The following is a 72,089-nucleotide window of genomic DNA, read 5'->3' as shown; positions in this document are numbered from 1 at the left end:
ACGTTGGCTCACGGATGCGGAGAAGATCTGGGAACGAATCCGGAAGACGCGTGGAGAGCAGATGCTTGCGGGATCTAGGGAAGGCTGAAACGTGGAGATGCTGGAAGGCTTCACAGATTCGATTCGGAAGCATGGGATGCAGAGGATTGATGCTAGGATTCGGATGATGTTCGCTGGATGATGAGCTGCACGCGGACGAACGTGGCATGCCGGGATGAAGTCGGGACTTGCTGGGAGCTGATCACAGAAGCTAGGATCTCGGGAGAAGCGGACTGGACGGTCGTGGCCTGCGAGGAAGATGGAAGCTGGATTGCGATCTTCGTGCGATGGGGCACGGACGCTGGGAGGCTTCACGAACGGCTAGGACTCGGCTGCTTGGATGCATGGGTGATGAACCTGGACGAGAAAAATGTCAAAAAGAAGGCTCGTGGACGTTGTGATATGGGCTCGGTTGAAGCACAGATGTGTGCAGGATTCCTTCAAATGGACTTAGTCGAAATGGGGAGGACATGCTGCTGCTGGATGTGGCTGCACCTAACCGGCTAATGCTCCTTCTAGTGTGCAACTGGGACTGACCTCATGTGGTTGACTAGTCACCTACTATGATGCATCTTTTTGAACCCAATGTGCATTTTAACTTTGATTTCCGATCACCTGCACCCCACAAAAATATAATATTAATACAGCACTTCTATCATTATTTGTTAGCAATAATACTAATTTAAGTGATGTGTAGATCGCACTTTTGTGCTCTCATTACCAGCTATCATGGTTGCTTCATCCAATGGAGATCTTCCCACCAGTTGGTCGACTCGTGTCACTTCGTCACAGTATTTCAGCGGCTTCCGTGGCACCGAACTGGAGGCCTCTTTTAGTCCCAACATTAAGGAGTATGTTTTGGACCAAAACGACCTAGACCATTTTCAGAGCGGCTACCACATTCTCTCCGGCTTCTCCCTTAGGTTGCCCGAGGCTAAGGAGAGGGAGAATGGTCGCTACCATTCCTAGGTCAGTCTTTACGAGGAGACTCTGAAGGTTGGTTTAAAGCTTCCTTTTCCTCCTTTCGTAGTTCTTATCAACAGTTTTCGGTTAGTGCTCGTACAGTTGTCCCCAACGCATGGGTGAGAATCATCGGTTTTTTGTCTCTCCTCACTTTGCACGATATTCAGCCTATGGTAGAGTTGTTTTGTTTGTATTACATACTCAAGGAGCACCCTACCAAGCAAGGTTGGTAACACATCTCAGCTCCAAAGGGGTTCCAATTGATCTAGAAAGATCCTTGGTGCATGGCTGGAAGGGCTGCTTCTTTTTTGTATTGTCTGGGTAGCCCTAGGGGTTTAATACCTTTTAGGGCACTCCAACAAAAAATTTGAACTGAGTCCCCTTCCTCACCAACACCAAGTAGTAGATTTTGGAGACTGTGTGCAGCATCAGGGCTCCCTCTGTTCGAGAATTGTTGGCCGAGCAGACCCTAGTCAATACCGGGGTGGCTTCCTGAGCTTGGTGACCTTGCTAGAGTTGTTAGCCCACAGAGAGCTTGACCTTCTTTGAAGCCACTGGCCTCGTAGGACTTAGTTTAGGCAGATCTTCTCAGCACACTTGTATTGTTCAGTCATCGAGCTATTTCTATGCCATAATTTTTTTTGGAATTGTTAATGAAGGTATGACGCTTGAGTGCGGTGTCATCAGTGGTCTTTACGAGACTCACCTGATATTTCATCTATGGTCAACAATCCTAAACAAACTTGCAAGTCCCACGGAGATAATAGCAGAGATCTGGGGTCATTGGAACGTGTCCGATGGAGGATCCTTTGATGCTTAAGTTAGGCAGAATTTCAAGAGAAAATAGCAGAGATCTGAAAGAAATGGTAGAACGAGTTTATGGCAGAGAGATTTCTCATACTTGGGGATCCTCATGCTTGGTATTTATAGAGGAGAGAGTGATGATCTACACAATTAGGATCGCAGAATTCTCGAAAGAGTAGTTAAGCTCTCCCCTTATTAGCCGATCTAGGCGATTACTTTTCTGGCGCACCGAGCTCACATCGAGTTGTAACCAATTGTTCTAATATCGTGCTAATTGTTCATAGATTTGATCAGCCATTGATTTCATAGGGCATGTGTCATCGTTGGAATGGCGGGCTGAGCTAGCAGGCAAGATTTCAAGGTTCGACAAATCTGAGTTGCATCAATTCCCAACAAGTCTTTTTAAAAAGAAATAATCTTTAGCCAAAAAAATGTACCCGACATTTGCCTCGCTTGGACACTAAAAATAGGCTCACGTGATGGGCCTAGAAAAAAACCCAAGCCCGATCTAAAAATTGGGTCGGGCCTAGAAAAATTAAAAATTGATCTGGCCCAGCCCGACTCAACTTGAGATAATTATAAATATTTAATACATATACATATATATTATATATTAATTAATTAAATATTATAATACTAAAAAATCAAACTATTTATTAATGAATATATCAATATTGGGTCTGTTGGGCAGCCCTAAACAAAAAATAGAGTCCCAATGTTTGGGCCAGATTGAGCCTAAGCATAAAGATCGGGCCTCATTTCTACTATAAAGTCTGGCCTGACTTGACATTTGATCAGGTCTAATCTCAAATGAAAGGAGATACAATCCTTGCTCTCATATGACTTAATACCTTTTACTTGCTCATAGGATTAATTTGATTTCGCACAATTAAAAATATTCATTTAAAGCCTTCTACCCTCAAGATTATCAGATGGAATCTGACTCTAGGTCAAATTTTGGTTGTGGCCGAACTCTATTAAGAACTCCTCCCCATCCTATCTTCCACACCACCAAAGAATCGGCTCCAATCAGAGTTTAATTGTTGGATGCATCTTCGATTCCTTCTATGATTGCCAGCTGCTATTGTCACCGTTGCCATGATTGAACGCCGCCAAAAGCTAGGTGAGAACCTGGCAATATTTCAATAACTCTTTTCTCCCTCCTTTGTGACCTTTGGAAGCTCGATTCCAGCCGACAATTACTGGATTTTTTGATGGAAAAGGGCGATGCCTTATTTCCTCTATTTTGATCGAACGACTCTTGTTTCTTCTCGATTTTAGTTATTCTCAATGTCGGTGCTTGTCGCTAGGGTCTACCTCCGATCCCTTATGGTGGCTGAAAAATATGGACGGAGCTCTAGCCACCGGAATGTGTTGGTTTCATAGTTTAAAGGATCGGAACCCCTATTTTTGTTGATTTTGGCATTGTCTGCTATTGGTTAGAGAGAGAGAAGCTTGTTCTCTTTTTCTCTTTCTTTCCTCCCTTTTCTCTCTTGTTTCTCTCTCTACTGGACTCTCTCTTCTCTCTCTCTAAAGATGTTGGATCTAACATGGCACCTCTCCTGGTGATTTTGGGTCAACCCTGGTGTAGGGCCCTGATCTATGTTCGGCGGGTGGCGTGTCAGCCCCCACCTTATTCTTTTTAGACACTGTTAGAATTGGTCACCTGATCTCTACTAAACCACCTTTGCCCTAGCTTGAGCATGATTAGATGAATTCTGCTTCGATCGAACCGACGGGGGTGCCAGGCACTTTTGCTAGGTCGACCCTATGAGAGTGTTAGAATTAGAGTTTTTATTTTCATAATAACTATGATAAATTCTGATGAGAATAAAATATTTAAAGATCGGGATCTAAGAAGAATTTTTGAGATTGATTGGACTTATAGTTTGGGTTTGCTTACAAGGTAAGCAATGTTTCACTTTTGTTAAATTTATCAATAATTATAAAATTATTATATTTATGACTTTTGAGTGAAATTATTCATGCTGCATGAATTTGATGTATAGTATGTTATTACTGAATATGTTTTTTTGGAATATTATGGCAATATATGATCTTATTGTGGATATGATTAATTAATTTTGACACCACATGATTTTAGAACTAAAATGTAAAATCTAAAACTATTTGAATTTCGATCTGGCTATGTTGAGGACTCCACCAATGGGGGATAATACGTTGGCATATGATTCATCCTGAAGGTTGTGTCTCAAGACGATGCATGACATACTATAAGCAGATATGCAGTTTGAATGACTTTGCTGCAAGATGATGTGCATCTCACTGCAAAAAGATATGCGGTGTTATGACCCTGCCATAGGAAAGATGTGGTTATACCTTAGGATTGATAAGATAAATTGAATAATTGAAAGAATTAGAATCCAAGAACAAAAATTTAGTTTTTTGAAAGATTTGATACACATGATAGTAATGCATATATGTTTATTTTCTGCAAATTATTATCAATTTGATTATCTGATTTATTTAGCTAAAGTGATTATTGCTTACTGTGTTGTCTAGCTCATTATACGATTTTTTATTTTTATAGATTCAAAGAACTAGCCTGACCGAGGTTCAATATGAGAGAGCGACTAGCAGAACTTTGGCACAGATTATCTTATATTAGAATTTATTTAAATTGATGCATTACTTTAGAATAATGTTAGAATTGTGAGATATTTAAATTTTGAGTTAATTATTGAAATAAAGTTTGCATATTATTATTTAAATTGTTTCGCTGCATGTTTATGATATCAGGTTGAGATACCTTGCATACTTGTGGAGATGGTTCCCTAGAAGTATGCAGTGGTTGATACAACCCCCAGTTTGTGATCTCGGGTCGGGGGCATGACACTTATATATTAAAAGAAGAAGCTCTATTTAGTTGGATGGATCGCTCAGGCAACATAAGGTAGGCCAAGATCCATTGTACCTTGAAGCAACTTAGAAGAATTGCTACAACTTTGACCTTATAAACATCATAATTGCATCATGATATACCATTCAAATTCCATTATTGTTGAATTTTTGTAGTTACAGCTTCTCCAGTCCAAATCCTGAATTCTTAGATTGATCAAACATAGACTTGTAATGCTTTTGGAAGTTCGGTGAATAACGACATTGGAGTTCTTCAAGTTTGGAGCATAGCAATAAGAGAGGATGGTAGGCACTAGTCTGCTAAATCCTCTAAGACATCCATATATTTGCAGAAATTCATCAGCCAGAATGCTGACTTTAGCACCTAAAAAATAAAAACAGTAACGAATTAGTGAATTCACATGGCGAGATCTATGGACATGAAAAATGATCAGATAACAAAATAGCAGAATTCACGATTCTTAAAAATAAAGCAGAAGGAATGTACATAGAATTTCGACATGTAAATGCAATTATAAAGTGAACCTTTTCAAGTCTCCAAAAATTTTATCATTCGGAAGATGGTTGCATGAAAGAGGCACCAGTTATCAAAGAGCAGCATCAAGAGAACACCATGACATGCAGAAAGCTTATCAACAACATGCATAAATTCTAGTAGGTATGCCATCAAGAGTAGACAGCCATGTGCTTACTGAAAAAATTATTAAGTTCCAAGCTAAGGTGATAACCTCTGATGCTGGATTGATTCCCTATGAGATCCATTAACTATCCCAAATGCTGTTTTTGTTATTTCTCATCCATACTGACCCATGTTCTGTATGCCATAGATCAATATATAAACATTTCATTCCAAAAAATTTATATGGATAGCATACCAACTTGGTAATGTATAATTTTACCTGAAAATAATAGTTCGTATGAAAAGGATGAAATTGCCCAAGAAAATGTTGCAATCCCAATGATATGAGAAAAAACAGTATTAATTTTTATACGCTATGATAACCAACATACTCTCTCTCTCTCTCTCTCTCTCTCTCACACACACACACACACACACACACACACACACACACACACTCACACGCATATGCATACATGGGTATTAGAATGCCAAATAATCTGCACAAAATATTTGGGATCATGATTATTTCTAAGCTCAAATGGATGTTTTGAAAATAATGCATAACTAAACTTAGCCTAGCATTTCATGCTAGACCTATATACGATAGATCTGCAAGCAATCTAGTGTAATTCATACATGCATTACAATGCATTTTTAAAAAATATAGTTGAATTTAACCATAGATTTTTCTATGAGATAGGGTACGTGGATGATGCTTCACATCAAGATCATAAAGCAAGTAATGTAGGTTATCATGAAGGTAACAGTTTTAAAGAGCTGTACCTGTGTCACAAAATGAATAACTTAACATAGGAGAAAATTTGATTACGGGCTTCTTGAGTCGGCTAGTCTAAGTGCTTGAATGAGAAACATGGAAACAACCTCTATGCATCTTTTAGCAGTACCCAGCATCTCTTTTTGTACGCTTCTTTTGAAAAGACAAAATGACCTCTCTAGATTCAACAATGGCAGGAGCCTCGTAAACTAAGTTGCCTTTTTTTATGATTAATGTCCATAAAACACAAATTCATAGTAATCAGATTGCTCAGGCTTGTGGCATTATGATCGAATTGCTTAATACTCACCTTAGAAGTAAGAATGAGATAAATAAACTTCATACTACAAAATCACATGGAAACAATAATAAATAAATTCAAAGTTTACTCTCAGAAAAGTTGCCACATGAATTTTCTAAGTGGAATATGAGAGCGTTTGGGAACTATAGCTCAACGTGAACATAAAGATAGCTCAGGGCATCATATTGGATCAATAGAGCAAGTTCAAAAGGAAGATCGCATGCATCCATGTAGACACTAGTGGAGTACCTCCCGGTTAACCAATCACTTGGGGCATTCGCTTCTCTAAATGTATGCACCGCTTGAAGCGAGGCCGGTTTGGTCGCAACTAGATGAATGTCTTTAAGGAGGGAGTAAGAAGAGCCCATGAAAGTCAACCTCAATCTATTGATGATAGTACTAGACCCGCTTTTTGGGACAACTCTAGTACATCTCTTGATGAAGGAAGCAACTGGGAGGCCTTCCCAAGCCTCGGTAACTCAGTTTTACAATCGAAGGAGCTGGAAAAATCGAATGGTACGAAGTATATTATATCGTATTAATTTGGTATCGATACTCGATACAGACAACATACCGATATTCAGTACGAATAGTATACCGATACTTGGTACTCCAAAAAAATATTGTCCTATACTGATACTATCTTAGTATGGCATCGGTATGGAGTCAGTACCGAGACAACAAACCTTGGTCCCTAATAATGAAATCAGCATCTATAAGACCTTTCTTAAAGGAACCATCGAAATTGATCATCCCCATCCCATGAGGAGGGGTATCCATTTAACTAGAAGGGAGGTTGAGGGTAAGATCTATTGGAGTTGCAGATACCGAAGTGTCATAGCTTTGGTGATGTTGAGTTCAATAATACCTTGTAGAATTCTTTTGCCATTCTAATGTTCAAGTCTATAGTTTGCAAAGAATTACAATTCATATGTTGAAAGATTCTTTTTGACTTGTTACTTTATGGCTGTTTTTGAATGAATTCACACGAGACTTCTATGAATTTTTTATTGGAGCAAAAAAAAAAATATATTATTTCTAGCGGACAAAAAGGAGCCCTCTACCATTAGCTATGATGGCCCGAGTATGGTTAGGCCTACCCCAACCGAGAAGCAAGATGGTGAGGAGCACAAAGAATCAAAATTCAGCAACGTGGACAATCTTCCACTATCCTGGAGGCAATTCTAGCTTGGTCTAGCAAATGGCATAAATTTGATGGTAATCTTGGGTGGGAATAATTCAAGCAATAGATCATTAATCTAAGAGCTCTAATCAATGATTAAAAAAAAATGCATAAATCTATAGTGAGGGCATCATATTCATGGAAAATGGTCTTCTGTTAACAGGGATATTACTAAGCCAATGATTATCAAGAAGATTAGTGTCATTCATATTACTCAGCTGACGCTAAGACTCATAATGCACACAACCCAAGCCGCATCATAAATGGCTTAATTTCCATTTGCCAGGCACCCTCTTGCCATAATGGTAGTTCTCCCATGTACATCGGAAATTATACTTTGAAAAGACTTGCTTGGACCATAGGGATCCCTTCTTGAGAACAATATTGGAGGCAGCTTTTGCTAGAAAAACAACGCATCTAGTTCTGCAATCTTGGAATCCAAGCCCACCATATGTTTTAGGTTGGTAGATTGCTTCCCAGGAAATCAGATGTAATTCTTTCCTCCATTCTCATGCCCCAAAAAGAAGGCTGTAAATAATCTCTTCATTTTGTTGAGGATAGACACCGAAGCAACATAATTAGCCATCAAGTAGAGTGAGGAAAAAGCAAGAACAGAGTGGATAAGGGTCAACTTAGGAGATGTTTCCATTTCAAAACATCAAGTCTACCATTGAGCTTAGCCAGAGGAGGATTGAAATTGGATGCTCATAGTCATTTCCAAGCCATGAAGATACCCAAGTAAGGCCATGAACTGACTTCAATTTTGATCTATAGTTTAGTGAAAATGAGACTACACATTTTAGAACAAAGCTTGAGGCTGAATATAATGTGAGATTTATCCATATTGACCGTTTGACCCGACTGCTCGCAGTCAGTCCTCATGCTATCCTCCAACTTTTTGGTAGCCTCGGCAACTAGAAGGAGATCATCAACAAATAGTGAATGTGAAATTTAAGGTCCATGTCTACGTAGTTGGAAGGTTTTGAGGTTACCATTGGCAACAACTTCGCTAAAGGATCTACATAGCATGTCAAAATAGAGAATAGACGGGAATGGTGAGAGGAGACATCCCTGTCTAAGACTAATATTAGAGGAGAACCAGTTGGTTAGGGTGCCATTATTAAGAATAAAGAAGGTGGGATCACAAACACAGCCGAAATGTTGTTGAAGCACTTCAAAGAGATAGCTCCATTTAACCCCATTGCAAACTCTCTCATGTCACGCCCCCGGCCCAAGATTGCGAGCCGGGGGTCACGGCAACCGTTGCACACTCGTAGAAAAATCTTCCCATGAGTATACAAGACATCTCATCATGATATCAAAATCAATCAGTGGAAATAATTCAACTAATAATATGCAATCTTTATTTCATTAACTAACAGAACTTTCAATTTCTCACAATTCTAATATTAGTCTAAGGTAATACATAATTTAAATAAACTCTAATCTAAGATGACTTGTGCCACAGTTCTTTTAGTCGCTTTCTTATATTGAAAACCCCAATAGGCTAGTTCTCTAAATCTCTAAAAAAAATATATATATAATGAGTTAAACAACTCAGTAAGCAATAAATACTTAAGCTAGATAAATCTAGCAATAAAATGATAATATATTAAAATTAAGCATGCAAAATATATCGATTCAAAGCTAAATCAATATGCTATCCAGTCACTTCAAAATTTTAAATCTTATTTCATTAATCAATTATCTTTCAAATTATCAAGTTCATCTCGACAGCCATAAACTATGACTACATCTATACCCTGCGGCTGGGCGAGAATATGAGCTTATCAAAGTGCCAATGTATAACCCCAACTAACAGAATGTTGATATGCCAATGTACAATCCCTACTAGCAGGATATCGATATGCCAACGTATAACTCCCACTAACAAGGTGTCGATATACCAGCGAATAACTCAGGATGTCGATATATCAACGTATAACGCCCACTGGCAGAGTGTCGATATACTACCGAATAACTTCCACTTGCAGGATATCAATACATAGCCTAGCTACGAGTTCAAATCCATTTCGAAGCAAAAACTCGTTTTCTTATATTCGGTATTTCAAATCATAAGATACATAACGACATCGAAATCAGTCAAACATAACCTATAACGAAACCATACTTCAATTAAGAATCATACAATAATCTAGAAAGAGGCACATATAATAATAAAATACTATGCATCAACTTCATAAATCAAGAATAATTTGATTAAGAAAATATTTATAAGTTATCGATAGATCTAGAAAAAGAGCTACAATACTTACCTTGCGAATGCAATCCAACTAATAGATCCAATTAATTCTGAAATTTTTTTTCAGAGCTTAATATTCTAAAGTTATACTTTTCATTAGAATTTCATCATAACTATTTTAAAAATAAGCATTCTAAATTCCAACACCCTTATATGGTTGAGTAAGTGGGAGTGCTTGTCACCTCGATCGATTCGATCAAAGTGAAATTCATCGAATCATGCTCGAACTAGAGCACAGATGGTTCAATAAAGATCGGAGCGATCAAATCTAATAATGTTCGGTAGGGCCAAGGTGGGGTTGACATGCCGCTCGACGACTCTAGATTAGGACCCTTCACTGAGGTTGACCCAAAATCACAAAGGAAAGTATCTTACTAGTTTATCATCTCTAGAGAGAGAGTAGAGAGAGAAAGTTCAGATAAAGAGAGAAATATTATAGAGAGAGGAAGTATGGAGAAGAGAGAGAATCTTTGTCTGGATTTAATCAGGAATCTGGATTTGGTTATCAATAGCATGGGTCAACCTAGATTAATCAGCATGTCTAGCCATAAATCAAAAGAGAGAAACTTTGTAGAAAGAGAAATAAGAGAAAGAAAGTGGGGAAGAGAGAGAAAGAAGAGAGGAAGAGAGAACAAGGTTTTTCTCTAGCCAAGGAAAGAAGAGAGAGGGAGAGGATGGCTGTGGTGGTGCCTCGAGTCAAGGGACTCACGATGGCCCACTATGGGCGGCGACCGATGGCAGCTGACGGCAAAAGGTGGCGACGACCGACGACATCAAATCAAAGGGGTTTCAGCCCCTCTTAAATTGCGGAACCGAGGCGTCCCGGCAGCCGAAACACTGGATAAGGCCATAAGCCACCGTAGGAAGCTAGAGGGGAACTCCAACAACAAGCGCCAATAGCGAAACAAGTTGGAATCAAGAGAAAAATCAAACGATCCACCAAAACAGGAAAAAGAGGGCATTGCCCTTTCCACTAGAAATTCTGCGATCACCAGCCTAATCGGGGCTCTCACGATTTCGGAAGAAGTAGAGAAAGAGTAGCTTAAGGGAGGTCGGATCCTTACCTATTTTCTGGCGACGGTTGGCCCAAGCAACGGCGTTGACAGGTCGATGGTTGTGGAAGAAATTGAAGAGGAATCTGACGATAGCTGGGTTCTCTAGTGAAGTGGAAGAGGGATGGGGGAGAAGCTCTAAATACAGCTCGATCACGATCAAAATCATACCTAGAGTTGTATTTCGTTAGACCAACTCAGAGAGGAATTAGGAGTCTTCTTCTTCCCACGCATGTGCACAGCACGTGCCAATTTTTTTTATTGGCCAACTCCTTTGGGCCAATTACTCTTGACCATTCAAATGAATCAGTTCCAAATACTAGGTATCACATTCTCTCCCCTTTAAAAAAAAACGTCCATGTACCTATAGTTTGAAGTTCCAAATTAAGTCATAACACTTTTCAAATCAAAGTCATCTTATTTGACCAGTGTCAAATAATTCAATTCAACATGCTTTCACTGCACAGCTCTGATTTAAACCACAACATGCCCGTGTCATGTCTAGATTTTTCTAAAATTACCTACTTATTAGTACATACATGGCTATATCTTAATCCTTGTGAACGCTTCTAAAATTTAAAAGTTTATATTCTTTTTTTTGACAATTAATCAAAAAATATTATGGAGCCAGTTAATCTTTTCTAGCAACATAATAAGTCTTCTAACAAAAAATAGCGTGCATGGCTAAACAATAAATACGAATAAATACTAGAACTAGATTAATACCTGTTGCTAATGCATTAGAGGTCTGAGCATCTTGCTATGTGAGCATAGACCCTTCCTTGGGTCTGAGGTTGCCGACTTCCCCCCTTATTTTGTTTAATTGTCTGGGCAAGTTGATTCTCCTTCCTTTGTGGACATTCAGCTATTTTATGACCCTTCTATCGACAACCAAAGCTTGCACAGGTGTTCCAATGACAATCATTTATAGCATAATTCCCACCACATCTGGAACATCTATTGCTATTCATCTGCTCAGGGTTGTCACTCGTTGATCTCTTGTTTGAACTTTCGGTGTTTCTATTGCTCTATCCCTAAAATTCATTTGATATATTTCTCTTCTTTTGATTTTTTTGCTTTCTGCCTGTTCTTCATTAACTTCTCTTTCAATTATTACAACTTTATTTACCACAACAGCATAGGTAGTCAATTCATAAGGTAACATCTCATTTTCTACTTACAGTCTTCAGTCCCATCTCCAATTTATGTACTCAATCTAGCTCATCCTCAACGAACCTTGGAACATTTAGCTAGCTCAATAAATTTAGCATCATATTCTGTAACAGTCATATTCTGTTGCTTTAGATGAATAAACTTCTGCTCTTTCTGTGTCCTTGCACTCTATGATCCTTTGCATGGGATAAGAACTAGATCATCCATTAAAAATACGTGCAATTATCTAGCTTTTATTTCACTAATAGAACCAAATCAATTAAAGAAGCTAAATAAAATCGTAATTGGTTTAAATGCTAAAAGAGTTGTTCTATTTTGAAGGAAATAATGCTTATATAAGAAGTTGCAAGTGACCCAAGAGCTAACCTATATTAGGAACTAAATAGGCTTATAGAAACAAAACTAATGGAGATGAAAATATAATATGGAACAAAGCCAATTTGGTCGTTAAAAGTCTTAACCAAGAAAAAGGCATTATTTTTGACGAAAACTTTTGCACCTGTAGCAAGAACAAAAAGATATCTGATTAATGCTTGCATTTGCTTGCTACATGAGATTTAAAGTGTGCCTTTGATCGTCAGAAATGCTTGTATGAATATTATGGAAATTGAAAATCATAAATCCTAATCATGTACTAAACAGGACTTTGTATGGTTTAATGGAAGCCCCTAGAGCTTAATATGAAAGATTAAGCAAATTCTTGTTAGACAATAATCTCTCAAGAAGAAATATTAATGAAACCTTGCTCATGAGAAAGAGGATCATTATCTATGCAAATCCATGTTGATAATATTAATGAAGTGCTGCTTATGAAGTTTCATGTCAAAGATTCTACTAAGCTCATACAAGGAGACTTCGAGATGAGCATAATAGGGTATTATATTCTTCCTCACACAAACAAGAGATGGAATCTCTATTAGCCAAAGATGGCACACAAGAGAAATCCTGATAACTTTTGGCTTGGAGAATGCAAAATATATCTATATCTCTATATACCCCTCCTATAAATTAGATGCGCAAGATAAATGCATAGACTGAAAACATTATAATGGCATGATAGAATCTTTAAGAATCACTGGTCAACTATAGTTAAAAGAATTCTTGGATGTATTAAGTGAGACACAAAACATTGACTCATGATATTCTATCTCATAAAGTGTGAAGATTGTCACAAGAATCTTATACAAAATAATAACAATTGAATTTGTATGATCAATTAGCTGACATCTTTATAAAACTATTAACGAAGACAATTTTTGAAAGATTAAAAATAAATTAGGAGTTTGTGATTCTTTCTGATAATCTCTTTTTGTAAATCTTTTGATTATCATCTTAACATAATTGCTTCTTATTGAAAATCTTGAATTTCCTTTATGTATGAGCCGACTCTTAATCTGAGGAGTCGACTTGAAGTCTTGAGGAGCCGACCCCTCGAAATAAGAGGGAGCCTTGAGTTGACTCAAGAGTTAACTCAAAGCTCTACTAGGTATTGAGGAGCCGACTCTCATTAAATAACGAGGACTCTGAGGCAGCGGTCGACCTCCCAGGTCAACACCTAGAAGATCTGCTCTCCTTTATCGAAGCTGACATTTCATTTTCCCTTCTTCATCATTTTGAAATCCCTCTTCTTCTCTGCGATTTACCTAGCAAATCTGTTCCATCTTCTCTAGAATCAATCTGTACTCCTCTCTTCACCTTCGCATCTTGCCCCCTATCTCTCTATGACCCCAAGAAAGATGCTTCCTCAAAGAAGAAAGAGATCAGAAACAATAAAAGAACAGGATGACAAGAAAAAATCTTGGATCGAGCAGCAGAATTGTTCTTTCATTCTCCCTATATCAGGCTCCTCTGCAAGGATTCCAAGCACAATACCCCTTTCACTTGGAAGATAGCATCTGGAAGGAATATCGACTTCCAGTTTCTAGAGAACAAAGGTTTTACAATTGGAGAACTCATTAGAAACCAAGGTTGAAAGTTCAGCAAACTCAAGGGACCTATCTATCCAGATCTTATTCGAGAATTCTACCAAAATCCCAGGTTTGGATTGGAAAGCGCCTCCTCTATCATTAGAAATGCCAACTTTGAGTTGAATGATAATATTTTCGAGCAAATCCTTTAGATGCCCAACCAAGGTGCTCTTATAGATAGGAAAACAACCCTCCAGTGCATTCTAGAGAAAGAAGATGTAGATACAAATGCCAAATTGAAGGAATCTTTCTTAATATAGAAATGAGATTGCTGCATCATATGATCAGCAAGATATTTTATCCAAAATATAGGAGTTTTCAAATCATATCAGAGCAGAAGCTGTGCATCATGTTCCACATCATTATGAGAATCCCCATCAACCTTCTAGTCCTAATAATCTCAAGAACAAAAGCTCCACTACCATACAATCTGATGCTCATTGGGATCTTCAAGAATTTAAGTATAAACTTGGTTGGTGAAACAACCAATGAGCTATTCTTTTCTAACACATACATCGAACCCTCTCTACATCACATGGGATACAATAAGAAAAATGGTCATTGGGTGAGAACTAACAAGAAGCCCAACCTGAAGAAGAAGAAAATAGAGATGAAGCCACAACTGAACTCTTCTTTGTCAGAGGATAAGCTTAGAAGCAACCTCCTATCGAAGAACAAGATTTTGATATTCCGTCAGCTAGCAGAAACCAATATGGATGTCTACATTTGGCTGCATAAAGATGAGCTAAAGATTATCTCTGATCAAGTAGCAACAATTCTTCTAGCAGCTAGGATTTATGAACTCGGAGATAGCTCAAGGGGTCCTCAAGCTGCAGCTACATCTAACTTAGTTCAGTTACTAATAAAGCAGAGTGCAAGATTGCCACTGATTCAGAACTCTATTACCAACCTAAGTAAAATGATGACTTTGTTGGAAGAAAAGATTAATTATGAAAAAATGGGTCAAGATTCAAATAAAGATATTATGAAGATTTCAGATCTTGCTTTGGAAGCTAGCAAACTCAAAGAAAAAATTAAGTCTGAATCCAACAATTGGGAGAAGAGATTCATGGAACTTCAACTGTTGTTTCTTCCGGAGTAATGCCTCTTCTTCAAGCCGTAGGAAAACTAATTAGGCAACCTTTGAACTCATCTTCTTCCTTAGAGCCTCCACCTCTACTAGATCTCCTGCACAATCTAATCAACCCTCCTCTTCTAGACCCTTTCATTTTAACACTAGTATTGGACTCTCTAGTAGAACTAGGAGTCGTCGGGCTAATGCTTCCTCGAGCTTGCCTGCTCGTTTGAATGAATCCTCTTTCTCGGATGAAATTTACCGCTCAAGTGATTAAGTTGTATTTAAATTATTTTGACTTAATCAAATTTTCTGTTAAAATGAAATATGTTTAATGTATCATACTTACTAATTAAAATGATCTTTGCTTATGTATGAAAATGTACAAGAATATTTCAAATACTACATGTGTGGATTCAAATGACTTATGATCAGCAATAATCTTCTAAATTTAATGAATATATATTTTGTACTCCACAAGTCTAAATTCTCCAAAGCTTATCATAAGAAATACTTCCTTCCTCATGTACCCTCCTTATTGATAATAACAAAAAGGGGGAGAAAGAAAGAAAAAAAAAAGAAAAGAAAAAGGGGAGAAAAAAAGAAGAAAGAAAGAACAATGCAAAAGGCAAAGTAAAAAAGGAATGATCAATTTAAACTTTTTGAAAATATTTTTGCATAGTCCTATTATTATACCAAACAGGGGGAGAAAGAAAAATGATCAATGATTGCTTAATAAGTATAAATAGGGGGAGTAAAAGAAAATAGAGAATAAAAATAAAAAAGCAAAGCACAAAGTGAATGATTAATATAAATCTTTGCAATCAATTAGTCCTATTATTACACCAAAAAGGGGGAGCATTGCTATTATTGCCAACTTTGTGTTAAAAACAACTTTAAATAATCAAAAAGAGTGAATGGTATCGAACATATAAAATCATTTTTACTCTATGAATTTTGAAAACTTAAATTTAGATATTATTCATGCTTATATCTAATATCTAAATTTTGCAAAAATATTTTGTTCTAAAAGATGTTATCATTGTATAGATCAATTTTTTTTTTGAAACTCAAGAATTTTGTCATCATCAAAAAGGGAGAGATTGTTGAACCTAAAAGGTTGCTTTTGATGATGCAAAATAGTTGAGTTAAAGGTTGACCAATATATTTGCTTTAAGTTTAAGTGACAAATTTTAGAAAGCAAAAAAGAAAGCCTTCAGCTACTCTCAAATGAAAATCATCTATCTAAAGCTCCACATCAAAGAAGCAAAACTCCAAAAGGCCATGAATATATCTCTTGGAAGCTCATAAATAAGTATAGAAGATTTCATCCAAAGCTACCTCAAGAGTCAACCCCAAGCTTGCAGTGAGTCGATCCCGGCATACTGTCGTTGACTAATGCATCTTCATAAGCCGACTCTAACAGACTGTGAGTCAATCCTAGAACAATCTCAAAGGTTAGACAAAAAGCCAAGAATTTCATCATATCAATGAGTCAACCCATGAAGAACACCTCTTTGTTCTCCTAATTAGACGTATGTGACTTAGAATTCTAACTTAATGGCCTTCTTTTCTAGAATATTAGCTCTGTTTACAGAAATGGATTTTGTGAGTAAGTCCAACCCACTACTAGGTGGTGAGATTACATCCTCCGCTGCTTGTACTTTGGGCTTGGGTCTTGGTATCCTTCATTATGTCAGTCATTATTTCTATTTGGCAATCTCTTCCTCTTTTCATTTTTAGTAGCAAGGGATTCGTCCCCACATGCCACATGGAGATCATCCACAATGTCCATTCGTGGACCAACGCTCATTATCGTACCCTTCACCTCTGAGAGAATTTGAAAACTTGATTCCCCACTATTAATAACACCACCATCCTCATTTCTAGCAAGTTGGCTTATGATGATTGTTGTTATCGCTAAAAACTTGACCTGACGAGTGGACGAGCTGATGAGCGAGGCTGGAGGATCATCGTACAGCATCGGAGTTGATCTACAATCACAGAAAATGATTAGGAGTTGCTAGAACATGTCTGGCTAAGAACCCTCCATTGTTTAAGTCAGGCAAAGTTTCAAAAAAAATAGAAGAGATGAAGAGAGATTGAAGTATGATAATGTGGCATTCGGATTTTCTCGTCATACTTAGGGGGCCTATGTATGATATTTATAGAAGAGAGGGTGTGAATATGCATGGTTAGGATCACATGATTTGTAGACGAGTAGTTGAGCTCATTTCTTATCCATTGATTGAAGTAGTTACAGTATTACTTTTCAGGCATGCTGAGATCGGGCGCTTTTTTTATCTGTTGATTTAGTCAATTACAATATTCTTTTTCGGGCATATTGAGATTGCATTAAATAATAACCAATTATACTAATTGTTTGGAGATTCAATTGGCTATTGATTTTGCTGGACATGTGTTATTGTCTGGTAGGCAGGCAAAGTTATTAGGCGAGATTTTAGGGATGACGAATCTAAGCCATATCAATTGGTTCTACCTTTACCCATTTGCCAGACTCCTTTGTCTTTTGCCAATTTTGTCCCCACAATAGAGGATATGTTGGGTCTGTATAGGGAAATGCAGTTCTAACTATTTCCTTCTTTCTCACCTCTTACTCCACCGGAACCTTAGAATCCAGCATCCATGGCCCATAAAGTATTCCCATTCCACCGGACACATTCTACTTCCTCTCCAATGATATGAGTGTAATATTCCTTTAAGTGCCTAATGCTCTCTCATAAAAAATAGAGAATAGGAATATTTTCAGATATTGCCAAGCTTTCTTCCCTTTTGCTGCCACATCTGCCCTAGGATGAAGAGGCTTCTTGAGATCTACATGCACACATGCCTCGGTATGTCTCCTCCTCCCTCATAAGCCTTGCTTAATATCATTGTTCAACAAGAAAATTAGGAAGAAGTATCCATAATGATGCATATACGATTGAATCAACCCATACTCGGAAATTAGGTCTTCAATATTGTAAGGCCAAAACTTAACTAGCGAGCACCCAAGGTCAATTGGAAATAACCCAGTCAAGTTCCCTCGAGACTTCAATTTTCCTTGATCTTAAATTCCCACAAGACTTTCCATCTAATACTCCAGAGAGGGGAATGATCTTAAACTCCCTTGAGACTTTCCATATGGTATTCAACTCTTTCATAATGCAATCAATAAGAAATCCATTCCGAAAAACTTACCAATGAGTGAGATGGACCACCATTCATAAGCTCCATCATACTCCTCATCAGAACTAATTCTTTTCTCAAAAAAGATTTAGCAGTGTGGAAATAATTCTTGCCGTTGAACTGCGTGTGATATATCTGTCGTTAACCCCCACTGATGATTCCAACACTTCAGAAAAAGGCACTTCTCTCCCCAAGTTCATCCTTCTAATGGTATTTTAGAATTTCTCTTGGAGGCAAGCATTCTCTTCATTAGAAACTTTTTTGTATCTCCCTATGATAGTGTCGTTGATCTTCAATCACTTGTGACCAAGTCCTCCTCCATTTCTTAGAATTCTTGTATGTTTCTTTCCTTGTAGCTTCTTTCGACTCTTGGATGGTGATGCTTAAGACTCCGACTTGGCATTACTTATAATAGCATTCTGAGCAATCTCAGCACTCTCGTTTAGAGTTGATCAAAACCCGGGCCGGGCCGAGCTCGGGCCGGGCTCTACAATAGAAATTAAGCCCGATGGCTATGCCCAGGCCCGGCCCGGCCCGACTGTCGGGCTTAAATTTTTGTCTAAGCTTGACCCGACTTTATAAATCTGGTCCCAGGCTCGACCCAATAGGCCCGATTTTTTCTTTATTTGGAATCTGAAAATGGGCCAGAATGGCCCAACAACTTAATGAGCTCTCTAAAATTGGATGTATTTTTCTACCTTTATTTTGTTTCTCTAATAGTTAATTAGGCTCAACACATGGCTTGTGGTGCCAACTTTTTGAGACAAACATCTTGATTAATGTTAAGGATATAACTAGCCTATTTCAAATAGATAGTGTTGGTGGTGGTTTCAAACTTTAGAATTTGGATATATCTACAAACATTAAAAAAAAAAAATTCACAGCTTCAAGCTAATAGAAAGAAAATAAAATGTATGAAATATTGTTGTCCAGCTGAAAATTACAACCTAACAATAAAAACTACAAACTTAGACAACTACATATTTAGACAAAATACAAATTACATTATCCCATTAATATTATAATAAACATGCATCTTTGTGCATTCAAAAGTAAATGTAACTATAATTCTTGAAGCCACTTCTATGATAGAAAACTGTAGAAGAACATCCTTGCAACTTCTAACTCTCAAAACCTACAAACATAAAATTGAAATATTAGCAATTGTTAATGATTGAATATGAATAATTGTTAGAGTTATTAATAGAATATCTAAATGACCGAACCATGTAATCCCTCTTTCATCTCTTCCTCGTCATCTTCATCCTCACTAGATTCTTCCATGTTAGCTCCTAAGACACCCGATTGTCCTAAAAAAATGTAAAAACAAATAAATATGAAATAATAGAAAATTAGTTTTTATTCAAATATATATTAGAGAAAAAAATAGAAGAACAAGTAAAGATTTAAAGAATTACCTAATGAGAAGCCCTTTGCTCGCAACCAATCTTCATAACATGCAATAGCTTGAATTGTCTTTGGTGAAAGTGAGTTTCGCCAAGGATTTATCAACTTTTTATCCATACTGAAGGCAGACTCTGAAGGGACTGTTGATATGGAAATGGCCAAAATATCATGAACCATTGATGCAAACTCGGGAAAACGGCCTGAGGCATCTCTCCAATACACTAAAATATCCAAATCGATATGCAGCCCAAGATTTTGCTCCTCCAAGTAAACATCTAATTGTAACTTCCCATGATCAGGCTTTCATTTTTTACTCAAAAATAATTCATAATCTTCAAAACTATCTGCATCACTCTTACCAACATCACTGCCACTAGAAGTTCCAACCTTGGGAGAAGAGGCTGAAGTTGAACTGCTCATTTACTCCTCAAATAAATCATACAAAGTATTTTTAATATTCTGAACCATCTCCCTTGCACTAATCTCCCCATAAAGTTTAGAATAACAATATTCAACTAACTCTAACTTGCAACGAGGATCCAAAACTGTAGCATAAGATAAGATCAAATTATACTTAGACCAATACTTGTTAAATTTAACTTGCATCTCTCTAACCATATCAACCATAAAATCATATGGGCCATTAGCAGTCTCTATCAATTTTCTATGAATCTCCCACACCCCCCCAAAATAAATGTTCATTGTTAGATGCTTACTAGCAGAAAACGGATTAGTCACATCATAAAATACTTTCAAAAACTTATGAAGAATAGCTACTTTTTTCCACTCTTCTTCAAAAAGTGCAAAGATTCTAAATTCTCTATTACACTGTCCCCAGTGATCTAAAACTGCCTTAAAATAAAGAGCACGGTCCAGCATTAAAAAAGTAGAATTCCATCTAACACAACAATCAGAACACAATCTTTTTCTGGTATTCAAATGAAAACCTTTTTCAGCAATTTCATAAAACTTCTTCTTTGGAATTGAATTTTTCAAATGCTTGGCCACATTTCTAATTTTACAAACAACACCATCAATGAGATTCAGACCAGCTTGCACAATCACATTCATAATATGGCAGCAACAATGAATTTGAAAAAAATCACCACCATGCAAGAGAGATTTATTTGCAAGAAGGCGAATCTTAAGAAAAGTAGTCATGGTACTATCATAAGATGCATTATACAATGTCAAGGTAAAAATCTTACTATCAATTTTTCATTCAGCCAAGCATAAAGCAACCTCATCAGCAATAGAAAGCCCATCAAAGGAGGGGGGTTAAGGCTACAAATCTAATTATTCTTTTTTGCAACTTCCAACTATTGTTAATCCAATGTGCTGTGATGCAAATATATCCATCTTGTGTGTTATCATTTTTCCAATTATCAGAAGTCAAACAGATTCTCCCCGGTGCTTGTGCTAACTCCTCCTTCATAACATTCATTTCATCCATGTAATATTTCAATGCATCTCTCCTAATAGTATGCCTACTCATGGTTTTGTATTGAGGACACATAACAGATACCATATATTTAAAACCAGGTCCTCACAAGTTGTAAAAGGATGTGCACCAGCAACAATAAACATACAAATAGCTTTACGAACTTCTTCTAGATCAAACATAGAATTTTTCAAATGCAAAGATGTGCTTTCAGAAGTTGTGGTTTCAGTTGAAATAGTGTAATTCCTTATGTCATGATGAAAACGTTTAGAACATCTTTTTAAGTGGCGCCATATATGAGACGTACCATTCTTAGAAGCAGCTGAAAAAATCTCCTTGCAATACTTGCAATGTGCTTTCAATATGTCCTTATTTTTTGTTGGAAGCTTGACCATGTGCATCCACACCTTTGATTTTGCTTTACCATCCTTGACATAACAATCCTCGTGCTCATTATCCGCCAATGGAATAGGTGAACTTTCGCTTGCCATTGACATAAGCCTATCAAAAAATTATATAACTAATAATACAAAATATTCAGTTCATAAGAATTATCCTATCAACAAACCATCCCTTCATTACTTGGGATAGTAGTATTTATCATAATAAAAATAAAGCCCCATCCAACTGAAAAAAAAGGAACATGCAAAGAAGGGACTCAATGTACCTACCGTACTAATAATATTTTCAATCACATTTCTTATTACAATTGCAAGCTTCATTTTAAAATTCAAAAATTTTACCATGGCTGCTAAAGAAAAAAGCTCCATTGCATGTCATCATGTCTGCAGAAGGAACAGAGTGCATAGTCATAATTATTAAATTAACTAAAACATTTCAAGACCTAACACCACCATTCTATCAAAGGCAACCTTTAGTACTTCTCTTACTATCCTTTGCCCATGAAATGAACAGAAAGGCATCAATTGAACTGTTATAAAAAAGCCCCAATAATCTAAAAAGAATAAAAACCAAGTCTTATCGGTGAGTCGGTGACCGGAGCCGCGGAAAGTTGTCGGCCGGTGGAGAAGGATGCGAAGAGGTGACGGCACCGAGAGGAGGCGGCGGCTACAGGGAAGTCAACGGAAAGGAGAGCAGCTCTCAGGCTCTCAGCGAGGGGGGGGGGGGGGGGGGGTTAGGGTTTCTTAAGTTAAGACTTAACGTCTTAAGTCTTAACTTAAGAGTTAAGACTTAACTTTATATATATATGGTGTTTTATATATAAAACACGGATCGGGCCGGGCCGGACCATTTTTAAAAGTTTCCAGACTCTGTCCGATTTTTTTGTCAGGCCACTTTTCCTACCCAGGCCCGACCCATGGGCCTTTTTTTTAATGTCCAAGCCCGAAAAATTTCAGGCCGGGCGGGCCAGAAGGCCCATGATTAGCTCTACTCACGTTAAAAGCTGACAGAGGTTGCCAAGATGAGATTTCAAAATCACCTTCATCTCTAACCTTCTTTCCCTCCTCTTTTTAAATCTTTTGATAACATAATATATTCATAGGATATAAAAGTTATCCATATTAAACATTCATCCTAATTTAGAGAGTTTTTGTCTCATATGAACACATGAAGCTTTGAATCTAAGTTGGAATATGTTTTATTTAAAACTTCTGTACTATCCCGAGGAATTAATTTCACCAATTGTGACCATTTAATTTGAAATTCTAGAATTATTTTAAAATCTCGATTATGGTTAGATGTAGCTATTATTTAAATTTGAAAAAATATCTTATGGTAGAAGCTTTTTAAGAATTTATTTATTCCCTAATACCTTTTTTATTTGCTAGTAGGTGGATATCTTGCATTCTGCTTAACAAAAAATTTATTTCCTTTCCATTTTCAATAGCATACCAAAAATTAAAAAATTAACTGCAAATACAAAAATATATTAAATAGAAAGGGAAAAAAAAGATCTTCTACATCATCCTCTATCATTTTTCCCTATTGGCACACCACCAACAAAATATAGGATATAGATTAAATTAAAATATTATTTTATATAATTTATATAGACTTTAATATATAATAAATTGTTTTTAAAATGTCAATATGATATTGAAATATTATATGTAGTCAATATGTATGTTTCTTAGCTTGATATTCGCATCTTTTTCTTTACAAAATATAGTATTTAGACAAAAAAAAATGATAAAAATATCTAAAACCAGACTTTAGATACCAGAAAAGATGACATCAAGAATATTTTGAGGAATATCTATTTGTGCCATTGATTCTTTTCATTAGTTTGAACCTTGATTCGGTATGTGCAAATCCGTCCTTGATTGATTTGGGATAGATCCTTTCTTGTTCTAGCCTTGTAGTTGAGCGTACGGGTCATTGTTTCAAGCTTTTAAACGAATCGTTCCATTTTTACCTATTTTTGAGAAAAAAAGCCTTTCCATGGGGACCAACCATAAATACTCAATTAATCCACCCACCAATATAAAAAACGACTAATCGGATGGCTCAGAGCCATCCCATCACGCCAAGAGGATTCGCCATCATGGTCCATAATTCTAATCGTACTCCGACACTTGCTTTAGAAAATACGAACTTGAAAAGGCGCGCATAGATACTACTATGCGCCATGCACTGAACGCATCAAGATGACCCAGTAGCAATACGGACGGCAGATCTAACAGTCGCATAAGATTCGTAGTATAGCGTCGCGGAGGCGGGTCGCAACGGAATCCCCGTGCAAACGGGACGTCAACGACCGTCCGGATCCTCTACAAACTCGAATTTTATATGATTCTAAAATCCTACGACGTGGCAAGTTTCTGTGGGTTTTCCTCCAATGGCCCACACCCAATTCACTGTGGTGGAGAGCCGCACCGCGCCATGCCCGAGCCAGATGAGTTAACGGTTCCAAGAGAAACCTCTCTCTCTCTCTCTCCCCCTCTCCCTCTCTTAAAATCTCCACCTCGAAAGCAAACCCTATCCATTGTTCCTTCGCCCCTCTTCTCCTCTCCCGATGCGAAAGGTATCATTCCTCTCCCAATCCGATTAGGCTTTCTCTTCCCCCTCTCTCGATTTCTAGGGTTTTCTTTTCTTTTCTTATCGGTTATTTGAGTTTTCCTCCGGGAGGGCCGGTCTGTTGTTTGTTCTTGGTTGATTGGATTTGCTTCTATTCGTATGCTCAATCTTCGTTCAGTAAGTCGTTGATTTGATGGTTTTTGTGTGAAATTCGCTTCCAACTTCCTGATTTTGGTGCTGCTATTGTTCTAATTGATTTCTTTATTAATTTCTTTTTACTTTTCTGGTGATGAATTTCTTTATATATCTATTAAATAGAATAGATTTCTTTATGTTTTTTTTGATCTATTAAATAGGTTTCTTTTCGTTTCTTTTGTTTTTAATTAGGAGGTTTCTAATTGTGTGCAGTGAAGTAGGATTGATGGACAATGGGGCGATGTTAATTGTTTTTGTTATTTTGTTTCTTACGCTGCATTGCGTTGTGGCTTTTTTTTATCTTGTTGTTTTGCTGTTGCTTTTCACTGGATGGGATTGGAATAAGTGGGCATATGTTTATTTTGATCCGCTATATAGGTAGTCCTTTTCTTGTTTTTGTTTATTTTATTATTTTGCTGTTGCCCGATCTTTCTCCCAAGGGGAAAAAAGTGGTGTCTGGTATTTCAGATATTTCCTCTGCCCCCCATGAAATTATGGCAAAAGTAGTGCCTTCTATGCTGAAATTAACTAGTGAAGTTGAAAAAGTATTTCCATCATTATTTGTTGACACTTGAAAACTGATTCCTAAGACATGTTTTAGTGAGCCACTTTAGTCTCGCATCATGCTTTTCTTCCCATGAAGTATACTTCTGTGATGGTAAAGTAATGGTTGCATCCTACTGAGGTGTTGACGTGAACATCTTATATTGTTCCTAATTTGAACTTCCTAGGTCTCTTTAGAAGCCTTCCAAACTGGATTCCTAGGTCTGCACATTGAACTTCCTGATCTAACCTAAGCTTTGCTTAGGCTTTGTCTTGACCTAGCTTGTTCTTGCCAGATGTCCCCACATCTCAAGCTGGAGTTAGTTTGCTCCACGTGTTGGGTTGGGCAGGCTACCTGGAGTTTTGGACATCATCTTAGTAGTTAAGTTACCATTCTTTTGGCGTATGGAATTACCGTGAGAGTATAACTAAACGACAAGAGTTTAGTTTTTGATTGTAAGGTGATAAGAATTGATATTGGAGGAATTTCTTTGTAAATAGGATTAATAAGAAGAGTCATGCGGATCTAGATTGGTGGGTGACAAAGACATGCTGGTGTCTATGAGTTTTTTTTGGGTAACTAGATTAGGTCTTATCACATTTTCTTGGATCATTGATTGTATACCTACCATTGTCTACACTTCTTCACCACCGTCTTTTTATTTTTTCCCCTCATTAATGGTTGAAACAAAATTCACCATCTTTCTTTCTCATTCACTATCCTCTTTAACAAATTGATCCTAAGAGAAATCTTTGGATCTTATCCCAATTTGGATAGATTTGATACTTGCACAAATAAACATATATGGACAAGTAATCTGATGCAGCAGAAAAAAAAGGGGGGTCGATTTGATCGACGAGGTTATGTTTCGAATATCAGCATGCAAATAGAAGAAAATTGGATTGAAAAAATCTTTATTTGGTGAAAAATATTCTCTCAAAAATAATTTTATTAATATCTTACAAGCTCTCCTTACGATGTATTATGTGCATATTTATAGGACATGATATTCTATCCCTAGTTTGGACATTAAATCTGATACATAATCATATTTGAAAGAGGACTCAACAATAAGAAAACATACTAGAATTATTCTACTACAAATATGAAAATCTAGCAAAAATTTGATATCGTCCCGATTGAAAAAATTATAAGACGAACTACTGAAAACCTCTGAATCCAATATTTGCTTACTGCAATTTTTGCCCGCGAATCTGTTGGCTCCTTCGACACTTGGCATGGTCTAGTTGGTCATAGTATCTATTGGCTCATCCTATACTGCATCATAATCTCTATTACTGAATCATTCACAATCCATATCATTATCCTTACATTTATTAGATAAATTTTTTATGTAGTTTTTTAGCCTCTTTAATTGACATGGATACAAGTTTTAAAGTAATTTTTTAAGTACTTTATTAGATAAAATTTTTAAGTACTTTTTTTAGCCCCCGCTAATTGACATAGATACAAGTACTCTACTAGGATGATGCACGGTAAATGGTCAGGATAGCTCAATTGGTAGAGCAAAGGACGGAAAATCCTCATGTCGCTAGTTCAAATCCGGAATCATCTTAAAGAGTATCCATATTGAACCTAACATTCCAAATGTGCAAGTTTACTTTTTTACTATGATCATTTGATCTTGAAATAGCTCACGAAACAATCCAAAGCCATATTTCTGTACGCTATGCTTTTTTCAAGCATTATATCTGAAAGGCCATGCCATTTTTAACAAGGCAGCCGTATTAGAAGGTGCGGCAGGATCACCTCTTTTTTAGGGAGAGCTAATGCTTATGCATGTTGGGTTTTTTGGTTTGACACTACTTCACACCCAAAAAGAAGCAAGCTACGTAATTTTCCATAATAACCCAATCCTTTTTTGGTAAGACCCGGATAAAAACATGCTGCTGATGTGGGTAAATCTAAAGCAACAATGGTATTTATATCATTCATAGAGGCAGCTAATTCCCTCATTACAATTTTAGGAATAAAGTATAAAGTCTTGTAGATAATATTGATCTAATGAGACAATTCTTGAATGATCCAATTTTTTGCATAAGACAGTTTTTCGGGAGAGTTTTCTAGGGATTTTACTATATCTTTCTATTAATAATAATGATTGTTAGATTTAATTCTAGGAAGTATGTAGGGTGTTCTCATAACTTTTTCCTACAAAACTAGTTATTCTCTAACTTACTGTGCATAAAGAAGGAATTTTTTGTATCAAGAAAATGTTCAGGGAGTTACATTTTCAGTTGGAGTAATTGTAGGTAAGGGAACTGTCTTTATGTTTTTTTCTTAATGTCTCAATTTATGAGCTCTGTAAATGGAAATTTTGAAAATGAGAATTTATATGAAAAATGTGAGGTGTGGAAAATTTTGCTCAGGGAAGCAATGTCTCTCTTATAAGTTATTTTCTCTGTAAATGTTTTCCTTTATATGCTGTTGATATGAGGGTAAAGATGATACTGACAAAAGTTGATAATCCTTTTTAGAAGTTATTCATAAGTTATTGCTTGTTTTCTTTTTTGCTGGTCATCTTAGTAGAGCTTCTCTCACCCTGTCCTTTTGCTTGTTCTTTACTATGGGCTGTCCTGAATGTTCTTGCAAGAACCTTCTAATTTAGATGCTGCACCCACTCCATCAATTTGCTCTCTCCTGTTATAATCACGGATGCTTCCAGTATTTTAACATGCTCGTATTCGGCTAATTCAATTATTATTTTTCAAAACTTTGTTATGTTCTAATATAATCCAGTGAAATTGACACCGTTACTTTAGCTTGTTATATGATTTATTAATTACAACAATGTTTAATTCCAATCTCTCAGCTGTCTCATTTGTCGTCCAGCATTATGCAACTACCATATTGGAGATTCAATTGTGAAACTTTTGTAGATTTGGTGTCCATATCTTCAACTTTTATGCTTTTCTGGTGGAAATTAATGGGAGGTTTTGGTTTCTTCATTGTCGTTTGACTAGTTTGGCTATGCTGCCTGTTCTGGGTTTGTCCTTTTTATTGTAGTTGCTGTGAGGTATGCCATTTATTTGTAAAGTGCGTGTGTCTTGTGCTTGCTTGTGTTTTTTAAGCGCTAGTTCTGTAGTGTTTGCTTCTGCTGATTGCAGAAGTTAACTCTCATGGGTTGGTGGCTGGACATTGACTGATGGCCTTTTTTGCTGACTGCAGACCCTTATTTCTTGAATTGGTGTTTGGGCATTGATTGATGCCTTCTTTTTTCGGTTTTATGTTTCTGATTTGCCTCTTCACTTGCCTTCTTTTTGGCTTTTTTCCCCCAACTTTCCTGTTTGGCATGTGATCTTTTATCTGCAACGGTGCTATGTCAATCAAAAAATGATGGTCAATAGTCCTTTTATAGATGTTGTCACCACTGTCTCTGCTACATCAATTTGGCATCTAACCATAGAAGAGAAATGACACAGTGCCATAGAAAATTAATTGACAATGTCAAACTCTCAATTACTTGTATGATGAAATGTTTTGAATCGGTGCAGATTGATGTTGGAAAATTTCTTTCTGATTAAGTTTTCTAGGAATTTTTGTTCATTTTGGTTGCTTATAGTAAGGATCTTACAGAAACAAAATCAGAATACACCATTGAAAAATTAGTTTCTCACGAAGTCTTCAGATAGACTCCAGATTTACTTTCTTATTTCCAATTATAACAGACTCTATACCTTTTTTTATTTTGTTCCAATAAAGCCAAGATCCATGTACTCTTAGTTATGTACATTTATACTGTGGTACATAATGATACATAGAAAATTACATAGCCCTTGCAGTTGATTTATATATTTTGATGTAGCTGCACTCCCTTATCAATGTTCCTTTGTTCCATTAAATAGTCAGAATGATTTAGTATATGCGTTCTATCAAGGTACTTTGTAACCATCTTAATGAAGAATTTGTTCGGGTAGAGATCAAGGATGCACTCAAACTGAAACAAATTGCTGGTGCGATCATATTCAGATGACCTGCAGAATGGCAGCTGGTCAACAAAAAAAGCGGCTAGCAAGTTCTAACCTGCACGAACAATATAGAGGAAAGAAGAAGAAAAAGCTGGACTCATCTGATTATGTGTTGAATTTGAGATCGCATATCGATCTAGAGTGGGATGACAATCTGAAGAGAGCTGTGGCAAAGAGGGAACAAGTTGGGATAACATGGATGGACATGGCACCTTTTGTTGATTCAGTTCCCAAATGTCATTCAGGTCTAGCTGATGTTTTATCTGTTCCTCAAGAAATTTTTTCTTTGGAAAATTTGACTGAGGTGCTTTCTTATGAGGTATGGGTGTGTGTATCTTTTTAGAGTATAATATATCCTTTTATTTGAATTTGTTTATTTTGGTCTTCTTAAATCTATTTCAACATTTGGTAGAGTTTATGATTATTTTTTTCAATTATTTTCAGGTTTGGGCAACATGTCTGTCAGAGTCAGAGAGAAAGCTTCTCACTCAGTTTCTTCCTAGTGGGACAGGTGCAGAACAAGCAGTTCATTCGCTGCTGAATGGGGAAAACCATCACTTTGGAAATCTTTACCTTAAATGGCAAGTAACACTTAAATAACTCTCAAAGGCTACTTTCAGTCTTTTTGTGTCAGCCTGTTGAGTCTTCACTTATTATGGTGAAGAATTTTTAGTGTTCTAGTTTACCAGTGTTTGAGGTAATTCTGTCATGTTAATAGCATATTTCTGGGGGATTGACAATCTGTTTGTGAAGATGCTATTACTAACTTTCACTTTATGTATCAATTTCAAAGTGAGATGCTATCAATTTGTGAAGATGCTATTACTAACTTTCACTTTATGTTTTAATTGCAAAGTTAATATTTAAGAAGCTGCAGAAAATTACATGAGAGAAAAAACTAAAAAGAGAATGCAAGTATGAAATTAATAAAAAACAATCAAAAAGTTCCCTTGGTGGAAAGAAATACCAACAACCAAATCCAGAAAAAGGCGGTTAAGAAGCAAGTAAAATCTTTGAGCAACTACTGGGGACATTACACAGGCAGGAAAGTCTACATTTGGTACATGTATAAGAATATTTGTCAACTCCTTGTAATAAACTGAAGGCTTTGGTTATTATTCCTCTATTTTGTATACAAAGACAATGGTCACAACTCACAAGAACTGCGTAATATTTTACCTTTAATCTTGGGTTCAACATGAATCTCTTTTTCTCTCATTTTTCTATATTATTAGTGAGTTCATGTGCTTGTCGCTTTTCACCTTAATGTTTCCTTTGTTAATTTTTTTCTTTGATTATGTTGTAATGTTGTTTTATTTTGTTAAAATGCATCATTGTGAAGAAAGGATTTGTAAGAAGAGAGATATATTATGTTTCAAAAGCTATGGGTGATTTATAGGTGGAATTGATCAAATAATGGAAGGTTTATTTTCAATTTGAATATGTGAAATGTTAGAAAGATGTATATGCATAAGAAATTACTGCAGCATGTTGAAAGGATGGCTATATATGCATGTATTGGAATTTTGTGCTTTAGTTTTTGATATCTTACTCCCTATTAAAGCTCATGGGAAAATCTAATTTTTCTTTCTTTAATATCATACTTTCTTCCAGACATGCTCAAATGACAACTGCTGCCAAGGCATGCCATTTGGATCTCAACCTAATTATTTCTATCTTATTTTCTTTTTGTCTTGTGTACAACCTAATTTTTTTGATAGCTTATTTCCGTGAAGCTTCTTTTACTAGGATGCATTTGATCCTTAATGAAATTGACCATATACTGATTTGATTGAATGCATATGATATATCTTTACAGGTCCGCTTCACTTTGCTCTGGTAATCTTCATCCAGATGCTGTTGTTCGTACAAAGCAGCAATTCAGAGCCAATAGAAGGGCATACTATTATGAGATAAATAAGTATCATACCGGGTATGTCAAATATGTAAAATTTTATCGACTTTGTCTTCCTTGCTGTTCTCACAAATACTGCTGTTGAAGTAGTTGAAGGTGAGCCTTGGTACAGCGATATGGTTACTCCATTGTGACCTGGGTGTCATGGGTCGAAACATAAAAACAGCATCTTCGTGCGTTGGATAAGACTGTATATATCTGACCCTCCCCAGACCCCGCAGTGGCATGAATATCGTGCACTAGGCCACGCTTCACTACATTTGAAGTAGTTGCAGTACTCAATGAGATGCTTTTGGTGGCAGAATGCTCGAGGTTCTGAAAAAATGGAAGGAGAGATGGTTAACTTGCGAGGATCCAGAAAAGCTGTGGAGGTAGGTCTCTTCATCTCACCCTAGTGTGACTTTTTGTGAATATTAATGCCTGCAGTAGTCATCAAAATAGTTGTGTTGCATTAATGTCTATATTCGCATTGAAGTTTAAAGAATGCTATTATTTGCATGACACATTATATGCATAAAGAATTTTGTGCTTTTAGTACAATTTGCTTATTGATTGAAAGTATGTGCATGGCATATTTTTTAATATTTTTGGCTGCATGATTTATTTCCTTATACTCTTGACTATCTTTGATGTAACTAATGCAAGCTCTTACAATCTGACATCTGTAACTCTTGTAGTGGGCTTGGTTGGTTATTTGATGTTGGTTTGAATTTCTTGTGAGTGACTATCTGATTCGGTTTGCTTGATGATCCATGTGGTTTGCTTGCAATATTGTCCCTTTTCATCCTTGTAGCATGGTTTAACTTGGAAATGGGGAGCTGTACGGAACATGCTATATTTAGGTTTTGTTTGTCACCAATTTCTCTTGTTTCAAATCATAAAACAGCTAAATAACTTATAGTTATATCCTTTTATCATTCAATGTTACCTAAAAATGTTATATCAAGGTATCTTTAGGTTATAGGATGGTCAAGTTTGGTAAGGTGAGAAAAACACCTAAGATAGTTAACAAAAGAAAATGAGGATCAGTAAAACTGCCGTTAGTAGTTGGGAAAAGGCTGGATGGTTATCGATATGGTGACTTGGAGTAGGTAAGAGGAAACTTTGAGTAGGAGAAAATTTGTCATAAGATAGTTTTAATTCTAACATGTATGGAGTCAAAAGAACTTGGAGATGGAAATTTGAGCAGTTGAACTTGAATACATTGCTAGAGATGAGCTAGAAGATAATTGAAGTAGGTGAAAGGGACCTTTTTTGAAATGGAAAATGAAATACCTTGAACCAGATAGCTTTCCATTCTTGTGCTTTACGATTAACATATTGTGGAAAAGGATGCATATTGTGGAAAAGGATGCATTAAGTTTTGGGGAATTTTTGTACTGATTCTACTTTTTCTGCTCTTGTTCTTAAATAAGTGGAAAGCACATATTTGAAAAGATTATAGAGTGGCCGGTTTGTTGGGAGGAGTGCATAGATCTTAAAAGAGGTTCTAGTTGGGAGCAGCATTTTGAGTACTAAACCGTATCAGGCGGAACAGGGTGTACCTTACCAACATGGTTGGGCAATGGTACGTGTATAAGGGCTCGGTAGACCCTCATATTGACACATGGTATTATTTACTGTGCCAACTCCAACAATGCACTATGTGCCATTGGTATAGGGAGTGTAAAGTACCATATCGATAAGCTACTGATATAGGCTTGATACTGAGACACAAAACATGGGTTGAGAGGTTAGAAAAAAGTGAAATCGAGTTTTTTATTTTTTATTTTGATGGAAGATATGTTACCGATGAATGTCTTTGGTGTGTGAGCTTAATGTGAAAAAGGTTTACGACAATGCTAGGGCTTGTTTGGTATCATTGTTGTTTTTGTGTTTTTGTTTCCCTAGAAATTAGTGAAATTCTACATGGAGATTGATGTTGAAAATAGCACTTGTGTAAAACTTCCACTCTTCCTTGCTTTTATTTTCACTATTTTGGAAGCAATAAAATTTTTGCTACCAAATGATCTAAATACTTTACAAACAACTTAAAAAAACGAAATGGTATCATCAAGGTTCTTCATATAGATGCCAAAACCTGGACCGGTATTATCCTATTGTAAGGTTGGTATCAAGGTTCGCTGTACCGGTCGGTACCAGTCGGTACCGAGCGTACCATACCCGTACCGATGGATACCGGTATCGGTACACCAATGTCGGTACGGTCGGTACCGAGCGTACGGTACTGTACCGACACTCGGTACGCCTATACTAGTGCGGCACCGGTACGGGGTTCGGTACCGGTACGGCGAACCTTGGTTGGTATGCTCTGTATGGGGGTCGATTCCGTCCCATATACCACATACTGGTTCGGTACCATTATGGAACGATATAGTAAGGTTGGTATGCACTAGTATCGACTGGTACGACGAACCTTATTTTCATCATATTTGTTGGTCATACTAGTTCATTTTTGTTCTTGGATTTTTGAAAACGGAAATAGAAAACAAAAGCAATACCAAGTGAGACTTTAATTTCTAGAATTTTAGTGGGAGATGGATTTGAGTAGACGAAGAAATGCATCATGTTTTCATCATATCTCTTTTTTGTGAACTTTTTATATTTTATTTGGGAAATTAGCAATATGATTGTTGTTTCTGTCTCCCCTCTTCTTTTTTCTTCAGTTATGAGTATTCTTAGTGCCTTTTGTTTGCTTTGAGTGAAGGGGCCCTTGGTGTTATTGGTGTTGGGAGAGGAGATTTCAATAGTGTACATGTTAATTATGCAAATGGCTTCTAATTTATTTACAAAAATATTCTTTTTAAGCTTGTTCCTTTTTATGTAAGTCTCATTTAAATTTTGCAAAGGGTGAGCTTTGGTGCAACAATGAGGTTGTCTCATCGTGGCCTAGAGTTACAAATTTGAAACATAAAAATGACCTCTTTGTATACAGCGGTAAGGTTGTATACAATTGACCTTTCCTATACCTTGCAATGGTGGCCCTGCACTGGCCATCCTTTTCTTCATATAACTTGAGCAGGTCAACCACATATGGTGAGTCTACAAATAGTTCTCTCATATGGGTGGATGAGACTTGTGAGGTGTGTGGAGAGAATGTTCTAGGGTGCAATTTTGAGAAGATGTCTTTCTAGTATTTGGATTTGCTTCTGACTCTTGGGAAGCCTAGAGTGCATTATTGGAACCTGGTATAGTTGGTTGTCTAGAGAAAATGGCAGATGGCATAGAGGCTTGAAATTGATGTGAGTCATTCTTAATGGTCTCTAAAACAGGTTGGATCATGAGGTCAAGGGTGTTAGGAAGTTGGCTTTTAGGAGTAAAATTAGGGGATTTTAGGAAATTGTTATCGAGTGTGTGCGCATCTTGGAGGCATCTTTGAAGTCTATATTTTTGGTAACCTTGGGCTATTGCTAGAAAATAGAGAACCAGAAGTGCTGGATTATTGGTGCTATAGGAGAGGGAGGAGTTGTTGGGTGTTCTCTTTTTAGTAAGAAAAAAATTCTTTATGCTAAAGTTGAAAGGTGGAGAAACTTAGTCCTTCTATTGCATTTGTTAGGATTGTTAAGGGAGTGTTTTCTAGACAGGGGACATGGGAGGCTATTTAGAGTCTAAAGTTCCATGGATTGTGAAATCCTTTATACCTTTTCTCCTTTGCTTCAAAGGATTGGAATAGTTTGCTCAGGGCTGCAATATTCCAATTTATCATCTCTGCCAACTTCGGTTTTCTTTAATGATGAACTTGGCCTTGCAATGGCTCAATGTACCATTATTAAAGTGTTCTACTTCAGGAAAACTAATGACCTATGATGGAACGAAGGCTCCACCTTGGTGAGCTAATGAAAATGCGCTAGTAAAGTTGCCCTTGTCATGCCTGGAGACCACTTAAGCTCACTTTGATGTATCTTATTAATGTTAGTGAATATGATTCAATTGGGTGGTCTTATGTCTTTTGAATGTTTTAAGCATGCCATTTGCATACTACTTGAAATGTCAGTTTAGTTAGTGCTTCAGGCCATGCATATGGTGCTATCCTTGCCAGATCTGTTGCCAGCAGTCCTGACTAGATAAATTGCTGATATCAATAATGCCTATTTAAGCACAATAATCTACATCTTACCGACCATGTTATCAGGATAGGATCTGATACAGTGAAGGATATTTTCAGAAATCAGCAACAATGCTTGTATCAGCAATCCTAAATTTATTTACATGTCTACAAAGAATATATAGTGCAAATGTCAAAATTGATGAAAAGGGAACATTACGTTGTTATTGTTGCTAAATAATGTTCACTCCTACTTTTGCAAGATATATTATAATGCTAAAAGTTCAGACATTGCATGGTTTATGACAGAAAAATATCTGATAAAATTGGTCAACCAAAATCACAATTTGCATAAACAAACTCAGCTTTCTGTCTACATTTTCCTCTGCATGTTAGTTTATATTTTATATTAAGTTGATACAATCATTTTGTGACCATGACTAGGTTGTTTTTCTCTGGAGTGGGTTACTTATTTAAATGCTCAAATTCCAAGAACTCTTTGCCAGTGCATTGCTACTTTATGCCACCTTTAAGTTGAACTATTTGGATTTGCAGGGAAGGATTTACGAAGCACAAGCAAGGAAGCTTAACAGTATCTGCAGAAAAGGCTAAAGTTCCCAATATAGCTAAGAAAGAAATCCCACATAAAGTCTGCATCTGTAATGGTGATACTGTTAAATATATGTCATATATTAAGGTCAGATGACTCCCATATCATACCTGTTGATTAGATTGTTTGCTGATTTTATTTGTTGATGCAAAATATATTTCTAATCACTTCAGGAACAACTTTTATAACTAGGATCTGGGATTATTTTGCATTCCAGTTGCTTGAATAGAGAACCGTTCTGCCCTGAAACTGTCGTGATAACTAGGATCTAGGGATTGTTTTATACTATTAGTAAGTTCAGACTTATGGATGATGAATAAATTGCACACTCAATGGCATTTTCATTATGGAATTCGCACTCTGTGGCTTAAAGGCTGGGTCGTGTGGTCTTTCATGAAGAAGTGGAAAGCTTGCCCTTTTCTGTCTGTCCTGAAAGTTGAGAAAAGGTCTCTCGAGCCAGGTTTCTAAGATTCAAGTCTATGGGAAAGCTAGGATTAGGCTAAGAGGTGCTCGTACTTCCCTCCAAAGCACGAAGAAGAAACTGCCATCCAGTCGCAGACAAATATGAAAGACTGAACCTCTAAGACTATCACTCAAAGTTAGATTCAATTATACTGACAAAAGACTGTTTAGAATGCAATATGATTTTTCTAAGGAACTTGAGTTTGACATGGGTGATGCATTTGAATGGAGATGGATGACATCTTGAGCAGAGCCTCACGATGCTGCTCTGGAATTTGCTTTTAATAGTAGTGTAGATAATTCAGGTATTGAATTGCAATGAAATGAGTCTGTATAAGAAATCTTACAATTCTTTTGTTTCACAAACTCACTTCTTTTTGGTGAAAAATGAACACAAAAAACTATTTCAGCATCTGATCCTAAAAATTTTTCACATTATGGGCATAATATATTTCTTTGTGGTTTAAGGATCAAAAGTCAAGCCTTGACAATGCTAGAGCTTGCACTGATAATGGGCAATTTTGAAGAACATGGTGCTTTCCTAGGATAAAAATATTTTCATGGCGCTCTCGTTACTGTGCTGTTGTATATAGGGCCATTTAGTCCACATGTATATTCCTACTCCATTATATCTTATTTTGAGATGTTTGGTGACTGTATATGTCCATGATGCTTAAGCTGTAACCTTGTTTCATGATTTTAATTCTTGGAGCATTACTATCTCTGAAGAATACTGAATTTGAGGTGAGGTCATCACTATGTGATGCACATGCAATATCTCATAGAAGTACACCCTAGAGGCTATGGTTAAGACCTTTGCCTTACTTTAAAAACATGGCACGGGATTTCACCTTTGGTTTTTCTTGACTTTTTTGGTTTCCAAATTTTCTTGCTTTGTTAGTGTTATGGTTGAAATTATATTTGTGCTGCATAGTAGTTTTGGTCCAAATTGGAACATTTAAGCAGATATTCAAACATTAGTCTAGGTCTTTGTTGGAAAATTCCAGATCCAAAATTTGTGATGGTAGCATAACCTGTTGATTTTGAAAGTAACTTAGTGCTCATTATATCATTTTAATATTTGAAATTGTACTGTTAATAATTAGTGCTCTGACTTAGCCATGTATTGGTGTTGTACTAGTCTTTATATGTATAATGAGTTTAACATCTAAACATATATGAGCCTTCAAAGGCTTTCATCCCACTGCAAAGATGCAGCAATTGCTGGCTTCGGTACTGCTAAAGATCTATAGGGAAATTTCCAAACTCCATCCCCACCAAAAAAGAAAAATGAGAATTATCTGAATTATTGTTTGTAAAGAAATTGGCCTAGAAACAATAAATATCTTTCCATTAAATATCTCTATGATCTCCTAAATATCCTGCCATATCTTAGGAATTAATTTTGGATTATATTTGCAAAATTAGTTGCTTACATATTTTTGTTCCCTTTGGAACATTTCAGGTAAGCAAGACACAGCACCAACTGGTTAAAAATATAAAGTATTCTGGTGATGGCATTCAATCGAAGTCTCTCAACCGTGTATTGGGTGATATTAAGAGCTTTCATGTACAGCCATTTGAAACATATGAAGAGGAAGAAAAGAAAAGGTTGCATGAGCATTGGTTAGTAACTCTTCAACTAATTGGCAGTCAGTTTATGTATATGAATTTGAAATTCTGAAAAACTAACAACTGTTTAAACAGGTTGCAGGTGGCAAACAAAGATCTCCCAGCGGCTTTTGAGTTCCGTAGAAAAAAAACATTGCTGAGAGAGCAGTGGATGAAATCATTGGAACAGGAACTCATGGAAAAAAAGAAATTAGTAATGGATAAGGTATGCCTTTGCCCTGTTCTATTGTAAGAACTTCAACCCATACAGAAAATCAGTTTTTTCTGGAAATTATGTTTTAGTTTCAGAGAAACCCTTATTTCATCAATTAATTTGTAGTGCTCCATTTCACTATGAAGCTCTGCATTGGTATAGATTAGCATGCATGTGTATGTTGCACAATAACTTGCATGTACAATATCACTTACATTGTTAACAGTAGAAGGAATGTTAGATATTCACAGGACATATTGGATGTTAATAGACATATATACAAACATACAACATAGCATACATAAGATGCATGTGTTTCTGTGCTTGCATGCATGTAAAATGTAACTAATATATATTATTTTTAAGTGGGTTTGGCATTATAACCCCAACATGGGGTTTGACTTGGTAAATGATCTCATATATTAGATATATTCTGTTTGGCAAATTAAGTTTGCAGATGCACTGTGGATATAGTTTACAATTCCTCTTTGCCTTTTTCTGCTTGTTCCACCAGCATAGAGTCTGTTTATCGACCAAAGCCTATTAGCATCATCCCTGGGTGTTTTGTTATTTTGAGCGGTTCTTGAAGACACTTGAATGCACAGACCTTGCATTATATGCCTGGAAATATTTTTCATTTTTCTTCCTAACACGACTTGCATTGTCCATGAAACCATTTTTTTGTATCCTTTCTCAAAGATTCCATCTATGTCCGTGGGTCTTCTCATTTTGTCTGACACATCCCCTCACATACCAAAATCCTAAACTTGAAGCCCTTATCATCTAAACTTATTTTCCATCACTTTAGACTCCATTGCTTTTTTCAAAAGGAAAATGCTATGCATCCCCCAGAAGCTCCCCAAAAGTCTGTAAACCCTTGTATTTTAGGAACTGCCAATGGAAAGGTTGGCATTTTGGCCCCAAATTGCATCCTAACCCCCTGTGCATGGAACCGGAAACCTGGTTTACATCATTTTTGAGAAATTCTTGGGGAAACATAGCGTCAGCCTTAATAAACTCTTTTTCATTACTTTATTCTTCCTAGTTTACCAGACCACTCTCTGAGCTTTCATGTCCCTTTAATGCAAATTTTTGTGTCTAATTTTTTGAAGTTTCTGCCAATACACCATTGCCAACCTTACTGCCAGTTTATTGTTCAGCCAAAAGAGCACTGGGATGCAGTGATCACACAGCTTGTCGTGATAATGCACACATGCTTGATAAGTGCTTGAATTGATTGATGTTTTTATTTTATTTTATTTTGATGGATTGCAGATACCCTAACAGATTTATTAAAAGATAAGAAGATAGGTTCAGGGGACCTTACTTATTGTAAGGGAGGGAAACATGACTACTTAGAAACACGCTTCCACACTTCAACAGAAGACAACATGTCCTTATTATTTCAAAACACAGACCAGTTTCTAAATAGGTAGATGCTTTCAGGATACACAGGGAAGAATAACTATTTCTTAAGAAAGTCCTGTTGATCTCCCTCTGAATGGTCTGACAGACTGCATAGTCAACTGATTCAGGCCAGCTTGATGACAATGTATATCAAGTCCTGATTAGCAGTTGTCTCACGCAATTGTATGAGAATTTTCTTTTAGTATAATTATATAATACTGCAGGAATGTCCTTAAAGAAAATTTCAACTCATTCTGCAGATTATGTGAGCTACTTTCCCCTTAGGGATACAAAAATTAGTTATAGGCCGGGCCAGTAATGGAGGAATTGCCGTAGTATAACTTAGAGATGAGGACCTTGGTGATACTGGATAAATTTTTTTCTTTATGATGAAAACTTGGAGATAGCTTGGCTCTTCCCGTTTCTGCATTCCTTGCTCTTTGTGATGAGGTTGTTTCCACTTGCTGATTTACTGCTGTCAGTGGGAGCACATGCATTGTGTTGTTCCCTCTTTTCTACTCTTTTCTTTTTCTGTTCTTCTCTCTCTTCCTCCACATCTTCTTTTATGTAATCTTCCTTTCACCTTTAGTTAAATTCTTTGAGGTTAATTAAAAAAAAAGAAAAAAAAAGAAGGTTGGCGATGCTTATCATTGGTGCTGTTTGATGGATCAGGATAAGAAGATGGAAAATCTGGAGACCTCACCTCAGGAATCTGTAGACAACGGTGATTATGAACATCAGCACAGCCCAGATATGACAGATCAAGAACATGTTGATTCCCCACATAATTCCTCATTTGACCATCATCTAGAATGTATTCCTTCACTCAACAGTCATCTGGATCCAAGCCCAATGGAGTCTAGCCCAGTCTCTGTGAATGAAGAAGCAGTAGGACAAGACATATTAAAACTTGTGGAAAATTCCCCTTCTCTTTCGCAGTCATTAGAAAAACAGAATCCCTCTGCCGAGGATGTTACACGAGCAAAGGCTTCTTCTTCATCTGCTAAAGACTTGTGGCAGACAGAAAGCGTTCATGATCCTTACTACCAGACTACTCCGGAGAGCCATGAGTACATGTCTGCCGGTGAGCTATCTCTTAGGCAACCTCAATTTACTGAAGAACACCCAACCGATGTGATTGATTTAGAGAGAAACATAACAGAACCAGAAGCTGGAGCCGCTGTTGCCTCAACCTTTCATGTGGACGGTGGGGCATCGTTCTTCTGCTCCTATGCAAACCAAGACCGCAATGAGCTGCTTCCCAACTTTTCAAAGGGACCAGGAATGCTATCATCTTATCCACATGAACAGATGAATGGCGTGAAACAGCCTGGATTGCAGTTTTTGATGGCCAATGACAGCCTGCCAGAACCTGGGCAGTTCTCCCACCAATTCCATGAGCAACAGAAGCTTCTGGGGCAGAGGGAGGTTAGAGAGAAGGACCTTTACATGAATCAGATAATGAACAAAAATGTCTACTGCAGTGGCAGATATCCAAGCCAAGGGCACTTTTCATCAGTTGATCAGCAGAGTTTTTCAGCTCTCCAGTCCTCTGTAAATGGTGGGTCCATGGGCTACAATTGGTTTCCTGGTGAGCGTCAAGCTTATAATAATTGGTCTGGAGCCGAGTCTTCAAGCAGCCAAGATCGGTGCTTGCTTGATGGTAGCAATGCAGATGGAAGCCTGTTTAGTGTTTTCTCTAACAAGATTTCGTCATGCTCGCCATATGACACTGCAAGTTCAGAACAGTACATCCAAGCAAGGAACTATACCAGTGGGGGTATTGCTACAGCCGAAAATATTTATAGGTATGCCCAGCATCAACTCGACAATTCAAGCAGCCAAGAAGCAACTACTGCTCCTTCCATGACCAATATGTCATGGATGAACTTCCCGCGTCAGAATCCTGGACTGCATGATTCTACAGGAAAACCATTTCTGAGGCCTTGGAACCGGTAGCACCTTTAGCAATATCGCAGAAGATTTGGCCACTTTTATGGCAAGTATTGCTTCGAGTTGGAAAGAGCCTCATGTGCAGAATGCACGAAGTTGGCTTCCCAGATCAGTTGACTTGTAGCTTTGGATGGCGGATAGCTGCTTGGTAAGCTAAATGGCAAACATGAAGTTTGATGTTCTGTGCATATATATATATATATATATATTTATACCTTGTATATATGGCATAGAAGAGGGTTTAAGATGCCTAGGTTTAAGATATGTTTTGTTTAACTGGTAATTTTGGTACTTTGGTTCAACTTTTTTTGATTTTTCATTGTTGAAGGGCATATTTTTTTATGTTTAGGGGGCATGGATTCCCCTGCAAAATAAAAAATTTTGATTCACATACTAGGTTAAAAACGTTTTTGTTCATTCTTCTTTGATGTCAAGGAAACATGTTAAGAGCAAGCAGATTGGAGTTAAATGGTGAGCAGATCAGAACTTCCAACTGCCAGACCATCATGTTTCATTCAACTGTGATGTGTTGTGATTTGTGTTTGAGGTTAAGAAGCCTGTTCTGCAAGAAGGTTATTCTAAGTCACAAGGAGACCTTTCAATTCTTATTCCTGTAGGGGGATGTTATGCACACCCAGAAAGCTTATATGTGAAATGTTTTGCATGGGAGGTTCCTGAACCTGTATCTGATTCAGATTTCCCTCTTGCCGATCATGTCAAATACGTCAACCCCAGTTTATTGTTGTTAATGTTACAATCATATATTTTTTAGCTTGCCCTTGGAAAAGTATAATTGAGTAGAAGATACTGAGAATAAACAGCTAGGGATCTTTTTCACTGGATTCATATTAAAAAAGAGAGAGAGAAAAAAAATTACTTTACCTATTCAAAAGAGCATGAATACAGTAACAGTAGAGAACTAACATTAAAAGGAAAAGCTTGCCATTAGATAATCAGCACTGTCACCAAAATTGTAAAAAATAAAGTATTATTCTATGTGCAAGCATGTCCAGACGGGTTGAGTGTAAATATGTAAAAATTCATATCTGACCTTATCGGATGTTAGGTCCTAATCTGGGACCCAAATTGATCTCACCCTTTTGAAATAGGTTACATCTAGCCAGGGTGAGGCATGGGCTGCATCCATACACATCCGACCCACATGCATCCTTCTTTTATTTTTTTTGGTAAATCGGATGATTTAAATTAATCAAAAATTGATACATCCATACCAATTAGAAAATAAAATATTAAAGAACCGAGCAGGAAGATCAGCTGAGGAAATCTATAATGTAGATCTCTTATGGTTCACCATGTAATAGCACCTGTAAATATGTGTAACTTCAAAAGATAGCAATGAATGCATTATTTGCCAATAATTGTGCAAAAATGGATGGAGACTTCTATCAACATAAGATGGATTAGAAAGCCATCTGATAATTATCATCGAGTCTCCCTTTAGACAAATTTGTGAAGCCTTTGACTTGTACATAGCATAATTTAGTTCTTTGTAGGTTGCATGCAATTCGGCCGTTCAAACTGAGGTATCAAAAATCCTACACCACCTGTTACTATTAGTGTATCACTAGCATATCGGAAGCCAGCTTTAAAGCACCTCTATTTAGTATACTATCATCAAAATTGATCTTGATATTATTTGAGAGGATATAATATCTATATGAGGAGAGCCCCAAATTTTTTCTACTATCAAGAGTCTCCCTGCAATAGTCACCTAAAGAAGCTCATGAGACGGAATGGAGACTTCTAGAAGAATTAATCTAGAACTCTGTCTAAATTTTGAAAAATGCGATCATTTCTTGCTAACCAGATACTATAAGTAATGTAATACATCAAAATTTCTTCATCCTTTCAATCATTGTTAAAAAATTTTTTTTTCTAATAGTATGTAGAAAGTCATCCAAAGAAAGAGACAAAATAATAGATAAATTTTGAAGTGAAGCTTGCTTCCGTACTTGTGATGCAAAATTTGAAGTGAAGCTTGCCGCCATACACGAGATGCTACTTTGCATGGAAGAACCACATGGGATACAGGCTCCTCAACATTCGGGCATATATCACAATGACTCAGAATATGACAACCATGCTGATATAGTACAACTCTATATGGTAACTAATGCTGTGCTAATTTCCATAGAAACAATGCGATCTTTGGACTCCAAACCTCTAGGCCCAATCAATATTCTGAACAGTTGGGGTTTGCATAGAAAAATCTACCAAGATCAGATACCTTGATAGTCAAGCTAGAAGATGAACCCCAACCTATAGCATGTCACCACTTGGCATAGGAATCAACAGAACTTTATCCATTAACTTTTATGAGAATACTTGGGAAATATGCAGTAATTCTATTTCCTTTCGTCAAAAAATTTCAGATATTCAACTATAGTGCCTCGTAGTGCCAAAATAGCAACAAAAGTCGGCCATCATAATAAAGGTATAGATGATGACCATGGATCCTAGAGCATATTAATAGATATATCATCACCAACAGACCATTTAACGTTAGAATAAATAACTGGAGTATAGGAACAAACCTTCTTTCAAACTAGAGAGGCACTCTATAAATAAGTCGGTTAAGACGACAATGACCAAGAACCATATTTTGCCCGTATAAAAGAACTCCAAAAACCATCTTGCATCAATAGCTATAAGGGCAAGTTTAGCTATGAGGGCCTTACTTCCAGCAATTAAAGAAAGAATAACTTTTACACAGATAATGAATTATTCTACACAAATAATAAATAGATGGGGTGATAAAGGATAGCCTTGTCTCACACCAATAGTAGAGTGAAAAGTCTCATAACCTATTAATCAAAATAGAAAAGGAGGGGGGTGCAATACAACCTCGAATACAATTAATCCAAGCCTCATGAAAACCCAACTGATGAAGAGAAAAGAACAGAAAATCCTATTGAATTCTATCGTATGCTTCTTCCATATCAAGTTTAATCGCCATGTAGGTTTGTTTAACTAGAGCTCGTTGTAAATCATACATTATCTCCTAAACTATAAGGACATTATCAGAAATACTCATACCTTTAATAAATACATCATGCTTTTTATTTATCAAAGGATGTAGCACATGTTGCATTCTATTAGCCCTCAGTCTAGCAATAATTTATATACTCTGGTACATAAACTGATTGGGCGATAATGGGATAGAAGTGATGTATCTGACCTCTTAGGGATTAAAGTAATGGAAGCGTGCTTCCATGATGCAGGCATAGAACATGAAGTACAAAATTTGTTTCACATACATCTATACGAATGATCAGCCAAAAGAATTTGAAGGACAACAATAAGAAACCATCAAGGCCAAAAGCTTTATCGCCTATCATAGATCGTTATGTGGCTTCAATCTCAATATTTGAAACTGCTTTAAGCAACTTCTCATTGTGAGACTTAGATAAAGTAATGTCAAAGGGGTGAACAAAGAATGGATCTACATCCTCCTCATCCATCCTCCACCTAGTACTAAAAAAGCTGAACAATTCATTTCTAATAGCAGCATCGTCCTCAATAGCTAGTTTATTCTTGATTTTTGTCTCCACATAGTCTCTTGTTGGCACAAAAGAGAATGGGGTTGAGCAAGACCGAACCGAAGAATATATAGATCACCATCCGAAAAGCATCCCTCATTACACTCCTCCTGTGGCTCCATTATAACCCTTTCAATTTCCTCTAGTTTTTTGAAAAATAGCTCCCACTACAATTCCATTCCATGCACTACGAGCAACATCCCAAAATTAAGGGTAATACAACCAGAATTTTTTAAATCTAAACGACAGTTTGCGTGCAGTTTCAAATGCAATCTCAATAAGAATAGGATAGTGATCATTAGCTATGCGAGGAAGATGATGCACCTGGTAATCAGGAAACATGTGAATCCAACCACCAGTAGCAAAAGCTCTATCTCCCAAACCCTTGCTTGACCATTACGATTATTACACCAAATGAAGTGGACACTTGAATAACCCAAATCGAATAGGTCATTTGAGGAGATGAAATAACGAAATTTTCAAACACCAATTTTCTAAGTGAAAGGTTTACCACCCATCTTCTCAGAAGGCCTTATCAATACAATTAAATCCAACAATTAAGGTTGGCAATGCTTGATCGATAATAGTAGAAGCCTCTGTCCATAGAAAACGTAGATGCTGGTATTCCGGGTCTGCATGTATGGCTAACAAAACCCAAGAAATTTTCCCTGCCTCTGTAATAACAAAAATAACTTGTTGAGAGCTATTGTTAAAACATCAATAATACCATCCTTGAGCCCTTGTGACTCCACACCATGAAAACAACAACTAGGCAGGAGACATAATCTGGTCTCAGAGAAAATTACATATGTATGGATTAAGTAATTGAATCAGTCTTCTAACAACAGGTATGAAAGAGGGTTTACTGGCCCTCCTACAGCTCCAAAGCAAAATCCTAAGATGTGGAGAAGAATGGGCTCCCCATGATCCAAACCGCTACCATCCGTCACGTCCGACATGGGAATTGCCTCTAAAGCACCCTTCACCAGGGAGAAAGCCCTCTCATGTTTTTCTTCTGTAGCACTTGGTGATCGAGCCCTCTTACCATTTGTTTGGTTAGAACCCAAAGCAAAGGAAACCACGTTAGAAGTATGATTCATCCCTCGAGAAAGCCTCCACTTCATTGGAAAGTTTGCACTGCTCCTTCAAATTTGGATCGGTCACTTCAATTGATGATTTTTTTCGCCTATTCCATCTCTACTTCCAAAAAAACAAAGACGGCGGTGAAGTTTTTCTGCAGTACCACATACTCCTTGTTCCAGAATCTACTGGTAGGGCTAAAATACAGGTATAACCATATCAACATTTATTTTATTTGATGAATACAGAAATATTAGTCGAATGCAAAAATACAGATATATCGAAAGTATGGATATATATATATATATATCTCGAATAATTAAACTTTATGACCATAGAATCAAAAATGTTACTAAGTAGATGATAAATCAAGTTAATAGCAAATTAATATGGTTATTTATTTTTCTTAAAACCTCGTGAGTACTATATAAAATTAAATAGAGTTACAAATGAAATCGGATATTCGGATATAGATCGGATAGTTGTTGTCTATTAGTCGGATATTAGTCATATGTTCTAATTTTTATTCATATGCAGATAGTTTCGAATAAAACAAATTCAGATGAATATTATCCGATCTAGTTTTCTCCTTATCTACATGCCTATTACGTCGGCCTTTGCTGCCCCTGTACAACTTTCCTCCACAATCAAGAACGGCCGCAGATGAAGCACATTGTTCTTTTTTTTTTTTTTGCTGAAACAGGCATTTCAGACAACATGGGTACGAATACACCTAGTAGAATCTGCAAACAAAAGGTCCCGAAGTGCACCAGGCAAGTCATCCTCTCCAACCCATAGAGTGCCTCCTGAGTGGCTCGCGATATACGCCACCACCTAGTCCGCCGCCCCGTTAGCCTCATGATATACATGCATGGCCTGAAAAGTAATATCCTCCCTCACCATCAATCATATATCACGGAGCAAAGGATGAACTCCTCCATCGCTGTGTGTGCTCTTTCGGACCCAGCTAATCACTGTGGCCGAATCGCCCTCTAAGAGGATGGAGCTCGTCTAAAGTACACGCCGCGCATAGCGCAGTCCCATCCAAGCCGCCCGTAGCTCTACCCCTGGAACCGAGGTGTCGAAGATCTAACAACCCTCCACTGCCACCATGTCGGAGCTCGGACCCCTGATAACAAACTCAGCCCCTTCTCTTCTGCCTCCATCTAGGACTGAGCCGTCAAAATTGACCTTGAGAAAACTTGGAGATGGGGGCTTCCAGGTGAAGAACACCGTATGAGTAGCTACCGAGGCAATATGGGGGCCTCAGGTGTCCCGAGCTGTTAAAGGTCTGGGATCTGAACCTGCATGAAGAATCTCTACTGCCTGTGCCCGAGCCCGCTCCATCACGAACCGTGGGGACGGACTGAGCTTGCCAAAAACCTGAGCATTTTTGGCCACTCATATCTGATAAGCTATGTAGGACGCTTTAATAGCCACAAAACTCATCTAAGGGGTGTCAGACCAACGCCGAACCTCCTCGAGGAAACTATCCCTTCGGCTCCAAGCACCCTCTGGGATCCCGAACAACCTCCATGTCTCCCTTGCCTAAACACAATGAAATAGCGCATGATCCACCGACTCGTCTACCTCACAGTACAAGCACAAGGGAGAGATGCCAACACCGCGTTTGCTCAGCACGAAGCTCGTCAGCAAGCGGTCCCAGGCCATCTTTTAGAGGAATAGTGTAATTCTTTGGTGTAGCCCAAACCACCATACCCAGCTCCGACTCCTACTGGAGGGCCCGAGAAACATCACCAATCTTAACTCCGACCATGCAATTAGTGCTCTATACCCTGACATCTGTTGATCCCGAAACAGAAAGAGCCCGTACACACTTTGCTAAGTGCTTCCGTACACCCAGTATCAAATTGTTCTTCGCCGCGGAAGTCACGGTCAAACGAATCATCGTTGGGGCAAGGAAGCCGTGGTCACCAGCAGCCGTTTTAAAACACCGAGCTAGGATCACCGATTGCCATAGACGTGTTCGACGAAAAAAGCAAGAAATCGCACGATCCTCAAAGCAAGCGCTAAGTGCTAATATATTCGTTCATAAGTAGCAGTAAACCGCTTTCTCTCCAACTTACGTCCTTCACCAACTACACTAACAAACAAATCTCCCACTAGATATGGAATGCTCCTCACTAGATATGAGGTTGGAGACAAAAAAAAAAGAAGAAAAAAAAAGACGAAATCCGGTCAACAGCCCATAAAACTGTCGCTCTGCAAACAACTGACACGACGACAACACAACCGAAGTACTGAAATCCAACATATGGAGATTAGAAATAATAATAATAATCCACCTCGTAAACAGAGAGGATCCATTCCCTACCTCCACCTCCAGAAGCTTTTCCTGTCTTTCTTTGTAATCTTCGAATCGAATCGATTGCTTTGCACGAAACGTCTTTGGTTCCAAATTCCATTTTTTGTTGCTTCCTTCTCTTTTCATGGAAGACATATAAAGCGAAAGAGATCTCCACATCTTCTTCTTCTCGCCATATATATATATATATATATATATATATATTCTTGCTCTGTTTCCGAAGACAGAGACAGAAGCGTTTGGACATGGAGGAGGGGAGGAGGAAGGACGTGATACGGCTGGAGCGGGAGGCCGTCATTCCCATCCTCAAGCCCAGGCTCATCATGAAGCTCGCCTACCTCATTGGTATTGTGCATCTATGTTTTTTGGAAGATTTGTTCTTCTTGACATATGTTTCTATTTCATGTCTTTGGAATCTGGTTATGTTGTTTTTTCCCTTTTTTTTCTTTTTCTTTTTAACTTTTGATGTAAAATTATTTGTTGAAATTGAAAGGGTTCTTGCTATTTTTTTCTTTGGCTTTAGATCCGTTGTGGCTCCTCTCTTATTTTTGCTTTTTAATTTTTTGCTCGTTGTTTCTTGGACGCTTAAAGACTCTTTTTTTTTGAATTGAATACTGGTCTTAGAATCTGAGATGCAAAGAAGGATTCCATGTACATAAAAGGAGGGGGGAGAGAGTAGAAATTGTTGTGGAATGCATTCATCACTCACCATTGCCGGAGTCAATAACAACGTGATAAGGCAGAGGACTGGATTGGTTGGCAGGAAGAGGAGAAAAAACATGATCAACAAAAAAAATAAAAAAAATCTAATGTTTAGTTTTCGAAAAGGAGAGGTGAAAAGGTAACTTTCATGGGGGAACAAAATTTTTATATTTTATCAGAAAAAAAAATTATGTGGGACATAGAAAAGTCCCATTTATACTGGCTGCAAATTAGAGATTTTTTTTCCAAAAATACATTTAAGCTTTTAGATAGAATAGGACAATATTTTTTTTTTATTAAGAACATAATAGATATCTTACATAATCTTTTCCAGAAAAGTAGATGCTTAACTAAATATAAGCCATTCTAGAATGTGCTATTTTCTCATGGTCAATCAAACATACCAAAACTACTTTTCTAGACATCATATATACATCAGCTTTCTAAAAAAAAAAAATTTCAGTGAGAAAAAAATCTTTCCACGAACAAACTGGGTTTAGAACAAATTGGTTTAATTGAGTAGTGTGCTGATCACTTGTTCCTCAATTGTTGGGTGATTTATAGCATCTGGAAGCACTTTTGAACTTGGTAATAGAGGAGAAAGAAAAATCAAAAAGTCCTGAGATGCTAGATGGTAAAAGGACATGAAATTCCAGTAGAACTTTTGAGTTAAATTTTGATTTTACTGAGTGGAAAATGATAAGTGTAGCAATTTTCCAGAAGTCCAGTGGTCTTCTCCTTTTTGCCTTTCTGCTGAAACCAAACAGATGGAAAATTTGAGATTTCCAGCAAAGGCTCTTAAGGAATATCAGTTAAATAAACCACCCACTTGATAGTAAACACTCTTAAAACAATCTTGAATTGTCTTTGTTCTCAACAACCATCATTATTGACCTGTTCATGCTCATATATAAACAGACCAAAGATAATCAAGGACACCTTTTATGTTGCTTAACATAATGTTTAGTAATAATGCGAAATTTAAGAACATTCTAGAGTAATCTACACCTAAGGGCTCTTCATGGGATTTTGTTCTAAATTCCTTTTTTTCTTGGAGTATCAACACATGGATTTCTATAACTAGATTTGATTAACTTTCAAACTGTTTCGGTCTTTTGTTGTGCATAATCTCTGTCAACTACATGTTAGTATTGACTTGGTTTTCTGCTTCATTAAACACTGATCTTTGAATATCAGCACTACGAATGCTTTTTTCTCCTTCCAGAGTCCATTGGATTTGAATATGTGCGCATTTTGCTGCAGTCTTTAGTCTTACCGTTTCTCAAGCTTTTGCCTAGACATTGATACTTTCCACCTTAATTTTCCTAACAGAGCTTGCTTCTGACCAAAGTGAATTTCTGAAGCTCTGCAAGAGAGTTGAGTACACTATTCGTGCTTGGTATCTTCTACAATTTGAGGATCTGATGGTATGATCTTGCCCTTTTCCCTTTAGGTATGCATGCATTTCCAAGTTCATGCATACATATCCAGTGCAAAAAATAATTAATCATACTTTTATTTATGAGCATGCAGACATTTATTTCCTAAAAGAAATAAAAAATGTCTAAGACATGCATACATTTGAGAGCAGAATCTGTGTATCATGGTTGGCACTCAGGATACCTACATACAAAAATAAACGCATGTATCTGAATATATATATATATATATATATATATATGACTAATTACATGCATGTAGGTATCCATGCATACAGTTTATTTTCTAAAACAATGTATACGTGGAATAGTGCATGTACATATCTGTATTATGACCAGGCATTTGTTTATAAATTCACCAGTACCTATGAGCTTGTTTGAATGTGCACCAAAATGTCGACAAAGCAACTGTTTTTCCTAAGTTTATCAATGATGGATATCAGCATTGAAGAGAATATTGTCCCTGCAGCAACTGTATTCTCTGTTCGACCCTGTTCATGGCAGTCAGAAATTGGAGCAACAGCAATTATCTTCGAAAGAGATAGATGTTCTCGAACTTAATTTTCTAAAATACTTTTTCCAGGTTGGTCATTTGTTGCATTCTATCTTTGAATCTTCTATTCTTGATGGTCACATTATGCATGCACATACACATCTTCCTTCAAGTGGCATGTGTTGAAACCTCAGTTTAATCCTTAGTTTAATTCTTCGATATTGGGTGCCCAAGCGGCTGCTGGAGCTAAGCAAGGTTTGTCCTGCCTTCTGGGGCAGGTTGGGTATTAGATGCTAGATCAGGGAATTATGCAGGTTTGGCAGGATAAATTGTAACTATACCATGTCTTTTTGATGGGTGTCTTACACCTTAGTTATAACTTTCAAGTTCTATCAGTCTTTAACTGCTGGCTTTTTATAATATATTGGTCATAGGTCACTGGTTGTGAAAATTACCTTAAACTATTGAATGTGTTTGTAAATACTTACTCCAAAATTTGTAAGGAAAATTATCATTTAAATAGTTAACATTTCAAGCAAAGCTAAATTGGATCCTTTAATAAATATAAGCAAGTTTCCTTAACTAATCTTATATTTCTCTTTTGTTACTCATAATCAGTTTTTTTTTAATTATGTATTTAAATAACATGTAAATTTTTGGTGCAATCCAACTAAGTGGCTGATTGCATATTTGCAGCCACCCTAGGGATGACTAGGACACTGCAAGAGCTCTAATATAATATTTCCATCTGTTGTATCTAACTAGATAGATAGATATCACCGCTGCCTCTTTCTTGGTCTCTTTCTTGCACCATGTGAGATGGACAGTTCTAAGGAACAGTTAAGATAATCTTTTTGCAGGCTATTGCACTCAATGACTTGAAACTTTGAAGCTTATTTTTTAGTTTTGAAACTAGTATTCTATTGCTTATCACTGGAAAATGTTTTTGTTCCATCTCTTTATTTCGTGCCCACATATTCCTCGTAGTACGATTCAAAAGAACCACAAAGAACTGGCATGTTCATTCGTTTGCTAACTTGGTATTATAATGTTGATGTCCTTCCCAGAGAAGTTGTGTTTTTTGTTCGACATAATTCATGATATAATAGAATAGGAATAAGGAATTGGGCATGACTGTTAAGATGTATGGAGATAAATATATAACCTCCTACCCTGTGTTACTCTACCCTTTTTTTTTCCCGTCAAATGTCGAACAAATCAGATTACCGTGCAGTTGTTACCTAAATATGAGAAAAAATAGGCGAAAATATTGACAGCATGCAGTGTGTATGAGCATCACCCTTGCAACATTGTCATTTTCTTCTCTAGCTTTCTCTCATCGAAGTATCCCTGATCATCATAACTTTTTATCCTAAAATGGTTGCATCACTTGTTTTTTTAACTTGAGTTATTTTGCTTGAAGCAGATAATGGAAAAGAGCAACTTTGAACTAGTGACTGATGAGGAGATCAACATTGCACAGTCTGGGCAATATCTCTTAAACCTTCCTGTCAAAGTGGATGAGTCTAAGGTCTGAAACATGATTCTGTATATTTCTACTTGATGCTCATGATCTATTAAGTGCAACTAACTCTGATTTTTGGAGGACTGTAGCTGGATAAAAAGCTTTTCCCAAGGTATTTTAGTGACCATCGTCAAGAAAACCTCCCCAAATTTTCTGATAAGGTACTGTTTGAAATTTTGAATATTATTACAGCAAATCATGTTTTGGTTATGAGATGTATTCTATGCTTTTATGCATTTATATGTCACTATTACATGTATCTCAATTCGGGTTCTTTAGTTGCATAATGTTCTTCGAGTTCTGTAAACAATTCAATTACTCGATGTGCCTAGATGTGATAAACTTCCAAAAGGTCCCTTTCTGACAAATAAGAGAATTCACCCTTGCCTAGCAGACTCTCTCTTGGGATTTTTCATTGTTCAACCCCTCCCCACTCTCTTGCTCTTTTAGGTGTCATCAGAGTAGTTGATCCAGCTAGTTTTTTCTGAAAATGCCCTTCGCTGAGAATCCTTCTCCAAGTGTAGCATATAGACTAATGCTCATTCTCATTTTTATTTTTATAACATTATATGCTAGATTGTTCGGCTCTGTCCAGCAAGTCTAATATCCATGTTCGATTCTAAATATCCCTAAAATATACAATTTCCTCTCTTCCTTGCATCTGTCATTGACCTGTAAGTTAGACTTATAGCCTTAATAAAGAAACTTCTTTGTTTTCCACATCAAAACATAAAGGGTTCTCTGTTTAGATATTGTTATCCTGCAACCAGAACCCTCTTAATTTAAGCTTTGGGCCTTTTGAACCTCTAGATTTGGTATTTGTAACCTATGCATAGCCATCCTGGTTTTAGAATCCTAGAAGCCTAAACCCAATCCAGCACAAAAATATCTTCCAGTTTCAAGCTACTCCTTGGTTCCAGATATAACAAGTTTTGCACTTAGGTACTCATATATTCATTCATTCGATGAATAATAAATGGCAGAGGAGATAAATAGATCATAAGTAATATGCACTATTGAAGACATTGGAAATGGATCTGCTGTCAAAAGTAAGCAAAGAAACCTTATCCATTTAATGCTCCTGAACCAAGAAGTGATGCCAAATGATGATGCGAAATAAGTAAATATAGAAATAATTGGCTTCAAGTGTGAACGTTCATGCCAGAGTCTAATTAAACATGTGCAAATGGCTAATGACTATTTTTTTTATTGTCTTTTGTGATTCATTCTAGTTCTATTTGATTCCTGATTGTGACTGTCCTATAAGCAAGATCCTTTATTTTTTTTTTCTATGAGTGAGTAATTTGCCTAATTCATGGATCGAATTCGAATGGTCGATTCGCAAATAATCTTATTATTTATTTTAGAATCTCTTACATTTTCATTGATCCTTGAAGTTGAAGGTATATCATCAAAAATTTGGGCTTTTTATGGCAAGCTAATCTACTTTTAATGTTTGCCCTTGGTTTACTGAGACTCTCAACACTTCAAAAACAATCCAATATCAAGAAGGTTGGGTTGCTTTAACCTTTTTGTTCTTTGTAAATATTGCTCTATGGACCTGACAGATAAAAAATACAAAATTACACAGCTACTGGATACTGGTAAGCACACTAAGTAATATAGAGTAGCAACTACATTTACATTATTCTTTTTATCTTCTTTGTAGAAAAACGTGTTATATGGTTCAATACTTACTAAGAAAATAACCATTTGCTTATATAGCCTGCAGATATTTTCGGAGGTAATGTATTTGGGAATTCTAATTTATATTGTAATAATTACTTTTATAATGTTTTTAACTTTTGCATATGGAAGTACATCATTTTTCGTCGGGGCATTGGAATTGACCATACAACTGATTACTTTTTCATGGAGAAACTTGATATGATCATAGCTCGTATTTGGACGGGGTTTCTTAGAGTTACTAGGTAAGCTATGTGTAAGAAATGTTTCCATTGATATTACACTCATCTTTTCCAATAAAAACTTTAATATTTAAATAATCCAATGTAATGATAATTGTAGGATTCAGCGCCTCTTCTCCAAAAAGCCAATTGTGAAGCCCAGGAAAGATACAAGGGAACTTGATGAAATAAGTGCTCAGACAGAAGATCAGGACTTAGTTGTTGAGCGTGTTCGGATTGACAACATGGAGCTGAGGTTCTAACTAGATCATAATTTGGTTCCTTATAGATCTGAAGGTGTTAGAACTGATACCTTCTCATGTTCTGATATATGCACATTTTATGTCTTACAGCATGCAAAATCTCTTTGGCCAGATTACAATCCAAGAACCAACTTTTGATAGGATGATTGTTGTCTACAGGTACCTTTTATTCTTTTAATTTTTTGGGTGGTACATGCTCCTAATCACTCACAAAAGGCAGGTGCATAGAAAAGGAACTCCTTTAAAATAGGTCTGCATTATTTGGTTTTTAGAAATTGTTCAGTGAGAAAAGATTGTGAAAATAACATCACTAAAGTTATCAAGGAGGAAACAGAAAGTGCAACTTGATGAGAAATTCTAACAGTTTTTAATCTGTATTTCTCTTAACAACCTGTCACTTGTGTGTGACACTAACTGCAATTTTGCAGGCGTGCTAGCACCAAAACCAAAGTAGATCGAGGAATCTATGTGAAACATTTTAAAAATATCCCATTAGCAGATATGGAGATAGTTCTGGTGAGATTTCCTTTTAAAAATTCTGTTGGAAGGAAACAAAGCACTTCAGAATCTTTTTCCACGACATTTCTTACTTAACTTATCGCTTAATTGTAATGAATGATTTTGTAGCCTGAGAAGATGAACCCAAGTTTAACGCCGATGGACTGGGTGAAATTCCTTGTTTCTGCTGCACTTGGTCTCGTATGTCTCAAAATGATATAAAATCAACTGATTTTAGTAATTTTAAACTCTCTGCAGCTTATACTTAAATTTCCTTTTATTCAGGCTACTCTTGTTGGTTCTCTTGAAATGCCTAAAGCTGATATCTGGGTTGTCATAGCTATCCTCTCTGCTCTTATTGGATATTGTTCTAAAGTCTACTTCACGTAAGTTCACTTTGTCAATGAGGCTTTTTTATCTGTATGCATGTGTGCATGCATATTGGAGCTCTCAAGTTCTGTTTCTATGTTTACTCAGATCTTCAATCCGCTTCTGTGATTCAGACGTTACTTCCTGCTTCTCTTGGTTATGGGTTCAAGAATTAGCATGCCCAAAAAGGGACCACTCACCACTGAAATTCACATATGCTACTTGCCATTGATTCTACATATTGTCATGGATTTTGTAATTAGATGATACATGTGTCGATAACTTTTGTGTAGTTGCTCTAATCATGTCACTAGTTTAATTGAAAGAAGAGATAGCGACTGCTTAATCCTTAAAATTAATGTCATTTTGGTAAAGCCTTACCATTGCCTTGCAGGTTTCAGCAGAACATAAGAACTTACCAAAATCTAATCATGCAATCAGTATATGACAAACAACTGGATAGTGGGAGAGGCACACTTCTGCACCTGTGTGATGATGTGATTCAACAGGAAGTGAGTACCAAATCAAAAGATTTTGTTGTCATCTTTGTGTAATCTATTGATGACTTGTATTAGTCATTTTAATGTCCTTCAATTTTCTAACGAGTGTGCCATTCTGAATGTGCAGGTTAAAGAAGTGATAATTTCTTATTTTATTTTGATGGAACAGGGGAAGGCAACAGTACAGGTACATTGCTTTGGTTGTCTGTTTCCAGTCAATATTGCACCATGCATGAATCGTCTCACTAACGTTTCTCTAATACATATGCATAGGAACTTGACCAGCGGTGTGAACAGCTCATTAAAGAAGAATTTCGTGTGGAGTGCAATTTTGAAGTTGAGGATGCTGTGCAAAAATTAGAGAAGCTTGGCATTGTTGCTAGAGTTAGTATTCACATGCTTTCCCTATCCACTTTACTATTTTTTTTAAAAAAAGAAAATTTTAGACATTTCTACATTAATGGCATCATCTTGTTATCGCTTGAGAAAATTATCATAGTTTTTCAAGATGATTCTTTCTTTCAGTTAGTTGCACTTTCTCAATATGTTAGTGAAGTTGCTGATATGAGATACTTGCCATTCACATTAAAACTCTTGATAACTCTATGGAGAAAGGAGACCTTGAACAACTTCACCTGCCCTGCAAGAAGGGCATCAGGCCTATATCCAAACCAAGCAAGTCTTGACATCCACTGAAGTTGCTCCTAAGTGTTTGACAAATTTAAATGAGCTTATTATGTATCTGGTTGATGGTTGTTCACAGAGTCATGCATTCTGGTCAAATATGATAAAACTTGGTCATACATGCAGAATGGCCACTCCTAACTCAATTATTTTGAATTTATTCTCTTTTTATCTTTGGCTGAAATCAACTCTTAAGGAGGTAGCAGAATGCTCCTCTCAACCAAACAGGTCCTGAATGTATCAGTCTCTCAAATGCGGCATATATTTGCAGCTTCTCAACTAGCAATGAGTTGGAACACTGGGGGCATTTTTCTACTATCCTTCATTGGGAACTTTTCAAACAACTTATAGACCCAAATCACCAGTTATTATCTTGCTGGTTTACTAGACTTTGTCTCTTGACAATGACAAAGAGAGGTGAACATGTATGTCCAGGACACCATTGGGAGGATCTTCTGTGTTAATTTGAAGCGTGCAAATGAAATCATTGGCACAACGACTGAAGAAGTGGTGATGAGAGCCCAACAAGGCCCTGCTACCTAATTTTCCAAGGTAAAATACATTCCTAACACATTTTTTCTCACCATTTTAAGCAAATTATAAACATATGCATCGAGAAAGATGTGGGATTTTGGTTATCAGCTGATTGTAGTGTGGAAAGTCTCTGGTGGAGATGGCTGCTTCATCTTGTTCAGGCCAATCATGTAATCTAAACCAACCATGAACCTTTACCATTGATATTTTTGTATAATTATGTTACCGTCTTCACATCTTCATGCTCAGTGACTGCTTATGGAATGTAAGTGGGTATTCAGAAATTCTATGTTTTCTCTGGCCAGAATCCTTGGTTTTTCTCTCCTCTCTCATGGTATACTTGTGGCTCGTGATTACATTATTTTCCAAATGCAGGTACTGTAGTGAATAAAAAAGCTGCTAATTTAAAGCAGAGTTTCCAGAACTATGATGCTGATGAACAGAAAAGAGCCTATCCATAAACAGAGCCATTCTTAGAAGTTGAAGAGAGACTAAAGCAAGGATATTGCCATCATAACACCATTGCATTCAAATACTTTTTAACCCTCTCAGATATCTCTTTGACATTAGGCTCTCCTGAAAACCTTCTGAAATGATGGATTGAAACTTCAGGTTCTCTTCTTTTTTCTCAAAACAGTATACAGGGGCCTGCCATTTCGCATCTTCAAGCACCGCTCCCACCTCGAAGGTCATCACATGGACAGATCTTCCTGCAGTTACTCACCAACTCCACTTCAGGATACCTCCTGTAACTTCATATTAAGGAAAGAAAGAATCGGCTACAATAGTAACTAAAATCAATTGAGATAAAGAGCTCAATAAGTCCTTCTTCACCATTATAATCTCAGTTTTATTTATAATCAAATTATTGCTTATTTTATTATTAGAGACTTATCAATAAGTATGCTTTACCGGCCCGAACTGGATGGCGTGGGATATACCATACTGTACTGATTCAGTACCGGTATCCAGTACGAGTGGCGTACCGACGTTCGGTATGCGCAAAAAAAAAAAAAAAATTATATCGTACTGATATTATGCTATTGTGGTATCGATTCGGTACTGAGATGGCGAATCTTGCTCATCAATATAATTGATTGTTAACCTAAAGTCTTTGTAACTGAGTTGAGGACCCTGCCTGCAATTACCATGTAAAACTCAAGAATTTGTTCAAACTCCCGCATTTCTTTGAATTTCGAAGAAATGTCATAATTTAGGCAACCAGTTGAGTCTAGAAATCCATGAAATTCTTTACTTAAAACAAGTAGTTTTAGTCTGCATACCCAACTATAATCAATCCACCGGGCAACCGACCTTAACCTTCAAAATTCAAATTCGTCCTATGAAAAGAAGGGCATCCTTTAAAAAAGATCAACTTTAATTAATTTTTGGTTACTTCCTCAAAAAAAAAAAAAAAAAAAAAATCAATGGGGTCCAAAGAAGCTTCCCAAATCCAAATTCTTCCTATAAAAAAGAAGAGCATCCTATAGAAAAAAAAAATCAACTTTAACCGTTTGTGGATTAATTCCTCCCCAAAAAAAAAAGAGATAAAATTGTATTTATTTATAATAAAAAAAGAAAAGGTGCCATAAATTTAAGTCCAGCCCAGAAAGAAAAACCAAATCAAAAGGCTAAATCAGCGAGTCCCGGCATCGAACAGGTGGAGTGCCTACCTGTGTAGAAGACCCATTGCACCGGACGCTTGGTCTCGACATCCTCATAGTACCAGATGAACTGGACCTTCTCCCAGACATTGCAGAGGAAGCCATCGACGCGCTGCTGGCCGAGGTAATTGGCACCGTCGAGCCAATCGGGGCGGAGAATGCCTACGTCGAAGTGGTAGGTCTGGCACTGGCGCGAGTCGTCGAGGGTGTAGTAGAAGGAGGTGCCGTTGTCCCACTCGAGGTCGTAGACGAGGGTCCCGAGCTGGTGCTGGATGATGTTGAAATTGCGAGAGTTGGGCCAGTCGTACCAGAGGTCCACTACCGAGAGCTCGCCGCTGCCGTTGATGTAGAGGAGGGAGTGGAATTGGAGAGGCCATGGGGTTGGGGTGGGAGGGGACTCTGCTGCTGCTGCTCCTGCGCCTGTGGCTTTTGTTGAGGGATTGGAGGAGATGGAGACGAGGAGGAGGAAGAGGAGGAGGAGTGATGGTGGAGCCATTTCGGTGGTAGCTGCAACGAAGGAAGGTTGTGGGAGCTGGTACTATTTATTTATTTATAGGGTATATCAATATCAGTAGGCCTGTTAACGAGCCGAGCCCGAGCTTGGAGAGGCTCGGGCTCGGCTCGTTTCACAGAACTCGGGCTCGGGCTCGGGCTCGGGCTCGGTACCGAGCTCTGTATTGAGCTCGAGCTCGGACTTGTTTGGTAAAAGAAAAGCTCGGGCTTGGGCTCGTAAAGCTCGTTTCGAGCTTGGGCCCGAGCCCCATAACAAAAATCCATATTAAATACCACAACAGTGAGACCTTTTACGAAACATTACATCCTGTAGATGGTGATGATTATAGTCAGATCTGGGAACAGGGTGGTTCATTCAAACTAAAAGAATATATATTAAGATTTTTATAGTATTATTGGCCATGTGTCGCGACCCAATAGGAGGAGCCTAATACTGACCGAGGGATAATTACTGTTAGCCCTTGTCCTTTGCAGAAAAAGGGCACGAGTTACGGGGTTAGGTTGGCTTGCTGGGGGTGCAGGAGATGGGATGGTGCAGTGCTACAGCTGTGACGCTGTTAAGGGGGCGGCGACGTCTTTTCAAGGGGGTTTAATTGCTGCGGCTGAGTAACAGTGGCTGATTTTTTGCTTGAGGGAAGAGGAAAACTGGTCCTGTACGACATTCTATACGGCAATGGGGTGTGGGCTTTTAAAAGCCGGCAAGTGCGGGTGAGGGGAGGGAAGAGGGAATAAAAAAAAAATAATAAGATTGAAGCAAATCCAAAGCACAGAGCCCGGCGTGCTCCGTGCTTGATAGCAGACAGCATTAAATCACGAGCTTGTTTGGGCTCGTGAGTTGCTCGGGCTCGAGCTCAAATTTAAACGAGCCTCATTTTAGGCTCGGGCTCGGGCTCGTTTGACTAACGAGCCGAGCTCGAGCCGGGCTTTTAACGGGCGGAGCCCGAGTAGCTCGGCTCGTTAACAGGCCTAGAAAAGAGGGAGTGGAGGAAATGTGGAGAGACGAACGGATTTGAGGGTGGAGAGTCATTGTCAAGGGACTGAGGTAGGTGGCGCTGTTTGGATAACATAAGAGCATGAATTTTTATCCATGGGTATATGATATGGTGTATACTTTCCTACCTGATCTCAGTACAAACTGCAATTTTTGATCTCAGTATTATCCGATATAATTTGTCTTGGAAATTGCTGAAGTGCGGTTCCACTCCAATTAAATAGAAAAGAAGTACTAATTGTTCCATTAAGGATTGTTAGAAGGTGATTAATACTTATTAGTAATAAGACTATAATCTTATCAATTGTTACGCCATGACTATAATTGCATGATTGACGTAGTTATCATCACATAGAAAGCTGTTATTGAACAGTTATTAAACAACGAACTGTTATTCTACGGTTATCGCATGCTGTGTTAATTTCGATAACGAACATCGATCTTATCTTTTAAGTAGGAAAAACCAAAAAATCCACACGTAAGTCATTCTTTCGACTCTACTCTTTTTCTCGAACTCTCTTTGTCTTTCATTATTGAGGATGATAATGTTATTTTGATGATTAACACAACTATTGAGGCCATATTAAATTAGAAATGTCAATTACACCGTCAAAACAACTCTCGAGAATTAACAACGAGATAAAATTTGTATTAGAAAGTGCTAGAAAGCTTAAAAAGTTATTTTGGCAAAGTTTTAGGTTGAAAATATCTAAAAGGGTGAATCTATAACTTTTACTATTTAGGGTATGAATCTCTATTGCGCCATGCATCCTAATTTACTTGAATTATATTTTAATGATCCTTTGTGCAAGGCTAACTCTAAGATGTAGAGAATCATGGTTAGAGTCGACCCTAAAAGGTTTGGAGCCGATCCTGATACATTTGGCATGGAGTGGGACGCTTGGCACGATGCTCAGAGTCAACTCAAAAATTTCTAGAAAGGTTGGAGTCGACCCTGAAACTTTTAGATAAAGTTGGGAGTCAAACGACACATTTTGGTTCAATGGCATAATGTTGAGTCGACCCCAAAGGGAGTGGAGTCGACCCCAAGAAAGTAGGAGCCGTCCCCAAGTTAGTAAGAGCCGACCCCAGAAAAGTCAGAGCCGACCTCAAGCTTGCTATGTAGAAATGGATTTTCTAAAAATATTATAGCGGAGCCGACCCCAGAAAATTGGAGCCGACCCCAATGCAGTTGGAGCCGACCCCAGGATAGTTGGGGTCGACCCCAGTGAACCGACCCCACCTTCACTGGGGTCGACCCGAGGAAAGTTGGGGTCGACCCGAGCACGGGTGATAGCCCAATGGCTAGTTGTGCAGAATTCTTTTTTCAGTCCCCAATGACTATAAACGGCTGGTTTCTTCAATCCAACGGCTAGGAAGGTCTATTTGGAGGTTGAAGAGCTATTTAAGAGGGACTATTCATCAGAAGAAACTATCTGTGGGGAGTTAACAAGTGCATTCAAGAGGAAAACCCTAGCAAGGCAAGGTGCATTCCAAAGCTTCATTCAAAGTGCCAAAAGGAGGTGGTTGAGCATATTCAAAGTGACATCAAGAGCTCTACCAACCCATTGAGGAGTGAAGCAACCTTGGGAAAGAAGAGAAAAGCATTTTCAAAGTGATAACTATTTTCTATCTCTTCTTTTGGTGGATATTTACTTAATTTGCTCACTTAGGAGCTTGTATTCTTTCTTCATTATTTTTATTGTAAGGTTTGTTGCCCAGATAGACAACCCAAGAGGGGGGGGGGGGGGGGGGGGGTGAATTGGGTTTTAAAATAATTTGAATAATTAAAACGATGTGGTTGACTAATTAAAAACTATTGTAAGTTATTTAATTAATGCTAAGTGCTGTGAGTGATGTGAGGGGAAGAAGAAGAGAGACAATCTAACACAAACACAAGGTTTTATAGTGGTTCGGAGCTAACCCTTGCTCCTACGTCCACTCCCCAAGTCTCACTTGGGAATTCACTATAACCCCCTTGGATTACAGCCGGTTGTTTTCCAAGCTCACAACCAAACTTGTTGTTTTACGAGCTCACAACGAACTCGGTCGGTTTTTCCAGGCTCACCGACTAGAACCGCCCCGATTGTTTTCCCGGGATCACAATCAAACCCTTACACACGTTGGTTTTAACTCGGCTCACCAACCAACCTCAATCCCCTTGATTCAATCCCCGATTGAACCAAGTAAATACAAGTTGTAGAAAGAAACAGAAAATGAGCTTCTCAAAAAGCAGATGAAAACAATATGAACAATAAATGAAGTTAAGAAGCCTCAAACGCTTTTAGATTGGAGATGAGGAATGGCTTCTTAAACTTCTGGTCTCCTCTTGAAAGAGTAGTCGACTTGAATGCAGGAGAAGGAGGCTTTAATTGCTGGGAAGATGTAGTTGGAAGCAGTAAGTGCAGATCTTCCTCTTTTTCGTTGAAGAGCACGTTGCAGAGCTTGAATGCTTGATTAGTTGGAGTGGAATGGTTGTTCTCTACCTTGCTACAGTCCTCTGTGGCTATTTAAGCCAACCCCCACGGAAACTAGCCGTTAGAGTGTTTTTTCTGCCCGTTCTGAACACTCTGCGCAGCCTGACAATATGACCGTTGGTGGGTTGGAGTCGACTCGCGCGATCAGGAGTCGACTCGGCTGTAGCGGGAGTCGACTCAAGCTTTTCCGGAGTCGACTCGGCAACTGTTCCAAATTTGAATTAAAGTTGCCTTCACGACTGGGAGTCGACTCGTCTTGACCTGGAGTCGACTCGCCAACTTCTGGAGCTGACTTGGCAATTTTAGAGTCGGCTCATCCACTGAAGTCCGTGGATCCAATTTTGAATTTTGTCCACTCGAGTCGACTCGACTGTCCTGGGAGTCGACTCGAATCTCAGAGCCCGAACTCCCGATCCTCTGTCTTTTGGCTCGTCCAGTCTTGGAGTCGACTCGAATTTCCTCGGAGTCGACTCGGCTCTCAGTTTTCGAAACTTGGTCTTCTGCCTTTTGATGTGAAGCTGTCTTGGAGTCGACTCGAGATGTCTGGGAGTCGACTCGAATCTCAGAGGCAGTAACTTGATCTTCTGTCTGTTGATGATCGCGGAGTCTCGGAGTCGACTCGCGTACTGCGGGAGTCGACTCGAATCTCAGAGTCCATAAAATGCTCTCTGACTTTTTCTTTGTGTACCGCTGAGAGTCGACTCTTGCTTTCTCTGGAGTCGACTTGCCACCTATCGGAGTCGACTCGCGTTCCACTGGAGTCGACTCGAATCTCAGACCCGAAAACTATTCTCTGACTTTTCTGCCTGTGACTGCTTGGAGTCGACTCTTACTTCCTTGGAGTCGACTCGGTGAACATCGGAGTCGACTCGCGCACTTCGGGAGTCGACTCGCTGACAGGTTCTGAGTTGAAGCTTTCTGTCCTTCTGTCTGTTCTCAGTCGGAGTCGACTCGTACTTATCTGGAGTCGACTCGAGCTCGTGCCAGTGAACTTGATACGCTTGGAGTCGACTCGTGATACTCGGGAGTCGACTCGAGTCTCAGACATTGGTTCAAACAGACTCCTTAACTTATCCAAAAATTATGAACCAAGTCTTGGGACACTTAGACAGGATTTTCACTGAAACACTCAATTGAATTCATTAGTAATCAAAAGATATACTCAAATGCTTTGAGCTCATCAAAATCAAATGGGGTTTTAATCAATCACTCCACAAGGTTTGTTGGTAAGCCCGTAAAACCAACATTGTAGGTTATTGGTAAGCCCGTAAAATTAACGTAGGTTGTTGGTAAGCCCGTAAAACCAACGTAGGTTGTTGGTGAGCCCGTAAAACTAATGGTTAGGTTTAATTGGTCATCCCGTAAAACCAATTGTAAAGATTTTGGATTGTGAGCTCAGAAAACAATCGTACTATAATCCGAAGAGTTATAGTAAAATTCTCAAGGGGACGCTTGGGAAGTGGACGTAGGTGCCTTGGAGTACACCGAACCACTATATATCGTTGTGTTTGTGTTGTACTTGTTCTTGTGCTTATTCTTGTATTGTCTTTCATCTTTGCTCTAGTTTAATTCATTCAAGTAGTTTAAGAAAGCATCCACGACACTTAACGAAGAAAACTTTTAAAGCACCAAAGATTTAAAAAACCCAATTCACCCTCCCTCTTGGGTTGTCACCTTGGGCAACAATTATTTTTTTAGAATTTGACTGACTTGACCGTTGGAGGGTCCCCTGGTGGAAAACCTCCGGCAAGATAATTTTATTTTAGGTCGGATTTGCATTCTGAAAGTACAGTCGGCCACATCACCGGTTTCTTCACTATCAATTACCTCGAAGCTTTTCATTTTTAGATTGCAGCCGACCTCAATCTCACCTCAGGGCTTAACCGACTTCAAATGGCCTTGGATTCTAGCGGCAACAGATTGACGCTAGAAGAAGTGTTATTCTTGTTCGAAAGTGTGAGAGAGACTTGAAGTTTCAGCTATAAAGTCAAGAAGAAGTTGAGATGCATCCACCGCTTCACGTCGGCAAGCTTAACCAGAATCGAATTCCTCTCGACAGAGTCCACCACAAGCTCCCCCACCTCAGCAAGCAGCACTTGTTATACTTTAGCAGTTTAATCTATTTGTGCAGCAGTGCAAACTTTAACAGTTGTTGTTCAAAGTTTGTAACAAGCAACCACTAATTAATAGTGGTCAGATGAGCCAAATCCAACCTTGGCTCCTACTCCTAGCCACCATTCTCATTCCCAAAGCTCTGGGAGAGTTGAACAAAATCAACATACTTGTTCAAGGAGTTTTGAATGGAATGATCGGCACCATTCAACAAGTCATCATTCTGATAAAGACTCTACTTTGGGTCATTCTTCCACCCCCTCCCTCCGAAAGCCGACCTCGATTGAAAAATTAAGAAGATGAATCATCAAATTAAGGCCATGAGAGGACAGACATCAGGGCATGCAAATGATCTTGATTTCACTTCAAAGCCTCTTTTCTCTTAAAATAAATAGAGAAACCAATCCCAACTCAATTTAAAAATGCCTCAATTATAGTTCTACAATGGCACCTCGGATCCTTTGGATCACTTAGAAAGATTTAAAGCTTTCATGATGCTTTCGAGTCCTATCGATACCATGCTTTATCGAGCATTCCCTACCATACTTCAAAAGCCAACTCTGTTTTGGTATTATGGACTCCAGCTAGGCTCAATCCACTCCTTCAAGCAGCTTGGTCACTTATTTACGGTGCATTTTGTCAATGGTAGGAGGCAACACCGAGGCTCCAATGCCTTGTTAAATATCAAGCAGAGGGAAGGAGAGTCCCTCCAAGATTTTTATCAACTGCTTTAATGTGGCAATATTAGAAGTTTGCGACCTGAGTTAGTCGGTCGCTATGTCCTCTATGAAGAGCAGATTAAGGCCATCCTGCTTCCTTCTCTCTAGAGAAAAAGTGCTCCAAGGACTTTACTGAGCTACTGGCTCAGGATGAAAAATATGCTAATGCAGAGAAAGCAATGTCATCTCGGTGAGAGTCAGCCTGGATAAGCCCGACAAAAAGAACAAAAGAAATAGAGATTAGAGGGATGAGCTGAGGAGGAGGTCCCATCAAGACGAAAGAAGTTCACGTTGGATGAGGAGCCCACCTTGGAAGTTTGAGAGGTACACTCCTCTCAGTTCATTTAAGAGTCTAGATCCTCATGGAGATTGACAGTCGAGGATATCTGCAAGCAGCATAGAGAATGAAGGTCCTGACAAATAAAAGAGATTAGAATAAGCACTAGAAGTTTCATCGGGACCATGGCCACAATACTAAGAAGTACATTCAGCTGATGAAGCTCCTATCCGATGTGGATACCTTAGTCAGTTTGTCAATGACCAATGAGATTGGGAGGAAACAAATCCAAATTGGCACCCTCCTGAGGAACCTCATTATAATCGACCAACGATAGGAGTCATCAACACCATTTTCGGATGTCATGTTGGCGGCAACATGAGCTCGTCGAGAAGCCATGGTCAAGATGACCGAGATGGGGATACAACACCAAAGAGATAAAGGACTAGGATGCCATCTCCTTTTCCGACACTGACCTGGAAGGAGTTCAAACTTCACATGATGATGCTGATCTAATCTTTCTTATCATTTTAAATTATAATGTAAAAAGGATTATGATTAATAATCAAAGTTCAACCAATGTATTGTTTTACGATGCCTTTCAAAAAATAAACTTGCCATCAAATTGGTTGAGAAGAATCAATTCTCATCCTGTCAGTTTTTTAGAAGATCCTGACCCTATGGAAGATATCATCAACCTTCTCGTTACTACCGGTTGAGAACCACAACAAGCTATCGTAAAATTGGACTTTTTGGTGGTCAAGGTTTCCTTTGCATACAATGCAATTTTGGGTCAGCCTAACTTGAACACCTTCCAAGTTATAGTGTCAATCTACCATCTACTGATGAGGTTCCTCACCAAAAATGAAGACAATGAAGTTTGAGGTGACCAAGCATTATCTCATCAATGCCACACTCAAAGAAAAAAAGCCCGCTGAAGCACTTCCCATTGAAGGCTTAGATGTTAGAGACAATTTGAAAGAGCAATAAAGTGAGCCAGCTAAAGAATTCTTCTCAATTCTTCTTAATGAAGGCGACACTAGCCAAACGATCAAGATCAGCTCGTAATTGGATGAAGTGACCTGACCGCAGCTTATTAGCTTCTTTGGAGCTAATGTAGATTCCTTACTGGATCGGCCTCTGATATGCCAGTTGTAAGTCCTGACGTTATTGTTCACAGGCTTAACATGAATCCGATGTACTAACCTATGTATTAAAAAAAGTAGAGCTTGGCTTCAAAAAAGGCAACAAATTATTGATAAAGAAGTTCACAAACTTTTGGAAGTTGGCTTTGTCCGCAAAGTCAACTACCTTGACTAGCTGGCTAATATTGTTTTAGTGAAGAAAGCTAATAAAAATGGTGTGTCTGCATCAACTATACCAATCTCAATAAAGCCTGCCCAATTGTTAGCTTCTCTCTTTCAAGAATTGACCAGTTTGTCGATGCAATCTTGAGACATTAACTGCTGACTTCTATGGATACTTTCTCAGGCTACAACTAAATCTAAATGGCTCCCAAGGTTGAGAGAAAACCGCTTTTACTGCTAACAAGGGTCTTTTTTGTTATAGGGTCATGCTTTTTAGCTTGAAAAATACAGAAGCGATTGATCAACAGCTAGTTAAAAAAAATTTAAAGAACAGATCAACAAAATATGGAGGTCTATGTTGATGATATACTCATGAAAAATCGAGAACCTGAGCAGCACATCGATGATTTGGAGGAGGCCTTCACAACCCATAAAAAATATCGCATGAAGCTCAATCCAAGCAAATATACTTTCAGTGTTACCTTGGAAATTTTTTTGGGGTTTATGGTGATACAACGTGGGATCGAGACAAATCCAAAGAAAATTCAAGATTTGTGTCAAGATTTGGAGCAAATATACTTTCACTGCTCTCATCAGATTTGTATCAAGATTAGTGGAAAGATACTATTGGGATTATTCCAAGCCCCTCCTTAGGGGTTCGCTGCCACATGTGGCTTATGGAGGGCCACATGGTGGCATCGGTGCTTGACAGCCCAGCTCGCTGATGCGGTTATGGGGGCGCATTGCGAAGCCCCTCCTGCCTACCTGTTACTTAGTATGGGGCTCTGCTCTGCCGTTGATAGCCGTGGGGGGTGCCCTGCGGTCGTCAGCCTCGGCTTAAGAAAATAAAGTTGCACCTTTACTAACAGCAATTGCTTTTGGTATGGTGGTAAGCATTTGATCCAACAAGTGGTATCAGAGCGAGGTTGCAGGTTCGAACCCCCAAGGTGTCGCTTGGGGAGGATTATTGGGATTATTCCAAGCCCCCTTTAGGGGTTTGCTGCCACGTGTAGCTTATGGGGGCCACATGGTGGCATCGGTGCTTGACAGCCCAGCCTGCCGATGCGCTTATGGGAGTGCATTGCAAAGCCCCTCTTGCCTACTTGTCACTTAGTACGGGGCTCTGCTCTGTCATTGATAGCCGTGGAGGGTGCCCTGCGGTGGTCAGCCTCGACTTAAGAAAATAAAGTTGTGTCTTTACTAACAGCAATTGCTTTCGGTATGGTGGTAAGCGCTTGATCCAACAAATACCTGCCCTTTTAAAGGCATTGAAGCAAACAAGAAATTTTTAGTGGACCGAGGAGTGTCAGGATTGCTTTTAACTAACTCAAAGAATACCTCAGTTCATCGCCCTTTCTCACCAAGCTGAAGCTAGGAGAAATGCTCTATTTATACTTGGCTTTTTCTCCCCTTGCCATGAGGTCAGTGCTCACCCTTGAAGAAGAAGGACTTCAAAAACCGATCTATTATATCAAGAGTTCTTTGGGATGCAGAAATGAGATACACAAAGTTAGAGAATATGGCTTATGCCCTTATAATCTTAGCTTGAAAGCTCCGAATATACTTTCAAGCTCATTCAATCATAGTGCTGACTAACCAACCAATAAGGCAAATTCTTCAAAGGCTTGAAACTTCAGGTCAGTTAGCGAAATAGGTTGTTGAAATTACAGAATTTGATCTCCAATATCAACCTCGGCTAGCAATCAAAGCTCAAGAATTATCTAACTTCTTTATGAAATGTGTTATTCCTGATGAAGAAAAGCCCAAGGTAGAATAGAAATAGAGGATACCCAAGTAGTTCTGGATTCTTCAAGTCGATGGATCTTCTAGCTCGGGAGGAAGTGGAGTAGGGTTGATTCTTACCGGCCCAGAAGGAGTTGTTGCAGAATATGCTCTGTGGCTTGAGTTTTAGGACTCAAATAATGAAGCCTAATATTAAGCTCTTATCATCGGTCTCAAACTTGCCAAGAAGCTTAGTGTGCAACATTTCAAAGCTTTCAGTGATTCACTGTTGGTTGTCAGTTAAGTCTGAAAAGAATTTGAAGCATGGGATCCTTCAATAATAAAATATATGCTGAAAGTATAGGATATCTCTTTGGCATTTCAAAAAATGCCAAAGCTAATCTTCTCTCCAAATTAATGACTTCGAAATCTACTGACCTAAAAAGGGCATCTTATTTTTAGATAGTGGAAACACCAAGTATTGAAGAAACTAGCTTGGTAATGGACACTCATTTGGAGCTAAGATGGATGGATCCCTTCGTCGATTACCTCAAAAGGAGAAAGTTGCCTGATGATCATGCTGAAGCATGGAGATTGAAGCATCAAGCCTCGCACTATATCCTGCTTGAAGATAAATTGTACATAAGGTCCTTCTCTTTGCCTGTCCTCAGATGTCTTTGTCCAACCAAAGCAAATTATGCTCTTTGAGAGGTATGTGAAGGTATTTGCGGCAATTGTCTGAGGGGCAATTGCTAGCATAGAAGGAACTAAAATAAAATTATTACCGGCTGATCTTACAATAAGATGCTGCCAACTTTATCAAAAGCTACAATTAATATCAATGGCATGCAAACATCCAATGATAGCCAGCTATACAACTAACACTGCTTAGTGCCCATGGCCTTTTGCACATGGGGGGATGGATATCTTTGGACCATTCCTACTGGCAATCGGATAGTGAAAATTTCTAATTATGGCCATCGACTTTTTTACCAAATAGATCAACATTGAACCATTAACTTGGAAAATGAAAGAAGAAGCCCGTGACTTCATTTGGAGGGTAATAATTTGTCGGTTCAAACTTCCTCAAGCAATCATTATAGACAATGGCTGCTAGTTCAATAATGCTCGATTTCAAGAATTTTGCATTGAACTGGTGTAATTCATCAGTTTACCTCGATCGGAAATCCTCAAGCTAATGGAGAAACCAAGGCAACTAATTGGACTATTTTGCAGGGCTTGAAGGCAAGACTAGACTGAGTAAAAGAGATTTGGGTAGAAGAATTATACATCAATCTCTGGGCATATCGAACTACTCATCAGACTCCTATAAAAAAAACATCCTTCAACCTTGCCTTTGGCTTAGAAGCTGTGATCCCACTTGAAATCGGTCTTCCATCACTTCGGGTGGAGTACTTGTGCGAACAGAGAAATTCAAATCATCTCTGAGCTAATTTAGATCTCCTTGATGAAATAAGGGAGTAAGCTCAAATTCACACGGCAGCCTACCAACAAAGAATAGCTCGAAATTATAATTTTCGAGTTAAAGAAAAATTATTTTGACCTAGCAATCTCGTCCTCGGGAAGGCAGAGGTATCACAACCCAGAGAATAAGGGAAGTTAGCTCTGAACTAGGAGGGGTCATATCGCAAAATCGAAGTGATACACCCAAGAACTTACAAGCTTGAACATCTTGGCGGCACATCGGTACCACAAACTTGAAACTCTAACAACTTAAGGGCTTACTGTTAGTAAGGCTTATTGTACTACGAAATGATGTTCGATAAATTTTCTTTCCACAAAACTAACAAAGTATTTCAAGTCAACATCTATCATAAAGCGATTAAGTAGTTCAGATCGGATGAAGATTATTGATATATGAAATAGGGACAACCTAGGAATACCTGGGACCTCGATCTGAAATCCTATAAGGCTAGGGAGTGCCCAGTGAAAGGACCAATTACTCCCATGGGGACACCTCAAAATTAATCGACACCTCCGTTATTCGAACTCACTCGGCTAATGAGTCAAACTCGGAGCGGAATTCTTGGTACTCATGCAAAGACAACCCAGGATTGACTGGGACCTCCGATATACCAACCCTCAAGTCAATGAAAAAGAACTAACAAAAGTTAAACTCAGATGAGAAGATATGCTCGGTTTGATCATTCTAGTAAAAAGTTGACTATGAACCTAATCGATTGAATTAATGCAAACAAGCTAAGGATGGGGATGTCAAAATGATAGCCAACAAATGGAAGGCAAATGATTGAACTCTTAGACATTCTACTATGAATCAATGCTTAGCGAAATTCTAAAAATACATCAGTTATAGCTGATCTGCAAGATAAGTGCTCTAAATGAACTCAAATACTTTCCAAAATTTTTTGAGAGAAATTTCTTCATAAATAATGCTTTATATTTACATAGAGCTCAATATAACAAACCAAAAAAGTTTTTACACAAAGCTTGGTATAGTCGAGCATAAAATATATAAAAAAATGAAGATTGTAAAGGCTTTTGAAGCCTAGCTATCAGCAGGCATAGTATTGCCATCCTCATCTTTTCCCTTGTTGTCACCACCAAACCTAGCTAGATGTTGCCGAGATCGGCTTCTAGAAAGAGCTTCTCTACTTGGGCTCAATAGTCCTTGAAGCCCTTCATGAAGGAGTTAGCAGAACACTCAGTGAACTCAAGCTTGACTCTACCAAAACCATATAGTTTTCAACAGCCTTAACAGCTCTTTCTTCAAACTGGGCAGTCTTCTCTACTGCTTTAGCAATTTGTTGCTCGACTGTGCAAATTCTTTCTTTGGACTCGGCAAGTTGTAGTTTTGTGGCTCTGGTAGTAGACCTCACCATAGTAGCTTGGGTTTCTGTCACTTTAGCTTTTTCCTCATACTCCTTCAGCTTCTTCTCAGTTAATTGGAGTTTAGCTTTCAGCTTTGCCTCCATCTTGAGCAATTTCAACTCGGCTACCTTCAACTTTTCTTCAGCTTATATAACATGACATGTTGCCCAGAGGTGCAGCCCAAGAGGGGGGCGGGGGGGAGGGGGTGAATTGGATCTTTTAAAATTAAAAGTGTGAAGAATGTGAGTTACTGTTATCTTTCAATAACTTATAGATTTAGCAGCGGAAATAAGATTGCACAAATAAAGCAGTGAATAAGATGAGGAAAGCAATCAGAAATATGCAGTGGAAGAAGAGAGATAAACCATACACACAAACACCAAAGTTTATAGTGGTTCGGTGTACTCTCAGCACCTACATCCACTCCCCAAGCCTAGCTTGAGATTTCACTATAACCCAGCAGATTACAGCCTGATTATTTTTCGGGCTCATAATCAAAAATTCGGTTGGTTTTCCTAG

The 72,089-nt window shown here is 37.9% G+C and overlaps 3 protein-coding genes across 9 annotated transcripts; 2 read left to right on the top strand and 1 right to left on the bottom strand.

Moving 5' to 3' along the window:
* The first annotated feature begins 23,955 nt into the window (after window positions 1-23,955).
* On the top strand, window positions 23,956-41,451 carry LOC103696875 (uncharacterized). Of its 3 annotated transcripts, none has more exons than XM_008778600.6 (9): window positions 23,956-24,120; window positions 28,751-29,160; window positions 29,286-29,422; window positions 30,661-30,774; window positions 31,059-31,127; window positions 35,357-35,498; window positions 37,339-37,499; window positions 37,581-37,710; window positions 39,778-41,451. In XM_008778600.6, exons 2-9 carry the CDS (start codon window positions 28,843-28,845, stop codon window positions 41,062-41,064), a joined length of 2,358 nt encoding a protein of 785 aa, XP_008776822.3. In that variant the 5' UTR covers window positions 23,956-24,120; window positions 28,751-28,842; the 3' UTR covers window positions 41,065-41,451. The 3 variants fall into 3 exon arrangements, with proteins under 3 accessions (XP_008776822.3, XP_017696025.3, XP_008776821.3); XM_017840536.5 differs by having other exon boundaries at window positions 23,979-24,120; window positions 28,791-29,160; XM_008778599.6 differs by having other exon boundaries at window positions 23,981-24,120; window positions 28,843-29,160.
* A 6,786-nt stretch (window positions 41,452-48,237) lies between these two features.
* Window positions 48,238-57,439, top strand: LOC120112196 (uncharacterized). Of its 5 annotated transcripts, XM_039131005.3 has the most exons (16): window positions 48,238-48,369; window positions 50,059-50,153; window positions 50,635-50,748; window positions 52,085-52,189; window positions 52,273-52,344; window positions 54,002-54,114; window positions 54,212-54,346; window positions 54,444-54,512; window positions 54,782-54,869; window positions 54,981-55,052; window positions 55,137-55,237; window positions 55,615-55,732; window positions 55,848-55,907; window positions 55,994-56,104; window positions 56,840-56,956; window positions 57,314-57,439. In XM_039131005.3, the coding sequence occupies exons 1-15, from the start codon at window positions 48,270-48,272 to the stop codon at window positions 56,945-56,947; spliced, it is 1,461 nt and encodes a 486-aa protein (XP_038986933.3). In that variant the 5' UTR covers window positions 48,238-48,269; the 3' UTR covers window positions 56,948-56,956; window positions 57,314-57,439. The 5 variants fall into 5 exon arrangements, with proteins under 5 accessions (XP_038986933.3, XP_089783095.1, XP_088566010.2 ...); XM_089926969.1 differs by lacking the exon at window positions 57,314-57,439 and having other exon boundaries at window positions 56,840-57,222; XM_088709884.2 differs by lacking the exon at window positions 57,314-57,439 and having other exon boundaries at window positions 56,676-57,222.
* LOC120112197 (uncharacterized protein At4g14100-like) lies at window positions 57,320-59,107 on the bottom strand. The gene is made up of 2 exons (XM_039131006.3): window positions 58,612-59,107; window positions 57,320-57,648 (listed from the first exon to the last, which is right to left on the bottom strand). Exons 1-2 carry the CDS (start codon window positions 59,096-59,098, stop codon window positions 57,467-57,469), a joined length of 669 nt encoding a protein of 222 aa, XP_038986934.3. The 5' UTR covers window positions 59,099-59,107; the 3' UTR covers window positions 57,320-57,466.
* Between the last annotated feature and the right edge of the window lie 12,982 nt (window positions 59,108-72,089).

Source organism: Phoenix dactylifera, chromosome 13, assembly GCF_051530095.1.
Source record: "Phoenix dactylifera cultivar Ajwa chromosome 13, Ajwa_hap1_PhDact_Kaust_v1.1, whole genome shotgun sequence".
Classification (NCBI taxonomy): Eukaryota; Viridiplantae; Streptophyta; class Magnoliopsida; order Arecales; family Arecaceae; genus Phoenix; species Phoenix dactylifera.
The sequence above is the reverse complement of the archived record's forward strand: the minus strand, read 5'-3'. Positions and strand labels throughout refer to the sequence as shown.

Excerpts from the sequence above, each read along its gene's own strand:
- LOC103696875 (XM_008778599.6), top strand. Across the intron at positions 29,161-29,285 it reads CTGAGGTGCTTTCTTATGAG|GTTTGGGCAACATGTCTGTC; the intron begins GTATGGGTGTGT and ends AATTATTTTCAG. Across the intron at positions 31,128-35,356 it reads GATCCAGAAAAGCTGTGGAG|GGAAGGATTTACGAAGCACA; the intron begins GTAGGTCTCTTC and ends TTGGATTTGCAG.
- LOC120112196 (XM_039131005.3), top strand. The coding sequence starts at position 48,270 with ATGGAGGAGGGGAGGAGGAAGGACGTGATACGGCTGGAGCGGGAGGCC. Across the intron at positions 48,370-50,058 it reads GAAGCTCGCCTACCTCATTG|AGCTTGCTTCTGACCAAAGT; the intron begins GTATTGTGCATC and ends TTTTCCTAACAG. Across the intron at positions 52,190-52,272 it reads TCAAAGTGGATGAGTCTAAG|CTGGATAAAAAGCTTTTCCC; the intron begins GTCTGAAACATG and ends GGAGGACTGTAG.
- LOC120112197 (XM_039131006.3), bottom strand. The coding sequence starts at position 59,098 with ATGGCTCCACCATCACTCCTCCTCCTCTTCCTCCTCCTCGTCTCCATC. Across the intron at positions 57,649-58,611 it reads GCAATGGGTCTTCTACACAG|GAAGATCTGTCCATGTGATG; the intron begins GTAGGCACTCCA and ends GAGTAACTGCAG.